This window comes from Struthio camelus, chromosome 5 (genome assembly GCF_040807025.1).
Source record: "Struthio camelus isolate bStrCam1 chromosome 5, bStrCam1.hap1, whole genome shotgun sequence".
In the NCBI taxonomy this organism is placed as follows: domain Eukaryota; kingdom Metazoa; phylum Chordata; class Aves; order Struthioniformes; family Struthionidae; genus Struthio; species Struthio camelus.
The window spans coordinates 42,407,120-42,464,015 of NC_090946.1; the positions used below are offsets into that span (position 1 = coordinate 42,407,120).

Genomic DNA, 56,896 nt, shown 5'->3' on the forward strand with positions numbered 1-56,896 from the left:
TTTACCTTTTTCTTTCTTTTACGTTTACCTTTTCAATCTTACATTTTTTGATAAGAAAGAATGGAAGGTTAAAAAGTGCTGTTCTAGCACTGAGTGACACAATCACACCCATAGGGCTCAGCATTCAGGCAGCTCTGACCAGCCTTTGAAGGTCACATGCAGATGGAAACGTCAGGCCTCAGTTTTGCATGCTAGCAAGCGTAGGCACTGCTGCCAGAGCACAAGCAGCAGATTTGCCCCAATCTGCTTTTTTCTTCCTACTACAAGCTATCACTTCCTCTTCACAGCACAGACTTCCTCTTATTATACTTCCTAACCTTTCTTTAGCCTTGAAGTAAAGATAGCTCTTTTGATGTTTCTCCTTATGCGGAGGGTTGACCCAAAACTAATGCACCTGCTTGGTGTTACAAATAACACCAAGAACCTCTAAGCAAGAAAGAAATTAACAACAAAACATTTTTCAGTTTGTTTATGCAGTGTTCTGACAGCATTTTCTGCCTAGTTTTCACCATTTCCTTGTACACTCTTCCTCAGAAAAACGTCTTAAAACAAAGAGGTGAAAAAAATCCTTTTATTTCCCATTAACATTTATTTTATTTTTTATAAAAGAAAGACATACTACTTAAAAAGCACTCCAATCAAAATGGGGTGGTTTTGGTCTTTTTCAAAGTCTCCTACTGGCCAGTGCCTTGCAAATTCAAGGCCATTGTAATTCTGTAAAGGGATATTGTAACTACAAGACAATGAGAACTCCAACAATAGCCAGGATGCGACTCCCATAGAAACAGAGATTCATGAAGCACTAACAAAGAGCACCCTCGTCAACTGACTGAAACAACATCTTAGGTTGGACAGAGATCCGCTTTTCAGAACGGTGAACATATGGTCTTCAGTTACCATACAATTTTTTAAGACGTGGCTACATAGAAAAACGGTGTGCAGTTTCAGCACATGTTAGCAGACCTGAATTAACTTCACCTAGTGAAAGGGTGTAACAAAAGCAACGAGGATCCCATCAAAAAACTAATTTTTTTCCAGCTAATATCCTATTAGGTATTTAACAGAGAAAAAAAACCTCTAAAATTAAACTATACAAAGCCATAAAACACAACCCTGTCTTGTCTGAGTATATATACCCCTTTACCATCTATCCTCACACATCTTGATGACACCCTGACACTACTTCATACAGAGAAAATTAACTTCTTCACGCAACTGGCATGCCAGAAATTTGTTTACATCTATGTGCAGTTGAATGACTAAAAACCATCACTACTTTAATTTCACTTGTTCATATATTGCACAGAAGTTCAGTAAATCATGCATCCACACAGACATGTTCATGTCATTATTTAAGTTTAGCTCATACACTTCATCAAGAACCGTCTAGTTCCTGTAATCTACCAATAGATCCTGCATTTGAGAAACTACAGAGCAGAACTGTCAGCTTTTAGCATCAAATATTTCTGCATGGTGCCATTTACTCAACACTCAACCACCTTTCACAGTAGAAGTATTAAGACTCTTATTCCCCTTTGCTCTTTTGTGCTCTCCTTCTCATTCCCAAGGCAAGAGCTTTAAAAATTGCATCCTTATTGTTCACAATGTTGTAGCGACACAGCTCCAGCAGCTGATCAAATTCAGCGGGTTGATAAGTGAAATTCATAGTATAATAAGGAGATGTTTTGCCACTGATAGCAAATTTTCCAGATGATTTCTCTTCTTCTGTCTCACGTACTATCCCTGCAAAGATAAAAAGCAGATGACAATACTCCTTGTTTCAACATACGCATAAGAAAATGTGGACGTTCTTCCCTCTGCATATCTCTATTTTACAATAAATCTGTACGTGCTACTGGTAAATATATATAGCTACTGAAGACATTAATTGGCACCAAATAGGTCTAAAAACTTGGCTTCTTTGATTTGTTAGCACAGGCAGACAAGTTTTTAATGAGATTAAATAGATGTATTTTTTTCATATGCTCCACTCACAGGGGATAAACTAGCCTTTAAAAAACGTTCCCTATTTCTACAGCCAACATGAACATCTTTCTTTAAAATGGCAACACATTTATTTTCAGCCCAGATAAGCCCAATTCCTTCAATCTTTCCTTACAGGTATTCTAATCTTTTTATTCCTATTCTTCTCCTGTTTGTATCTTTTCTAAAGAACAGAAAAAACAAAGCTCAAGCTCAGAGTTCAACAGTGCCAAGGAGATAGAAATAATTTGCTTTTTATTTGAAATATGGCTTTCCCAGTAACACCTTCCAATATGAGATCTGACATTTTGCAATAGCATCGTGTTGAACCACGTTCAGGTTTGACCTCTTGCAACCCACAGGTTATTCTTCTGTTTTATCACTCTTTCTATCTGTGCATTTATTTTCTCTTTCCTAGATGTAGTATCTTGCACTTGCCTTTATTGAATGTCATCTGGCTGATTTCAGACTGTCTCTTCAGCTTAATATAATCATTTTGATTAGTTGCCCTGCTCTTCAAGCTGCTCATAACTCCTCCCAGTTTGGTGTCATCCATAAAAGTTAATAAATTCTTTATTAAATCATTAAGATACTGGCTAGTACTGGGAATCATGCTTAATACACACCTCTCCCCAATCTGAGTGAGTACTATCAGTTCGTGACAGTGCATGTCCCTTTAATTGTCTAGTTTTACTTTTCTTCTTTAACAGATTCATTATGAAATCCATGAAACAACCAAAGAAAACAGATTGTCTGTTTTAAAAAATTGCACTCATACGACGCATCCTACAAAACCACAGATGCTTTTTTTATTCATTTGTAATGCATCTTAATGATTATTTGTTAAATCTCTTAATTCTTGCCATCACGTAAGAAACTCAGTCTGCTCTCTTATTGTTTAATTGTGTTTAAAACCCAAATCTTAACAACTGTGCCTTTCGCAATGTACAGAATAGCTTTAAGAAGCACATGAAACATTTTCTTAAGTCACTAAATAGAGATATTCTGGCACTCTAGATCCAGTCTTTTTTTTTTTTTTTTTTTTTTAAAACAAATCCAAGTTTTGTTTTGTAGTCCCTGAAGGGCCATTCCCTGTAGGGTGTTAGGCATCTGTAGGGGAGGTTGTGTGGGTGGTGAATATGTAGCATCATACACACACAGTCCCAGGCATGCTCCTTTACCTGGCGCCTTGCATTTCTGGAAGGTGTTGTTCACTAGTGGGAAATGAAGCACTATGGGAGCCTTTGGATTCTCAGCATCTATAAACATGTAGCACTCTTTTGGATTCTGCTCATCTTTTTCACTGACAACAATGTGTGGAAAGGGGATTTTCCGTTCTTCACAGTATTTCTCAGCTTTATGGAGCACCTGAACTCAGAGGAAAGAAAAGTTCTTTTCTGTATTGAATGAGACTACAATGAGGTAATAAAGATTTTTACTTTCTATTCTCTAGAGAGCAAAATAAAGCCCAGATTTCTGAAAGTGCTCAGCACCAGAAACCCTAAAGTCTTGTGATTGCTACAGCCAGATCTGCAAGACAGCTGAGAAGAGATTATCTTCACAGGACTGTTGAGCCTTGGCCTGATGCTTTAGGTACTACTGCAACAAGTGTCAATACATACAATAAACTAATTTTTCTTAGCTGTGCCAAAGCAACCGTTACCCCAGTTCTAACAAAAATCTAATAGGCATTTTACTAACAGTGTTTGATAATAATGGCTATCTGACACCACTGGCCACTGCCTTCAGAAATTTTTTCTTTAGCTCAAGAGGGAGAGATCTTTATGCTAGAATATTGGATCTTTGCCTCCTAACTGTGCCAATGATCTGCATGTTTACAGTTAAAAATTACATTTAGGATAGAAAGGAATTCAATTGTTTACATAGGTAATGCAATGGAAAACATTTTTTATGATATGTGCTACTTAAAATGTTATTTTTATGCCATGGTATAATATGCAACTCAGTTATTTGAACACATCCAACTGCAGCAATAGCACTTGCACATGAAATCCGCTTAGAAACGGTCCCTTCACGTATTTTTAAACCGCTAACAGCATCTAGAGTATTCAGTACACAGAACAGTGATTTAATGTTCCCTCAAGGGGCATTTTAAAGAAATGACACAGCAGTTTCATATGAAGAGACTATTAATTAATTGTATATATTGAGAAATGAGCTGAAACTGCCAAAAAAATCACCAAACAGCTAGAGGAAAACAAGTATTTCTCCTTCTCATATTGTGTATCCTAGACAGAGCATGCATCTTCGCGCAACTGCTCAGTTGTCTCTCACCTCAAACGGGGCTTCCCAAGAATAGTTGAAAGACAGGATGACATCTACATCTCTTTCTTGATGAAGCACCAAAGGAAAAGGAGAATTGATAGAAAAACTCCCATCTATCAGATATAGGTTATCCTCCATAGGCGTTAACTGGTTGGGAAGTGCATCCAGATCAGTACCTGAAAGAACCCAAAACACTTTCTATGCAGTTCAAACAAAAGTGAAACGATGCAAGATGTTCGTGACAAGCGTTAAAGACTATGACATTCCTATATTTGCAACACAAAACTGAAGACAGACAAATCCAGTGCAGACGTTCAACAAACAAGGGAGGGAAGCGCATTACAATGCTTGTTTCCTTACACGATTTTTATAGAATTTATAGCATAGTATCTGAGTAACTCATACATTTATTATTACATCCTCACGTCATTCTGGAAAACTAAACGGGAAATATTAAGCGACTTCTCTGCAGAGAAATCAAGCTCACTTAAACACCAACTAACGCTCCAAGAACAAAAACCAACTTTTAATGAAAGCAGATAACCTTCACATATGCTGATTTCCAATAACGAAGAGAATGAGGGTGCTTTCGCTCAAAATACGCTCAAATTCTGTTCTCACTTGAAGACAGTACTGTGAATATGGTTTCATAGATGTAAATAAAGCCAGAATTTTAACTGTGTGTTTCTCCTTCCTGCTTTCACCTTGTCATGGATACAGTGCTCCCACAAAACTAGTGATTACAGACTAATTTTTTTGAAATATGTTTAAGATGACAGTTACAGTTGGAAGAGTTTCCTTTACAGTCATTCTGTTCCATTTTATCAGGATTTCACATGAACACTCTCGGATAAGGCATACATGTGCTATTACCAACTGCTAACCTTCTCCTCCTCCTTACTGTCCTGAATCCCTTGTTTGCTGCTCATACTGTGCTTACCCTTCCAAGCCACAAACTCCTTGACTTTCAAGTAGTCCTTGTGAAGGTACAGTCCACGCATATAGTTCACATTTTGCCCAGAGGAAAAGCGATACTTGGAGAAATCCTGCAATAAACTTGAAATAGCTCCTTCTGGCATAACCATCCGAGTCTCAAAGTTGGAAGTATCCTGATATTGATGTCCAGGAGTCTCATCTGCAAAAACACCACACAGGGTTCAAGACAATTTCACAATCCACTGATCATTTTGCTCCCTGCACCCGACAACACCTGGGGTTTTAGACACAATGGGGACAGCCTTTATGAGAGTCATATTGAGTAATCACAGCATCACAGAATGCCTTGAAAGAGAAGGGTATTCAGTCCCCATATATCATTTGCCTGTGAAAATGCAATCTGGAACCAGTTGCTTAAAATTTAGCTACAGCATAGTTTGTGGAACGGATTAACACTAAGAATATTTCTACCTTGGACTCTACAGGATTTGAGCCTGATGGGACCATGGAGAGATAGTATCTAAGCTTAAAATGCTATAAACATGGATTGCTACACCATCCTCTGACTTCATTTCAGTTGAGTAAATACAACCTCTTTAAGCATTTATAGCAACAGCATTGGCCACTTTTAGCTTTCGTTCATACGCTAGCAGTATATCCTTGGAGTAGGAATTGTATTGCTCTATAATTCTCGTCAGTGCTACCTTATACCATTATCTCCTATAAACAGAACCAAATTAGCTATCAAGTGGGCAGTTCTTGTAAATCCCTCCTATGTCTTCTTTGGTGCATACTGCTATGCTATGACAACAGACTACTTGTTGGAATAAAGAGAATAGTTCATGGCTTTTTCATATGATTTTAAGAATCTTTACATAAGCGTTTTATGGCAGCTTTCAGAGATTCCAGAAAGCTAACTTTCGATGAAACCACCTCCTGCCAAATTTCATCTAGGTTTGCAGCAAATGCACTCGACCATATTCCTGAAAAGAGAAGAACAAGGAAATTCATGAAAGTAAGGACATTCCCAGTACTAATGAGCTTTTTGCTTATGAAACAAATTCACCTTCTTTTCATCAGAATTATCATGTACTAGGTAAAAATCTGGAGATGACCTAATATCCAAAATTCAAAGAGAAGCCTTGTTCAAGTAAGCAAGTTGGAAATAGTTTTTGTATATACTGTTTATAGTGGCAACAATGCATTAAGAATAACTATATATTGAATTTTTAAAGATCTATTTTAACATGTACCAAATCAAGCAGTTGCATATCAGGTGTTTCAGACCTTACCTTGCAAAAAGGAAACTCTGGGTTCTGGATGCCTTTCACGTAGCAGCCCCATAAAGAATTTACTGCCAAAGTCTTCTGTGTGGATAAAAGCTCCGTATTTGTAAATACCGAACTCATAAGGTGTGAACTCACACCATTCTGGGAAAGAGTTAACCAAGATCATTATCTCAAATTTAAATTCTTTCCCTATTACAACGGAAATCATTTAGTGAGGACAAGCTACTCATAACCCTTACACCAACGTTCCCTTTGTCATCAGATGTTAAATCCCTTAATTAAAGCACAAGGTAAGATTTCCTGGCCTGTATCTTTTATGGAAACGGATTCTACTTCTTGAAAAGAGATATATTTATCAGAATTGCACTGTAATTAGATACAAGACTCTCTCACTAGCACTGCATTTTGATATTATTAGGAAGGTTAGAACATGGTGAAGAGCAAGTACTCAATTATTTGGTACTGATGGTATATGGTATATGATGGTATAGGGTATTTTGGTATAATTTAGTAGTGACAGTTTCAGCCCACTGCTTTATTTTGAACGTCAATTTGCTTGATTGAAATTGGTTTTGGGGACTAAAAAAATAACAAATATTAAATGGAAAAAGCATCTCCTATTGCAATTTTAGTGGAACATGACTTATGATGTCAGAACTGAATAAGAATTTATAATTACTGTTGCTTATCAACCCTACGGGTTGACAAAGTAGCACATTAAAGTACTAAAGTACTGCAAGTTTAGCCTGTGGACAACAACAAATATGTCAATCTGTGGTAGAAAATGTTATCTACAGGTTTTAAGTAAATACCTGCAAACATGCTGCTATCAACATTGGGCCTCACATTGACAGCTGCGTAGATGGGGTAGGGGTTCTGTCCCCACCTCACAGCTGCCTGCTGGTCAGACAGCCTCCGTGGGTTCTCCTGGTCACAGCAAGAAAAACTATCATTTTGACGTACTCTATGATTTTTAAATTGGTGTTTCCTCTTGTCCTTAAAATATCACAGGACTGAGGTGACTAATTATTTATTACCCAAAGATCACAGCTCAAGGTGTACTTAAACATACTACCACAAGACAATCTTTTGTGAGGACTAAAGCACACCATCTATGTGACTTGACCTAGAATAGACTGAGAAACTTTCCCCTCTTTCATGGGGTGGTTCCATTTACCATGACAAAAACATCCACATGGACTGACACTGCAAAACACCCAATGCATTCTGAACCCTTATTTTAGCTTATTTCCCAAAAACTTAATTGCCTGGCCAGTACCGTAAAAGAGAGAAGCTTTCAAGGAACTGGCCAAAGGAAATGATGAATACTTAACTGGTAAAAAATAAAAATAAAAATAAAATCACAAAAAGTTACATTGTATTCCACAACCAATTTCTTAAGCAATAGCTTACAAATTTAAAAAGCATTATTCCTGATGCATCGTTGAATGGATTTTCATTAGAAGGCAACTTGTGCTAGAGCACAGAGAGCAACAGCTGTGCAACTGAATTAAATGATTTCAGAGTGAAGCGTCTCAATCTGTCTTTCCCACATTTTTTAATATCTGACACAGTTTTTGGCTATAAGCAGAGCTAACAGCTAGATCCCATGTGACACAGGCATCACTATTACTAAGAAAACTAACTATCATTATCTGATCTAAAGGAGTCCCTCTAGGTACTAAGACAGACAATAAATCTATGAAGACAGATACACAGTACTAGACATATACAAACACACCTACCCCATAGTATTTTGGGTCAGAAATTCCTGAATTCTAGTGTTATCTGTCCCTTAGCAGCATATGATCTCAGGCAAGTAACAATCTGTGTCCTAGCTCTCCCATCAGCAAAACAGGGTAATACTTCTCTCTCTCAAAAACATCATGAAGATTTGCTGCCTTAGTGTAAGCTTTAAGCATATAAAATGCTGAGTATTTTATGAATCTCCTGGGATTTTAATCACGGTGGTTGATATTTCGGGCCTTCACTTCTTTTGCAAAGCAAATGTTTCATCTCTGAAAAAGTTTCAGTCAGCTTTTCTGTAAGTCTTAAGAGAAAGTTGCCCAGGAATTCAAATGGCTACTTGTTACCTTTCGATGTAAAAAATATTCTATTATGAGACCCCACAAATCTGTCAGAGTGGCATGCCGTCCTTCCTTCTCTAATAACCGTAACTGCTGGAAATAATACACCAGTTGTTCAGCAGAAAATGCTCCTGCTTTGCTGCTGGTCACAAATCGCCGAGCGATGCTAATTGCCTCCTGCAGATCTTTGTGGGACCAGTGAGGATCTTCGTAGAGTCTACACAAGCACCTAGCATAATAGTCATCAGATTTTCAGTAAACTTGCATACAAGACAGTAATCTTCTTCCTAGAAATTGATAACCTCCCTACACTGTGATTGGAGCAAAAACGTGTGGAATTTTTTTTTTTTTTTTACTGCCATTATTAACTTGTAATGAAAGCAGTTGACAAAGTTTGAAAGGAATTTGCTGTCATATTCAGTTTTACTGTAGATCACTTATTTGGCTTCAAAGTTAACACCGACTTTCAGGGAATGTGCTGTTCTCTTAAAGATCACGGGTTTTCAGTAGCTCGCTAAATAAATCTTAGTATGTAGAAACATTTTTAAAATACCCATGACCATTAGGTTTTCCAATGCTTCAGTTTGTGCCTTCTCTAGACAGACAGACACAAGCACAGGTCATTTCCAGTTTCTTCTGATTCAAAAGGGAATCCTTAACTTCCATGTCTTCCTCCCTATCACTGGGATCAGCAGAAAGGCTTACCTTGCAGCTCCCTCACAACAAGACAAGGGATGGGCCAAGCTGCGATCTCTGGGGAGACTGATTTTAGATTCAATTCACATCTGCACATAACCTCACATATATTATTCTTATTCAATTTTCTCTTTCTCTGAGAGAGTTAAGAATTCAAGTACTACAGAAGATTCATTTACAGACAGTCCAGTTAGTAATACTTACGCTGGAAATCTTCATTTATCTGAGAGGTGCACACAGGATCAGATGGAAACTTGTCGCCATTTTTGAGAAACGTGAAGAAATTCATAAACAAAAAAAGCAACCACTGAACACAGTGATGATGGATGTTCACAGGCTTACCATTGATTCACACTCATCGGTTAGAGTAAATACATCAGAAAGCATCAACTCCCAAGGCTGTATTTACAGGCATCATCAAATCAGAGAGTTACCACAAATTAAGTTCTATAGTACGTACCAAGTGGATCCTGAAATTCCACACAAATATGTCAGGGTATCTAAAAGATAAAGCTGTTGGAGTCCTAACAAATTGCCATAGAAAGCAGTCATGGCTCTCACTCCACCTCCTGAACTCACAACTGCTACTGTAGGGACCTACAGGACGAGAGCAGTGAAAGGCCCAACACATGAATAATGTAGTGTATATAATGATGATCTTACATGCAACTCAGGGGTCGGTGTGGCTTGTGGTTCATTTTTACATTTCCTCTTATGAGACACAAAAATACAAATAGAAGTAGAAACACAAGAAATGCAAACATTCCTACAGTGGGCTATCTTAGCCCAAGCCCATTGAACTGAAATTCGCTAATACCATAATACTTTTCTGCTATAGTCCTTGACCTTTATTACAGGCTAATCACAAAGATACGTTTTCTGATATCTTTGGAAAAAGAAGACTCATACCTCATTTTTTGAAGGTGCTTTTGACAACCTGAGTACCTTCTTAAGTGCTTTAGAAGATTTTTCTTTTCTTCTGAGCAAAAATTGCTGTTCTCCTCTAGAGAGGTTAAATCCAAGGCGTACATCAAGATCCTCAGAACTACACTCAAGAAAAAGCATACATGGGAAGAACAGTAAAAAGGAAATAAATTTTCCGGAAAAAGGGGATCATACTTTTTATTTCACTTACAGCTTCAATGGCTTACAACCAGCTGTATAAAATAAAACTGTAGGAAAGAAGTTGCACTTACTTTGATAAGTTTTAGCCGTCAAACGTACTGTGTTCACATACACTTTATATTCATGTTTATGCTTGGATTATAGTTGGTTTGTTTTTTTTTTAAATAATGTTGTCAGAGTAAGAACAACCATGAAAATAAGTTCTCTTGATTTATTACTTCAGTCTTCCAATCTCAGACCTCAATTCTTTTTGAGGGCATTGCTACTGGCAAGCTTAATAAAAACACATTTTAAGTAGGTTCTTTCTTATCATAGAATTGAATTTTTTTTTTTTTTTTTTATAATGCGTGCTCTTTTTTTTTATCACTTATTCATAGAATTTTCTCAACATAGGGATAGAAAAATACATACAGAGTCCAAAAAACCCGCAATATTTTATATAAATGTGTTACAAAAGTGGAGTTGCAAGCAAAGCACTGGAAAAATGTTCGAACACTCTAATAACTACATTTACTAAAGTAATTGGAACCTTCTAATTACAAATGCAAACAATCACTTCATTATCAGGCTGTGGCCTTCTTCCCTCCTCATATTCCTGCCTCGGTTTTTGCCTGTAGAGGCAATTTACCTTATTTGACCGTAAATTCATCAAAGCAGGGACCTGGCTCTTATCATAGCAAAGTTCATGAAACTTTTTAAATGTGATAAGCTATCTCCAAGAGGAGAAAGCTGAAAAAAAAAAAAAAACCCCTATTAAGTTCGTGATGGAGTTGATGCTATTAGTGTACCATAGTCTTTAAAAAAAATAACAACAACAGAGGAAAAAAGCCCAGCAACTCAAGAACTAACTCCTTTTGAAAGGAGTATATTATATAATGAAATAAAGTGGGACTGAGCGCTGCTTAGAAAAGCTTAGCTCCCTTGCACACGTCTTGGGGGCTGGGGGGAGGGGGATTCACTGTCAATGACTTCTTTTAGGAGAAAATTCCTTAGCTCAGTCCTAAAAGGTCAGATCACTTCATTTTCCCTTGCGATGAGAAGAAATATGACAACTCAGCTAAGCTCTCACTCAAATAGTAATGTCAAAGTGGTACACAAGAGAAAAAAAAGTACTATATTAGAACATTTTTTCTGCCTGACCATGAACTGAAATGAAGCGTTTGTCAAATTTACAAAATTTATTGTGAGAACTGAATTTATTTTCCATATGCTTTTTCAGGAATTTCTGAATAACTGACTCACCATTCTTCAACCTTCAAAGTCATATCCACACTTTGTCCCTAGAAAAAGAGAAATAGCTTGCCACCAAAACAGTTTCACAAAAGTTCCTAATAGCTTCTTCTAAGAAAATATCAGAGTGGCATGAATAAACAACTGTGAGTGAGCCGTTTTACTGCTTCCCAGATGCCGACAGATATAATCAAAAGGCCATTATTCTTGAATGAAAAAGAAAAGAAAAATAGCAATTTAAGGCATATACCTCTACTGAAAGTTCATACAGAAATAAGCACTCCAGCACTCTGTGGAACAGATGCGGGATACGGATGCAATGGCATTGTTATCTTTTGACACCAATCTTAACTACTAAAGAAACAGAGCAATTTTAAATTGATATAACATAACAGCTGCTGTCTAAATGTTTGCCATTTGTTTAAGGAATTCTTCAAAATATGCATGCTGCATAACTCTGATATGTACAAACAAAATATAATCTGTCCAGCACACTAAAGGTTGATTAAGGGAGAGATTTTCTTTCCATCTGTTGAAATACGTTTAATTAGATAGTTAAGTGATGCATACAATGAAAAACAGGCGAGGTTTCTGGGCCGTACCCCCATATGTAATAGAATTTTGCACAAAAATTGGATGATGTTGGGCTCAATGCTTGTACTTTAAGACTTGTGGATATGCAGTCAAATGAAACAAGGACATCTCTCAAGAGCAAAAGATGAGGATATTGAGGATAGTGTTCTGGAAGCCCTACGGTATGCTAATACAACATTTTTCTTAGTAATTGGACTATCAAGGGCTCTTATTCTAAGAAAAATTCAGTAAAATTAAAAATTAAATTTTAAGTTAGTGTCTGAAAAGTTGGTGAAGCTACTATATGTGAAAAACCTTTTTTTAAAATGATATTCAGGAACTGATGCTTTTTAATTGATTTGTGAATAACTAATTTTTAAGGAGTTCAAGCAGTCTGTGTGGCAGAGAGTTTACTCTTTTCGTAAATTACTGTCAGTCAAAAAAGCTTGATTTCTGTAACATTGTTGATGAGGGGAAAAAAATGACAGTTTTTTGGGGGTTTTTTTGTTTTTTTTTTTGTTTTTTTTTAATTCTCACACCAGTTCAAAGAATACATAGCAAGGCCTGACAAGCAAACCACGGAGATAAGCCATAATGCTAATCAGCATACTGTTCTTACAGTTTGTTCAGGCCTTGAAATAAAGAAAGAGTAAAAAAAATGCAAAAATAACAGAGATGTTCAGTTGCCGAACAGGCAACTCTGTTCTGGCTTCAGCTCCAAGAGAGACATCTAACACTAACTTTTGTCTCCTGCAAGATGTGCCAAAGCCAGGCAAGAAAGCCCTCTCTTTTAGAGCCTACAGAGAGGCTCTAAAATACCTACTACTTCTTGGGACTATTGGTTATAAAAGCAATCAACAGATATCTCTCCCTTTCACAAAGAAAGGTCACCAGCCAGCAAATCACACAAAGAATTGTGCAAGTGAACAAAGAATAAAGAACTAGAAGACAATTTGCCTCACTTTTATTCAAATTTTTACATTAATTGATGAAAATAACATTTCACCCTCTCCTCCTTCATCTTAGAGAAGACACATACAGCATGACGTAGTGCAGGTATAGAAGGGGCTTGTTGCAAGGGACTTCAGCACTTGAACCCGGGACATTTATCAAGCACCTCTTCGCTTTCTGTTGGCGCCTCAGGAAAAGGGGATTTCTGAATCACTCCCAGCACTAATCCTGCAGAGCAGGTAAGTCGGAAAGGGCAGGATAATAAGAAATTAAAAGCATAAAGAGAAAATGGGCATCAATAGGTTTATTTCTACCTTCTCTAAAGATCCTCAGTTATTCCTCTCCTTGACTTTTATTCTTCTTGAAACGCCTCGCTGCTTTTAAACCAACATACTGTACCTACTTTGCTCTAATCATAATCAAAAATTTCTTCTCTTCGTTCTTCCTTCATCTCTCCCTCATCCAGCTTTCCTCTACTTCTCACTCCTCCTCAGTTCCCTCAATTGCCACTCTGTGAAAGAATCTACACACACACTTTTCATCTCCCAGCCCTATTCTAGCCAAATACCCAGGTAAAATGTCTAGGACATCTTCAAAGCCTTGCAGCAGAATCCATTGATTAGAGATCAGGGTCATAGCTTTGTCTCTTTTGTGACAGCAGTACTAAAAAAAGACAGTACATCTACTCAATTATGGCTTGTTATCTTTATCATTGAAATATGTTAAAACAAGACCTTACTGTGCTTTTCAACTTAAAATTCACAAACACAGTAAAAATAGCCTGTATCTCAAGAGTTTGAATTTTAATAATGGTCCAAAGGGGCAAATGCTTTCTGCAAGGTGCTTCTACCCTCCCTTCTTTTCCCTGAAGGAGGCCAGGAAATTTAAAATCACTTGCCATACTAAAAGCCCAGAGCCAAGCTGCTGCCTCATCACGGTGATAGTGGGCTAGAAAGAAAGGACAGAGTCATGCCTTGTCCCTTAGTGTGGCTAAGCCATGTTTCCGAGTGAGCTGGGAACTGAGCTGTTGGTATTATTTTGCCAAAACATCTTGAGGGAAGAGGAGAAAAGAGTGGGGGGGGGGGGGGAGGGAAATGAGTCTGGGATTCAATCCCTATATCGCCAATTTGTTAGCCTCAATTCACAAGGCAATAACAGCAACAATAGGAAACTGGAAAATAAAATATTAGCTATAGCCATTTTCTACTGCCAAAATCCCCATGCTTAGAAAGAAAATAAATGTTACCTTTCCTACTAGAACGCTAAATTCTAGTTCCTGCCCACGAGGAAGTGTTGAAACAGGTATGGATGCCATTCCTAAATGCTCAGTGTGCATTTGCAAGTCTTCACTCCATCCTTCCTTTAAGGTAAAAGGCTGAATTTAGACACAGACCTTTTGGTCAACGCTTACAGATGCATCTTCCCATTATTACAAACAGAATACAATCACCGCCAAATATATTCTTCAACAATGAACTTGTGACAGTCAAAATACTACATTCAGTGTTAAAATGAGTAAAAATGGTTATTCTTTCCATTGTTAAATCAGAAAAATGTTCATGTTGCCACGTGAATTTCAAGAACAAAACATTCTTTAAAGTATCCAGCACAGAAACTGTATACTAAAAAATAAGGCTACATAAACGTCAGCTTCTCTGATATAACTGGCTCAGACTGAAAGATCGCTTTATAGAAGCACTCAAACTTCCTTACACAAACAAGCTTCAACTCCTTACCTGCGTTTGTGGTAGAACACATATAATCTGAATATCTGTATGCATTTTGATAGTTCTACTACATTATCACCACCTCTTTTGCACAATGTAACATTCAGCGGGCTCGGACACAGAAGTTACAAGTCAGGCACACACAAAGTGAGATGCAATTAATTATCACCCATGCAAGGCTGGATTTAAAGATTTCACTAATCTTCTACAGGAAACACATAGCATAAGTGAAGACAACTTTAATTAGCCAAAGCAGCGCGCCTCAGCCATCTTTTTCTCTTGGCATCTGCCACTTCACTCATTCTAAATTCTCCTCTTTCCGCTGCAAGAAAGGCAGGGCGTCTGTAGACGATCCTCTCCCTCATGACCATCTGCAGCTGCGACGGAGGGAAGAAAGGATTTTTTCCACTCCTTTACCAGCCAACTTGCAAGCCTGATCCCCTCCCTCATCCACATTCAGATGAGGTAAGCTCACACATTGCTGAGCTATCCACAGCAGAGGCATCACTAGACCTGAGCTATGATGCTCAAGTGCAGGCCATGGCAGCCAAGAGCTGCAGTCGCAGCAAAGTCCCACTCAGTGTTAGTGGTATGAATGTTCCCCACGGCTGGCAGTCAGCTTCCATCAAGTCTCGATTAAGAACGTGCAGCCTTTGACAATCTGAGTTCAAGTTTGATAATACTTCCCACCTGTTACCATACTTTAGGCAAAACAATCTTTTTCCATAAATTTGTCCAGGAAATGTTTGAACTGTTTGACTTGCAATTGAAAAAATAATCTGAACCTGTGATGGATACACAGCACTTACATATCACAGCCCAAACTTGAAATTTCATCAGCAGGGTTATAAACAAACTTAACATCATTTTCCAATAGAAAGCTACCATTAACTAGCAGTGCGTGACATCGCACAGGAGCTGATATAAATAGTTCCAATTTAACAACATATTTTTGAGAAGCGATAGAGCTGCATCAACCCTGGTCATTTTTGTTTCTAACAGTATTTGTCAAGCTGCCATCTCTAACGCAGCTGCTCTGCTAAGACACAGGATTGCTTTCAGGAGCCGGGAACCTGCCTTCAACGGGAGCCTGAAACACAGAGGCAGTCTCTCACCTCTATAACAGGCGTAGTCTGCAGCAGATCCAAAAGCAGCTTTGGGTGGATTTCTCTGTCCACGTGGAAAACAAAAGGGATCTTCCTTTTCTCCTCGGACTCAGCACTGCAGGAGGTGGACGACCAGCTCTCAAAGGACCCAGGCAAGGAGAGGTGGACCTGACAGTTCTCTGAGAGGTTCAGACACAGCAAAGGGCACAAAACCAGACAGGGAAAGCTGTAACATACTATTTCAGGCGGCAGTCATCTCTCCTTAGATGCAAAATGTCCCACCACCACCGGCATCCCAGGCCCAGCTGGCAAAACGTACTGCGTCTGCCAGAGGAGCCTGGGAAACGAGCACCCCTAACTGCCCTACCCAGCTCTTCCCCGCTCTGGGTCAGCCCCAGCTACCAGCTATACTTGTGGGGGCAGGGGGTACATATAGGCATGGGTGTGCACCTATATACACACATACATACACATAGAGCATAGACGCTTCTATATTTACACACATGCTTTACACATACACACACTCTACGCACACCACACGCTTTACACGTACCCCCACACGGCACACCCAGTCTACGTACTATACGCACCACACACACAAAGCGCACGTGCTCCCACACCCCAACCCTACCACATCCAAATATACCCCACTTGCATACCCCACACATGGCACCACCACTACATACCACCCCACACACTACACCCCACACCTGCCGTACAAGCCACGCACACACAGCCCCCTATACACTCATCACACCACATGCCTGCCTCACCACACCCCCTGCACACACTCCCCCAAGTCCCCCACACTCCCCCTCACACGCACACCCACCCACTGCACTCTCTCACCAGGGAAGTAGGCTCCTAGCCTCTTCCTGCACACGCAGACCCTCAAGAGGAGGGGGGCCAGGACAAGGGACAGGTAGACTCACCCTGTATTAACCACGGGCTTCTCTCACTTTTATCCACAGTGCCTTGGACACACAGGCAAGGACGAGCCTACGTTAGAAATGAGAGCTTCAAGACCTTAACTCTTAATGACAGTGCTATGCGTATTTCCTCACTGCAAAGTAGACTGTTTTCTACGATAAGAAGCTGTCAAGTGACATATCCAAAGAAAGGAAAAATATTGTTCGCAATCAGTTTGTCCCTAGGTCCTGCAGAATATTCCTACTGTGTAACACGCTGCTCTGCTGTACTCGCAGCCACTCCTGAAATTCCTTTTTGCAACCTCTTATCTCCAGGTTTTACTTCTATTTTTAACCAATGCCACATTTTTGAGAGATTCAAAAAACTCTTCATCTCAAACACTTGCAGCTTTTGAAAGTGCCTTTAAGAGAGAGCACACATGTCCTGCTGCAGGAGTTGCACTGGAAATTTTCACTTTTGTGAGGTGCAGCTCATTCTAGAGATACTTGCTCAGATATTTGCAGCAAATAGCCTCACAGTACATACCATTTAAAGGCATGGCTGTTAAACATAGCAGTCAATTCTTGAAACAGGCTAATAAAGTTACTGCACCTGTACTTCAAGGTCTCATCTATGAACATTGTATTATAAACACAGCAGGTGACATCCTGTTGGAGAATGAGTAGAGAATCATGACAATGTCATGCAAAAGGCACAGTCTCTAACTTTCTATGCATTTGAAAGATGTTATGGATATGAAAGAAGATGCAAGTATTTGTATCGGTAATAAAGCACAGACTGAACTCACTCACTTTCACAACACAACAGACATTCATTTTCAGGACACAAACAACAATCCCTTACCACCAAAACACCATTGGTGATGACCTCAGTGGGGGGATCCGTGCTGTGAACATGAAAGGTAAGTAGACGTGAGGTTCAATGGTTCAATTTCATCGCTGTGATTACCTCTTCCTCCCAGTTTGCTGTATTTGGGAGACCCACAGCCAGAAGCTATAGTCTCATGGTGGTGGGGGGGAGAGGGGGGGAAATCAATATTCCTTCATGCAATAAAGGAGAAATCACGGCCTAGAGAAGCAGCCTCTCGCTTCTGTGGAACTTACTGAGCTCTACTACTGTTTCACCAGGAGTGTCAGAAGTGAAGAAGGGAGAATTTGGGCGGTATATTCTATTATGATATAATTACATAAGTGGAGTGGATAAGAGACATTAATCTGCTCCTTAGACAGCAAGGATCATGCCTTTCCAGAATGGTGCTTTAATTATACCTTCAGGCTAGGGAGGGAGCAGAATGGGCATATGTACAATCGCATTCCTTTGAGTAGTACCACCATGAATTGCAAAAGATTAGATCATAAACACATTTCTATTCAACAGCACTTTGCAGGCTCCTCACCTTTCTCCCAAGGAAAATTCCACATCCAACTCTTCATTCTTCTCCTTTCCCTTGAGACAGATAGAGATATACATACACACGGGTCATGTGAATACTGGAAGATACATTTTATAACTTGAGACTGTCTGCAGTTGGGTTTTCCAGACAGTAACTTCTCAAAGATGCCTTCACATTGGGGCTTCACCAACAGCTGGCCAGATGCAGTTCAGATTGATGTACATGCATGTCTTTGCTCCTACCATGCCTCAACCTGTTGCCAGAGTATCTTACCTCCAAGAAAGAGCGTGGGGAGGAAAGTGCAACTTCTCTAGAGAATTAACAGGTGAAAAGCTGGTAGCCTGCTTTCTCACCTACTCAAAATATACCAAAAAGCTACGCCTAGCTAATCTGAAAAAATAATACTCCTGAGGTTACCCTCATCTAACGCTTCATACGCGGCACGGATTTTCCCATGGCTTACTGTGCTAAGTAAGAGCACAGTAGAAGCATATACATCAACATCTCAAGGCTACAATTCTTAAGTAGGACTAAGTTGGAAGAGACTGAAAGGACGTTTCCTCAGGTTGCCAGAAAGCCTGCAGTGTCCTATTTGCCATATCAGCATGCAGCCAAACGAAGCAGGAGCAACAGAAATGGCAGGAAAACTTTGCGACTGAACCGCTGTGTTACAGCATGACTGAAGTGAAGCAAACATTTACTTAAATTCCTGAACAAATCTTGCAGTACGTAGAGACTTGCCCAAAGGTGAAACATCTTTATTTCCACCAGTATGATGGATTTATGCCTAACGGCCATTGCAGCCGCAGCTGCCCCGGCCCATATTCAGGCTTCCGTTGACTTCATTTTATAGCCCAGTGCCCACCTCTCCCAACAGTGGCTAAAAACCCAATGCATACAGTGCTGAGAGGGAAGACTGCTAAGCAGTGTGGTGGTGTGGTTCAACAGCTCCTTTCCGAAGTGCAATACTATCCCGGAGGGATTAAGACTGATCTGAGTAAAATTTCATCCTCCAGGTTTCTGAACACCTGTAGTCACTAAGCATTAAGTTTTTACAGCAGTCAACATACTTTTCTTAGTCCTGAAAATTCATGTTGGACAATCAGATTTTGTTTTAGCTTCTCCAAGCAGATCCTACTTTTCAAGTAAAGAAACCAATACAGGATGCCTTTTGCTTATAGTCTAGCACTACTCTTCCAATCAGTTGGGATCTGAACACAAATCCAGAAGAGGCACTGGGTTTGTGAAACTGTCTGAGCAAAACCGTTCTTCACACTTTTTTTCTCCACCATATTTTCATGTTATCCAATTTTTTTTTTTCCATCATTTCTCTAAAGAGACAAATATTTGTCCCTAAGTTTTGCTCCAGCAGAAAGGATGAGACTCCACAGCCAATGCAGCATAGCTCAATAAAATTTACATAACTTGTTATAAATGAGTTGTTACTTTAATTCATCAGCTTCTAGTTTAGATTTCCACCAATAAGTTAGCCTAACCATCGTCAAGTCTTTCACAGATACCTCAAAACTGTGAAACACTCTTCTCATTTTCAGCTTCCGTTTATTCTTAGTTAGTTAATACCTATTTGTTTTCATGCCTGGATGGGCCTTTTAGCTTTATCTCTTATCTAGATCGTTTTCATAAAGAGCAGACAGGTCCATTCTCAACTGTTGCTGTGTTGCAAATTAAGCTACAGTCATCTGGTGTCCTCCCAAATGGCAGGTTTTCCTTTCCTCTGCTTCCTCATCCATGCATCTGTTACAAGTTCACCTCCCTCAAACACAGGTGACCAGTCACAAACACTAGCTCACACGAGATCATGCCAGAGCTTTATTCAATGGCATTAATATTTCCCTTCTTCCACTGGAAATATATCTCAACCTCATACACCTCTGGATCCCATTTGCCTCTTTCAAAGCTGTGTCATATCAATATCGTGCTCTGATTATACATTGCTTCCTATGTTCCCTATTGAGAAACTGCGTAAAGTGTCTCACCTGGTGACTGAGCACAAATGTGTGATTAAAAGTCTGGCCTGGTGTAATATTTGCCACATCAAAAGCAATGGAGGCAGCATGACTTCTCAGCACAACGTTTGCATCATAGAACGTGAACTCCAAGATATTCTGTAACGGGAGGCAACTTGAGAGTTTATATCAAAATAGGTCTAAATTACAAAGTCTAACATAACATAGCCATATACAGAATGAACCATTCTTCCTAATTGATTGGTCTCTTTTTTTTTTTTTTTTTTTTTCAAGCGTCATTTACCCTACTAAAACTATGTTTTATTAGGTCCTTGTTAAACAGTGGCAAGACAACCCAATACATAAGCACTACTTGTCTTGGGGCATGCCCCAGACTGACAAATACTTAGTTATTCTTTGCTAAAGCACTGAAGATAGCCAGTGACTTGAATAATGGATGGAGAACTGCCTTAGTTTAAAATTTTTGGGTGCAGTTCCAGACAAGTCTTTCACCTGCTGGTGTTAATGATACTGTGAGGATGATTTTGTGCAGCACTGTAAAGAGGTGAAGTTCCACACAAATATTATCGTTTCACTTGTAACAAATTCCTCTGAGAAAAATGCAAAAATTTCTCTGCCCATCCTGCTCCAAAGTAGAGCACCCTTAAAAGAACAAGGCCTTCCCTTCCCTGCACCAGCGTTTTCCCAGGCGATGCTTTTCCTAGGACACAGAGCCCTTTACCAACGCTTGAGTTCCACGGAGCTGGCTTAACCCAGTAACAAGGGTCTGTCTCCCCTGCTCCCCCCTGCCACAAGGCTCTGCTCCCTCCTTCCCGCTGGCTCTGCTGCTCATCCAGTGCTCCACTGAGCCAGCTCAGCCTGCTAAACCAGCAGAAAGCTGGCCACACCCTCCTCCAAGGACTCAATGTTTTTTCAGCTTTGACTCAGCACAGGGTTCAGACAGGTATTACATATAGCATTCAGGGCAGTTTACAAAAAAAAAGCACAAGTTTTACCTTCACAGCATTGTGGATCCTGTATTTAAAAGTCTCATTCCACTCCGGATCGCTGCAGTTATAAATAACCCGTGTTCGAGAAGTGACTGGAGATGCGGTCGGAAGATCCACTGCCACATAGCAGTTTGCCTTGGACACTGGGAAGGGAAGACAAATAACGAGCAATTGTTTTCATGTTAGGTCACTGCTTTCTTCACATGTGTGTTGACATATCCCATTAGCCAGATTATATCATCTCTTCAGCAGTTCAGGCTTTGAACATCCACAACAGAATTTTGATCATAAAAATCTTCCAAAACGTATTTTATTCAAAAAGCATGAAAATTAATATTTTATTTATACAGTAGTACCAAAACCAAGTGTTATTAATTACAAAATCTTAGCCTCTCTTCAGGCACTGTGCCTAGCTGCTATGGTTTCCCCTATCTTAGCTCCTTTAAAGTCAGTCATGCATGGAAAAAACAAACTCATATTTTTGTGCATGCAAATATGTCCTCCGTGCCTGCAATCTAGCAACCCCACAAAAGGGTGGCCACCTTATCTGTAACACCTACTTACGTGAATAGATGGGCTTGCAGGTGCAGCCAGTATGCTTGCCGTATGGTGGGATTTTTTGTTTCGTTTTATTTTTTTAAGGGCAATCGTAATTGAGAGATAGGGTTGTTAAAGCCTGAAGTACCAACCTAATTCACTTAATTGAAACCAAAGCCAACAGTTTTTAAAGCTTTTCTAAAAGCGATTTTGCTGTAGGGACAGCAAAGTGAGAGAATTGTGATGCAAGTGTGAGTCAATTTAATTCACTAGTACAAGATCTCACGCTTACTAATAGAACAAAGTCACAGTTCTCACCTTGCCAATCCTGTAACTTTTAAACTCTTGATGGAAATGGGTTTTCTACACTTCCTGAAAAGCCTTAAAATTAACATCGAGGATTTTTCTGCTTATGAGTCTCAAGAGGCTTAAAAATCAAAATTTTTGTATGACTGCTTCAGTCAGAGCCTAGACACGGGCCACAGAAGCTGAGGGTGGCTGTCCGCAGAGCAAGAACACGAATGACCGGAGCGTGAATCAAAGACTTACAGAGATCCAGGCCATGGATATTTCTCGCTCTGAGAATCTTCACTGTGAGACTGTAATGAGGATGTATTTCCTTCTGAAACGACAAATAGCCCAAGAGGGAAATTCAGTACCAATCTGCCTTTTAGAGAGCGCTATAAATTTCAGATAACTCTTCAGAAAAACGATGATTTGAGATTCCTAGCACGAGTACTATGAACAAAATGAACATCCTCAGCCTTATCTCAGAAAAACTGACCTATTTCTTAAGAACTTTTTATCTACCTACACGCTGCAGGCTTACTTCTTTCTTCACAGACGCCTGTTTGCCTTTGTTTAACTGTGTTAAAATGCGGGGATACAGTGTGATACATTAATGTCGTATTGATTTAGTTCAGATTATGCACAAAATTGGTCACTGATGTGTGAACACTGATGTGCTTGATCCTCAACAGGAATATTAATACGTGTGGAAAATTATTTTGGCACAGCAAATATTTTGATTACTCAATATCACTTGTGAGATTACATGTGGAATGTATGAATTTTCAGACAAACGCATCCAGCACACACTCATTCACTCAGCTCGGGAGCCCAAAATTTTCTGCATAGTTACATGACTTTCAACAGTTGTTTAAACCTTTTCCTGAAGAGCAAAACTCTAAAAGGCTATAAAAAGAGACCACATATTTTCTCCAGACAAGTTAACTGTTCCTCTCAAAATTTCCTCCTAAAACAAGAATGTTGGGAAATAAGAAAAGGTAGGAAATCCTGATAGCTTTGGCAAGTAACAATGAAGTGAGCTTTTATTAGAGCATCATTACAAGCAAAAAGAATCTTCTTTTTTGCTTGTAATTTCTTATGAATAATTTTTCAGTACTGAAAAGTCAGACTTCAGACCCAACACTGCAAATACACAAGACGACACAGGACTGGTCACTGGAACATCTTTTACTGACATCAGCAGACTGGTTCAAATCTGTACTTAACATACCATTTGCAAGTTCAGTCCCGCAGTACTACGCCGTTTTGGGTCATACATGAAGTTGCCCAGCCAGCGACTGCTGTGGTTGTTTTACCTGATCATCACAGACCTGAGAGTTCTTCCCCTTAAACAGGGTGGCAGCCAGAACGGAGAGCATCCGGGCCGACCCCCGGCTAAGCAGCACAGCCCCAAACATGTGGGACCAGATCCAGCCCCCTTCCAGCCCTGAGGGAGAAACAAAGGAGAACTAAACAATGCTTTATTACTGCTGCATGCTGCAGTTTTACCAGGTGATGAAAAGGGTACAGGATCCTGATCCTGACTGCTCCATCTGTCTCTTTACGAACGTCTTTCTCTCCATTCTTTACCACGCTCCCAATGCATCTTTTAATGTCACATCCTTTCCTCAAAATCACAGTACAGCTCAGCTCCTTCCAGAAAAACTTCTTCTTAACCTCTTGTCCCAAGTCTGTCACCTAAACACTAAGGTAATAGTTGGTATTATGCAGCACAGAGACCTCATTTTGCTAGCACCAATTTAAAAAAAAAAAAAAAAAAAAAACAAGAATCTTAAAGCATTTCAATATATATACCTCCCTTTGTACGTCAGCTGCCTAACGTCTTAAGAATTCTTAACTTACAACTTGATATTCTCCCTGATGATGTTTCAGGTTTTATTTTTCCCTTTGCTTTCAGCTGTTTACATTCACAGCTAACTAGCCCCATATGGCATTACGCCAAGACAAACATGCCGCTTCCTGGATGCAAGCAACGCTTTGCCACATGGGCATGATGCCGCATGGTGTGTATTTTAGCTGTACTCTTTGGGACTTTTTCTTCATTTACAAAACATGGATCTCAGCATCTCACCAGCAGGCAGTAATGTTATGAAGAAAAATACATTTCTGATAAGGTGATTGGATACTGTCATGACAGAGCCCATAAAGAACATATTGATAAAGTTTACCAGTATGTTTAAGCAACGCGAGGAGACATTCCATGAACCACATACACTAACTCATCATCAGATGTTTCAGATTGGATCACTCCTTCGTTCCTCCCTCACCCTTTGGAAACTAGGAATGGGTGCCAAGCCCTACTTTTCTTGCCAATCACCACATGTGGTTTCCTACGGAATAAGCAATAGTTTAGTGCTCCACCCTTAAATACGAACTTCCTGCCATGCTTTGCTTGAGTTATCGTAGCAATGTATATTATTATATTACTTTATGCCCTTGTTCTTTCTCCATACTTTAGAAATGAATCATTTTATGGAAGGTTACAAAAACATATTGTACCTAAATAGAGGAAAAAGCAGTTCCAAAGAGCCATTATCAGTCTTGCACATAAATTAAGCTACTTTGGTCTGTAAATCTCAGTTCATTTAAATGCTTATCATTTACAGAGATTGTAAAGACAAATTCACTTTGAACTTTCATGAAGAATTGGAATTACCCCAGTAATCTGCCACAGGACAAATGCAAAGTCCCGTAATTTAAAAAAAAAAAAAAAAAAAAAAAAAAAAAAAAGGTCTCCGTTGTCATTTAGGACCTGTCAACTTCTCAGCTTCCTTTAGCATCTTCAGTTGATTCCCAATACACAGCTGGTACCCCCTCGACCACTGCACGATGACACAAATCTTTCCCAACCCTACGTGCCGCTCCCACGGCCACCCAGTCTCGCCCAGACCCACCCCGCACGTGAGCCTTACCCAGGCGGACTGCGACCCGGGAGCGTGAGCCCACAGTACAAACAAGGGTGGCTCTAGGCAGCCAGCCAGACTTGGGGGCAAAGCGCTGGATTTGGCGGTTTCCCAGCAGGAGGCTGCTGTCCCTCCAGGGAAGGCAGCAGGAGCTCCGGGCCAACGGCCGCAGACGTCCGTTGGAGCCAGCGCGGTGGCCAGCCACGGCTCCGAGGGAAGACCGTGGGGCCGCCCCGACCCAGCCCCTGCCGGGGACCTGGGCTCCAAGCGCAGCTGCCAGACATCCGGATTTTTCTTCCGGTATGGTTTAGATACAGATATTTGAAAAGATAGGAGAAAGGTAATATGTAAGATAACATGAATGGGTGTTCAGAGAGAAAGATGGAGCTGTCAGGATCGGGATCCGATACCCAGCTCTACCACAGTCTAATCACATGAATTCAAGTAAAACAGTTTTTAAATCATTAGTTGTATTCAGTATTAGCATTGCAGTTGCACCAACGTAGGCCACGCATGGCCCTACTAGGTTCTACACCCAAAATACAGTTTTTTGTCCAAAAGAACTCATGAAATTTGAGACAGTCTAAGATATAGAAAAGAGGAGGAATAAGATAAATTGAAAAGAAAGTCTAGTAAACACTCTTGGGATAACAGGTGGCAACAGCAATTCCAGCTGCATACTTTCTTCCTAAGGTAGAATGAAAAAACATGAATTATTTCACAGGGCTGCCTTGAAGATAAAGCTGTTCAAACGCTCTAGGTTCCTTTCATCAAGGCTACTGAATTAGATAAGATACTTGAGGTTTTTTCCTCCACTGCCCAGCAGTCTTACAGTATGCATATACATACACATGGACAGTATATAATTTTATATGCAAATATACATATTAAAAAATGTATAGTAATTTGTCCATAAGAAGCTCTTCAGGAAAGAATATATTCATTTTAAAAAAATTTCAATTTACTCCACATTATATCAAAAAAAAAAAAAAAAAGGGCCCAAAAGGGATGCATGGCTTATCAAATCCACCAGCTGCAGGCAATAATAGAATAATCAGAAGAGCTACAAGAACTTCCATTCCTCAAAGCCACCACAAACCAGAGCCACACACATTTCCCAGAGCCCCATGATAAACTTAGGCTGCAGTAAGATCAAAAGCCACAATTACAACATACCAGAGACTAGACTGAGGACATCACCCATGTTCTATGTCCCGGCAAGAGTAGGAAATCTGGCAAATAAAACTCCATGACACTTTTAAGAAATGGTTCATGTCCCGTGCTCATAGGAGGGTGACCAAAAAAAAAAGATGGACTTGCTGAGAAATTCCCTCTTGAATCATAATATGATGGGCTGTTTAACCATAAGTAACTGAACAGGACATGCCAGGCAGACACATTTGCCCTTTATGGGCTCCTCCCACACAGACACAACCTTGTGAAGAACCTCTAACTAGAGTCTTCAGTCACAATTTCTGTACTTTCACATAACTTAAAGGCTATAGGAGATAAATCTTTCAACTATCCAAGGGTAATCTCTAACACCTCAACACGTGAGCACACGACCCATAGAATAGAGACAGATCATTAAGTACCTTTCATGAGTTACTCAACACATGATAATTCCCTTTTTCTTCCTCTAGATTTCTCAAATAATAAATTACAGTTTTGGAAGATACCGCCAACGACACTGGAATAGCTTGCCAAATGTTTTGCAAATAAGCAAGTGTTTGATACCAGGGAAAAACACTGAATGGCTAGTTGGAATTACAAGAGGGTATGAAACACAAGGACTATGGCATTAGCTGTGCACACTGTCTCACCACAGTTGATTCTTACTGAGGCTGCTACTTATACACCAGTTTAGCAAACCAAAACAAATGATTAAGGCCCTTATCCTGTTCCAACAGAAAAGCACTGCTACTGTAGAAGAAGTTACAGAGAAGCTGAGCCCTAAAAGACTCCATTGTATGTATCTAGCAAATCGGAACAGACCCAGTTTCCCAGGGGAAAAACACATTCCATCTTCCGGACTATTTGGTGGTATCTAAATACCTATATCTGCACAGTATCCAAGCATTTCCTATCAGTAAAGGAACTTAAGCGAGAATCTGCAAGTAATCAAACCAAGCAGTTCAATTCAGATCCACTTTGGAAGGAAAAGCAACAGCTGAGGATGAACAAAGCAAAGCTGCCCATCACACTACACACATTCAAAGTCCTGGCACGATTGCAGGCTGACAGAAGGCTAAAGCAAGAATACTTGAAAAACCTAAGTTGAAAAGATTGGATTTTTTTAATGTGTCTTTCACACTTTAAAATATTGCTAAAAGCAAGTATGAAACATGTCCAAATCCAACAAAGGAAACACATATCCAGCACTAAATATAAAGAAAAGTGATAACATTGAGTTGCTCTTTCTCCTATTTCAGCTGCAGAAAAGGAGCACTAAGAATATAAACAGATATCAAGGAATTTAACCTGCTAGAAGTCATTGCTTGGAATACATCTACAAATTCAGATTTTTTTTTTCTTTTAAACAAATATATTTGAGCTACACTTCCTCAAAAGAGGGCACTCTCACAATGAAGAGATGACTGTTCTACTGCTGTGCTGCACCAGTCTGAGATGGATTTAGTAAGTCACTTTCCCACGTCACTTATACTGACTTCTGAGTTCTAATAAAATGAACTCTACAATATATTATTACAATGAATATTTTATGCTTACCTTTGATCAAAATAGGGAAAAAATATCGAGACAAGCGTTAAGCGAGAAAAGTTGTAAAAAGCATATCAAAATTATTTTTAATTAAAAGAGAAATATGGTAGATTTCCTTTCAAGAACTGTATCTGCTCATAAGCCTTCACATCTTTTTGAAAAGAGACAAACTTTGTCTTAGATTTTCAAATACAAAATCAGTACATTCAGCTCTATGTGGAAATTACATATGTAAACAGTGCTTGTTCATCACCTCCCCCTCCCCACCCCCCGCCCCCCCCCCCCCCCCCAAAAAAAACCACTTATACCTATATTAGGTATTTTCCAACTGCAGAACAGAGTCCTTTTCTCCAAGCTTTCTGCAAAGTGAGGTAAATTCCATCTCACAACATAGCAGCATCTGACATTATTTTATTCATTTACATTTATAAGGTGTACCTATCTTGAACATAGGTGTTTCTAAAACATATAGACACACAGAAAAAATAATTAATTAAGCAAGGATCTGGCTGAATTGCAAGCCCAAATGCAAGGAAAAGAATGTCTAATTCACGTTCTTCCAAGGACCCTCTCTTCCTCTTACGTAGGAAAGAAAAAAAAGCATGAGACTTGTAGCATTTTCAAAATTTCATCAGTTTGTGATGTCCAAGTTGTAGGAAGAAGCAATTATCCTTTGACGTGTCTTTAGCTGTTACATATGAAAAAAAGGAAACTACTATTTCATCAAAAACAAACAGTTACCAAAGCAAGTTACTCTGTATTGAACTTTCGGAGACTAAAAGCCATTATAATCCCTGGGGAGGGTGGGAAGAGATATCACAAAGGTCTTTGAAACTATGAATTTAAAAAAAAATGGCAAACAGGTAATGATTGTTCAGATTTGTAAGTACATGGGCATCAGCAAGTAGCAAGCTGAAAGCAAAGAGAGACATTTACTCTCTCAGAGCATAGTGGAACTCCACAGGCTGTGGAATTCCTTGCCAAATAACGTAAACGGTAAAAGCTCACGGAGATTCAAAAAGCCATGGAAGAAAGCAGTGTTTCTTAACACCACCACCATTTTTGACAAAAAAGGTCCTTTATCCACTGATCACTGGAGTCTGGGAGATTATCTTCCCAGAAGACAGTTTCCAGCAATTAGTTTTTAGCGTTCTGGCTTGAACCACACAGCTTTGGTACGCTGCAGCCTGTCTGGATCCTCAGCTAGGAAGCCACTCATGTGTTGAAAACTTTCTTCAGCTTTCTCCTTTGCAGAGCCAGATTTAGGGCTTTGAAGAGAGTGTCCTTGCTATTCAGTACATTGTAGCGATTCACTTCCACCAACCTGCTGAAATCATACGGCTCAAAGGTGAAATTTAGCGTACGGTAAGGAGAATCTTTTGTCTCAATGGCAAAGTCACCAAAGGATTTCTCATCTTCTGACTCACGTTTAACTCCTGTAGCATTAAAAACAAAACAAAATGAAACCACACACACAACTGTGACAGATTACCACTGCAAGAAGTTAGATTCTGCAAGTAGGACATAACAGCTAACTCTTGAACCTCAGCTGCTTCCCTGGAGCTCCTCTTCTGAGATTTCAGCTCCTTCAGGTTCCAAAGTGCTTGGAAACTGAAGCTAAAGCATTATTACCCTTTCTGCTTCCACTAGTCCTGTGAGTTGGAGCTTAAAGAACATTTCCAGTGCGATACATCATTCAGAGCATCCATGATAACTATGCCCAAAATAGGAAATACAAAGCTCAATTCTTCCTGGAAGTGCTGTCCTACACTAAAATAAAAGATACTTTGACACCCTGAGTTCAGCTAACTTGAAGAAGTTAGTATATAGTCTTTAAAAATACGATAATTCATGCTTTCAGCACCTTGCCACTTACCGCTGTTGAAAGCTCACAATTAAAGTCATTTGCTATGAACATTTTTGTTTGCTGCTATTATAGAACTCACTGTCTTGCGCCATATTAGACCCACCAGTTTGAAATTTATCATCATCAGTGAGAAAAGGGAGCCAGAGCCTGGCAATCACTGTACTATTAATACAGCTAGCATTAACAGAGTGCCTTACATCTCACCTGCCTAGAACAGTCCTGCATGTGCCTTTCTAAGTATTTCAGAGGTTTTCTTCAGGATGCTGGTTTCCCCCAGCCTAGGACAAATGGGACATTGGATTCTGCCTGCAGGTATGATATGCTCCAATCCAATATACCCTATATTAATCATGTTAACTAAAGCAAGGATTGTTTTCCTTATCACTTGACCTTACACCACAAGGGCACAGGCCCCTTAGTATTGAGTTATGTGATCTGACATACATATGGGTCCCCCAGGGCTTTGCTGCTTATTGGCTTATTCATATCCAGTAAACGGATCAACTTACGAATTAATCTCCGATTTATAATGCTCTCCTATACTTACAACAATTAGAAGTACAAAACCAACTACCACGGCATAAGTAGGTTCAGAAGCAAGTAAAATATCGCCTATTTTGACTCTTCCAGCTCTTGAATTTTTTAATTTCCCACCTCTTCTCCCACTCCTCCTTCCCCAAAAATGGTGGAGGGTGATCTATCTTCAATGAAAGCAATAGTTTAATAATTTATAGGGGAACACTAGGGAGGAAGATGTGAGGAACACTGCGCCTACTCAAAATTTCCCCCATCAACATACTCAAAAAGATTTTACTAATAACACTTGTACAAAACAGTTCCCTTACCTGGAGCTTTGTACTTCTGGAAGGTGTCATTCACCAATGGGAAATGAAGCACGATAGGAGCTTTTGGGTTCTTATCATCCACGAACATGTAACACTCTTTCGGCTTCTTTTCGTCTTCATCACTCAATTTGATTTTTGGAAAAGGAATTTCCCGCTCCTTGCAGTATTTCTGAGTCAGCTCTAAAACCTGTTGTTAAACAAAAAATCTTTTTAACAGACTATCAACAATATCTCTAAGTTTGCCTAGCTACAATCCTTAAAGGGAAATAAATTCTTTCACACACAAAAGTGACAGAAATCTGACTTCCAGACAAAAAACCTCAACTTTTCTGGTTAGTGACACAGAAGAAGATCCAAGAATAAAACTGAGGAACACTGTTACCAAATATCAGCAGTTTGCAGCTAAAACTTTTTATGTTTTGCTTCTCTAAATAGACTGAGCTTGACTTATCTGCACTTAAAAATAAACACCTGTATTTACCAGAACTAACTTGCTTACATAAAGAAAATCATCAAAACTCACTTTTTAATTAAAAGTGTACAGTTATGTTACAAAGATCTAATGAGCTAAACAAATATTCTTATTTTAGGTAAACATAACATATGTAGGCTTCTGAAGCAGAAGTTTTGAATCTTATTACACTTCTCACTTTCAACTTCCTCATATGACTTTCACAGTAGAAAGTGTGGTACAACAACAAATATTTTAAAAGAGAGAAGGATTTATTTTGATACGCTCTTTCACTAGGGTATTTGTGTACTCAACAACACAACTGATCTGCTGCCATCATGAGTATGCTTCTGTGCTTTTATCCTCATGTAATAACCCCCAGCTATGTGTCTCACCTCGAATGGAGCTTCCCAAGAAAAGTTAAATGACAAGATCACATCCACATCCCTTTCTGGCTGAAGAACCAAAGGAAACGGAGAGTTGATAGAAAAACCACCATCCACCAAATACAAGCTCTCTTCCATGGGGGTCAGCTGGTTGGGAAATGCATCCAGATGAGTGCCTGGAAGACACTCCAAGTAACACAAGTAAGTACAATGCTTCATTACATACTTCTACTTATAAGGAGCAAGTGAACCCTATGCTGGGGCTATAAGAAAAAGAATATTCCAACACATACATTGATCTTTGGTTATTCAGAGAGCAAAGTGGAAAAGTGGCCTACAAAATCTGATGAGGAGATTGCCTCCTCATATGACCAAAGATACATAGCAGATGAAATTCTGTGCTATAGTGTAGAAAGCGGTAAGTTTACTGACTTCAGTGGAACAAAGACAAGCTTATACATGTTCTGCAACATTGCCTGTTATGGAATATTAACTTTATTATATATCCCAGATACAGATTCATTTACCTCTCCAAGCTACAAACTTCTTGACATTGACATAATCTTTATGAAGATACAATCCCTGCATGAAGTTGAAGGTTTCTCCACATGTGACCCGGGACTTGAAGAAATCCTGGAAAATTTGCAACAGAGGGCCCCCAGGTATAACCAGGCGAGTTTTCAGCCGTGTTGGATCTCGAAAATGGAATCTTCGGCAGTCATCTATAGAAGCCAAGGAAGGAGGCAGAATACATTGCAAATGCTTATCCAACCCCAGCATTTTAAACACATTCCTCCCCCACCTCCAAGTTCAATCAGTTGACCTATGGCTGATTTTTTTCTCTAATAATTTGGACATAATAAAAAGATATTGAAATGTAAAACAGTTGCACATTCTGTAGTTGGATAATTTATGTGCCCTATTTAAAATGAATAGCATTACTCATAAATCATTGTCTGTATTAATTCCAAATCCACACAATGAAACTCCTGTTACCACATGACAGCATCACTTCTGTTTCATAAAAAGGACAATAGTCATAAACACTCCATGCAGCAGCATTTATAGCTACAACACGAAAGTGTTGGGGGGGGGGGGGGAGAGTAAGGCTGCAAAAGAACAAACAAAAAAAAAATGTCTCCCCCCACTACTTACTATGAGGTAAGAACCATGCATCTGAGCCTTTCATACATTTCCCTTTCACTGCTCGTGAGGTACCACACAAATGGAGAACAAGAACTGACATCCAAGAACACAAAACTCAGGCTGAACAAGCGAACTGAAACCCTATTTTCCACCTCCTGCTTAGCAGCCCAGCTTCTCTTCTTCTTTTTGTCATGAGGAAGACGCCTGAACTGCAGTTCGTGTGTTCAAAACCTAACTCCCAGAACTAGCCCAAGTTTATAGTCATCAGGGTCAGATATAAACTAAAGAGGAAGAGAAAATGCACTGGGAAAACCAACTATTTAAAGGATGTTCTTACCTATAACTTTGATGACATCTTTGAAAGAATCTAGAAAGCCCAGCCCTATACCAATCACTTTCAGACAGATATCATCCAAACTCGCCGCAAAGGCACTGCCCCACATTCCTGCAGGAGAAATATAGAAGAATTTAATTCTCAAAAGGTTTGTCACAGTCAGTGTGGCCAACAAAAGCCCTATAACTCAGCTGCCCTTTGTCACAGGAGAGGGCTGCCACTTGACCATCACTATTCTACCAGGTGATGTTTAAGTTTACACGTTGAGTGGGTCATGTGACAAATTCTAACACAATAATCTAATCCAAAAATTTCTACAAAAGGTAAGTTCTTCTATCAGCAAGGGAAAGAAAGAAAGGGAATGGGAATAACTAAAGCAGAAGTTTTTATGAGAAGCATCATCAGGAGTGGACTGGGCAGAAAGATATAGGGAGCTAGATGAAATTTAGTGCACAGTATCGTGTGAAAATATACTGAGATAAGAGATCAGTAAAGTATCCATGGGAGACTCCAAGCAAGAGTGAACTAGGAAAGCAGCCACATGGAAAGGCCCGACTGAAGCAGTAGAAAGTTTTAGGAGTCCTTGCAGGGCCCAAGGGGCTTCTGAAACTGCACGGCAGATGGCTGAAACATTCCAGCTTAGGGCACGATAGCAGTTTGCTCAAAGTCACCGAGAGAAAATGCTTCTAGTACATCAGTATTTGTTTGCTTTACTCTGATCTGCCAAGACCTCGTTTATATAATCTAACAAGAAAAACAAACAAAAAAAAACAATTTATAGTTTTCATATGCCTGACTGTGTTTCTAATAAAATAGCATCTTTGTATGTAGATCATCACTGCCTGTAGACACATGCAGGGAAGATGCTTCAAATAGGTTGCAACCCTTGAGTGCAGAGACTATAAGGACCCTCCATAGTCCTCCTGCATATGAGCAATTAAGGCAAGTTGAAAAGACAAGGTTAAAACTGAAACCTAGAGAACCACTTCCACTAACAACAGCATCTCTAGCATCTAACCAGATTTTTGCCTTATTTGCTTGTTGCACTAACATGGTAAAGGGCAGATTATGTAGGAATTGATTTGTTACTCAGGCACACTAAGGCACTAGTTTTAGGCTGCCATAGAGATTGATGCTTAACAGCACACACGGACAAATATTAGATAAGTGCCAAAAGACCACTGTGAGCATCATTCTGAGGTCAACCTTGGCCAAGAACAACACTATCTCAAGCAGAGAGGTTTTGAAGCACAGGAAAATTTCCTTGGACTCTGAGGAAAGCAATAGTCTTCTCTGACATGTTTTTTCCTCTCGATTTCGATGTACTGTAGTTTATTGCTCTATGAATTTCATTTTAATTGAGAGAAAGGATCTCAAACTGACACATACATCCTGTTCACCAACATCTGAGTGGTCTTAAACTGATACTCTTAAGACTTCCTTCTGTTCAGGACCTGTAAAGTATTCTTCCCCAGGAATCTTGAGCAGTCTTTTTGCCAACATACATGGATAAGGCTAATAAAAGGTAAGTTATTCTCCATCAAGCAGAGAGCACCATTGAAAAAACTTCAGACAGCGGAGAAGAGTAAAGATCTTAATGCAATAAAGCAGCATGGTAGAGTGGATAGCCTAAACCCTGTGAGCACCACTATATCTAAACGGAACAGAATGATGCACAAGCTGGGCTGACTGTTAAATCTCTGGCAAACATAATACAAATATTAGCACTAGTTTTCCGAGTTAATCCAGTCACATTCATTGGGCTTTTGTTCACCAGTAAGAGCTGGTCTTTATTAAGTCTGCTTGCAGACTTGAGATCAGTCTATAATGCTATAAAACTGTACCTAAACCTTTCCCTAAAGGTTTGGCATTTTTTCCCCTTCGAATTTTTTAGGAAGGGACAAAAATGCAGAGGTTGAAGTTCATGAATCCCAAAAGCAGTGTTGCTCCTTTCCATCTCTTCCTCTTACTCACCACTGTAAGATCATACCTTGTAGAAAACAAATCCTGGGCTCTGGACGTTTCTGGATGAGTCGTCCCATGAAGAACTCACTGTCAAAGTCTTCTGTTCGGACAAAGGCTCCGTATTTGCGAAACCCAACTTCATAGGGAGTAAACTCGCACCATTCTAAGAACGAGCCAACAGATCAGTGCAGCTTTATTCCTCTCAGAGTAAACATAGGTGAGAATACTCATGCGATTTCTCTTCACACAAGGCTGACAAAAAAGAGCCTCCACTTTTCATCATCACTATGGATTTTCCTGCCGCTCTTCTCAGAGTGCCCCTACCTTATTCATCATTAATAAAGACTTTTGTCCAGACTTTCCCTGACTAAACACAAACTCGCTTTTTTCTTGGCTCTTGAGGGAAAAAACCCTATCTTGCTCCATCTTGACTTTGTGATTGCAAAAATAACCTGCTTATTTCACCTCCACTTTAAACCGTTCTGATGGCTCCCTTTTCCATCACATCAAACAAAAGCTACTTCACTTCTTACAGCCTTTCATCACACTACTTATCTCTCAACAACTATTACAGTATTGACTCTACGTTTCAGTTAATCTATTGTGTCAGACTTCATTGTCTGCTTATTGAAATGTCCCCTCATGCTCCAAAGCTTTCCACAAACATTTACTAATCAAATTCATGGATTCATTCCAAGTTCTGCCTTAAAATTCTTCTTCCTTACACACACCCCCCCCCTTCAAAACAAAAGAACAAAAAAAAAAAAAAAAAGGATCCATAGTGGTACACAGATGGACACAAGAGTTTGTGCTCCCATCTCACTATATCTATCATCACTTCTGCCTCATACTTAAGATTTCAAGTGTCCTGGAATAGGGGCCTTCGTTTTCTACTGCAGTTGTACCACCAGCAAGAACCCAGACTGTTACATATCACAGTTTTGATGACACTTACAGCAAGGTTACTAATGCATCGTTTTACCTGAATCCTAAACAAATCAAATATCTGAGACTACAAAAGTAGGATCCTGTTTGAAGTAGGTCCAACTAATGACCAAGCACTTTAATCCTGATTCACACAAAGATTTATTATAGGGATCCTTCCTGTCAGCACTGGAAACTTTCAGACACTAGCTAGCAAAGCACGTGGAGTGGCTGAGTTAAAACTCATGCCTGTTTTATAGCCATGATGAAAGCGTTTGCAGATCAAGGTGCCGACACTCTACCAGTCAGCATCTGATTGCTTTTGTGCTAACCAGTTGCTACTTGAGCCAACTTTCCTGTTGTCAGCTACTTGTTAATTGAATAGTGAGTTTCAACAAAAGGGGAGTGGAACTGCAAAGATGAGAGGAATTTATATATTTTAAACAAACAAAAATAAGCCTGGCACGTTCATACCTGCAAAGTCACCGCTACTAATATTGGGTCTCACATTGACAGCTGCATAAATAGGATAGGGGTTCTGGGCCCATTTCACTGCTTCTTGCTGATCAGACAGCTTTGATGAGTCTTCCTAGTTACAGTGAGGAAGGAGAAGCACACTTTAATCAATCAGACAAATGCTGTCCCCATACCCTGATATTCTGAAGCTCTTCTTAGCATCTTTGACTGTAACAATGCTGCTAATTCAAAGTTCTTTCCTCCCTCTGTTCATGCAGATGGTTAGATTCTGCCAGAATATTTCTGCAGTTGTATATTTAGAATGTCAGATGTTATTAACTAGCTAGTTACTCCTCTAACAGTAATTACCCATTTTAACTAGCTTAAATACTGCAGAGCAATACAGTTTTACAAAGCCAACTTCTTCATTCTCTCAGGCTTAACCCGTCCAATACAAAAGCTACTCATATCTAACAAGAGTCATTCAAAATAAATGCTTAGATTTTTTATAGCACTTTTCCAGAAGACTTCAAAATATTTTCCTAAAGAAGGGTGTTGGGAAACCTGGGGCCAAAAGAGGCAAGAACTCCCTATTATTTATTCAATAGGGCCTCCTGTTCTAGAACAGTTCACATAAAGCCGCAGATTAATTAATTTCTTGACACACAACATGTGAGTATGCAGAGCTCCCACCTGGAAGACAAACAGCAGCACTCATCTAAACACGAACTCCTTTACCTTTTGTTGTAGGAAATACTCCACAATAAGGCCCCACAAATCCGTGAAGGAAACTTTCCGTCCACTACTCTCCATTGCATTCAGCTCCTGGAAATAGTATTTCAGTCGTTCAGGGGAAAATGCCCCTCCTTTGCTGCTGGACACAATATCTTGAGCTCTGCTGATTGCATCTTGAAGGTCCTTCTGTGACCAGTCAGGGTCTTGATACAATGTAGATAAACACCTGAAAATATAACATTAAGATCATCAGTAATAACACCTGTGTAAGCACTGAATTCTAGCTAGATACTAACAACTTTGGCAGCCCTGAACTAAAACCTTAAGAAGTCTGGCTCCAAGGCAAAACACTGAAGTGAAAACAGGGACTGCAGCAACAGATCTCCGAATTCTAAAACATGGGGGAAAGCCTGAGACCTACATGACAGCCTCACCCTGGTTGCAAGCCAAGGATGCTTCAAACATCATATGATACCTCATATGAACTGGTTCATAAATATTAGTTAACTCTAGGTCAAAGTAATCCTGAAAGGCAAGCAGATAACAAGGATATATGCTACTGCATATAGCAGTGGAGGCTACAGCCTCCATCAGAACAAAGGTCTACTTAAACAAGAAGCACTAGTTTGGAGGCTTGCTGTCTTCATAAACAGCTGACCAAATTTGTTTGAAAGTCTGGCTTTGAATCAAAAGAGACGGCCAGATCATGACGTCAGCGGAAGAATACTACATATATAGGAGTTAGATTAATAGGCAAAGCTCTGGAAGTGATGATTATACTGTCAGAGTGCACAGCTCCTCAGTGACATCACTTCACAAAAACAATGTATTCCTACATGAAGGACAATTTCAAACACACAGTCTGAGAACTGGGCTGCTGAAATGTTCTGATCATGTCTGACGTTGCAATACATTGCTCCAGCCAACCCGTGGGGCAAGCCAGTCCTATTCCTCCATTCAGCTGCATGCAACATTTTAGAAGGCAGTGACATAGCTGTCTGCACAGACTTGTTTCCAGTGACTTGCATCACCTTGTTATCTTCCTGGAAACAGCAAGGAAACGGGGAATGTCTTTGAAGTCAGTTCTGAGGGAGCACACAGCAGCTTTACTCATGCAATCAATTCCAGGAATTCAATTGCCAGGCTTGCAAAAGCAGCATTTCCATAAGCTTAGCCAACAGCTGCACTGGTAAGAAGCAGTAATGAATGCCTTTTAGACATTTTAGGATCCTCATCAGAACTCTCAGGTGAGGACTGGTAAAATACTTCACTTCATTGTCTGCCTATAGATGGCACAAACGCAGTTCTGGCCTTTTTTTTGCATCAACAGTAACACATTCACTTACAAGTTTCTGGAACCGACACTACACGCAACTTACCAAGTAGAGCCAGAAATGCCACACAGATATATTGCAGCATCCAAAAGGCCCAGCTGCTGAAGCCCTGCTAGGCTGCCGTAAAATGATGTCAGTGCTCTCATCCCACCTCCAGACCCTAATACTGCTATGACTGGAACCTGCAGATAGTAAATACAGGAATCACAATCAAAGTCTTCTAATTTGCCAGTAAGAGCTAACCCTGTTTAAGTCTCATTCTTATATAAATAAGAGATAAAATATCTATTTCTATTCACATTGCACATAACTTCAGGTTTGATTTCAATCAGCACTCATTTCACTATATTTTTATTGAAATATATTGCTTCTTATAATACACAGCAGTGTCATCACAGAAAAGGTCCTTACTGAAATTGTTACATATGTTATCAACTGTGAGCCATACCATACACTGATTTGAACCCTTCCACTCCCCCCCCCAAAAAAAGTAATCATTTTCAAAACTACAGCACCTAAAGACCACAGGGAAAGGTATCAGGCTACCTAGGTACAACACAATGTCATCAAATTAGGATGCTGCTCTTTTGGAATGAGCTTCAACTTAAACATTTGGAAAGTGAGTTCACCTTCACGATTCAGGAGTTCAAAGCCCCAGATACAGGAGCTCAACTAAGGAAAGCACAAACATACAAACAAATTTGAAATTGCAGAATGTTATAAAAAAAATTCCAAGATGCTCAAAATTTAAGGAATATGATAACATTTGACACTCTGGAACTGATATGCTGCAGGGATCTCTCTCAGGCCATGCTGAGCGTGTTTCACACCTAAGGAAAATTCTATTGGTTACATGCAAAGAATCCTAAAATGCTTAACTAATTATCAACCAAAGGATTTTGCAAGTTTCTCTGAAGTACTGTGCTCAATACCTCATCTTTTCCAGGGCATTCTTTTAAGTTAAGTGCCTTCTTCAGTGCCTCAGAAACTGTTTTCTTTCTTCTATCTAAAAATTCTCTCTCCTCTTTACAGAGATCAAAACCCAGGCGTATATCAAGATCCCAAGTACTGAAATAGAAATTAAAAGGGGAGAAAATTTACAAATTTCTGAAGGATTTGTAACTTCCAGAGAAAAGCAGTTGCTGTGAACACACTCTCTAAGCATTAAAGTGAATCACTGGATCAAACTGTTAGATTCAAAATACTTAAAGACAAACACTAGCAATGAGCAACAGCAGCATTTGGAATTAAAAATGAAACACCTCCCTATTGTATCTTCTTTAACATCTAAATACAAAGTTTGTGTTAAACAGCCATTAAAGTTAAGCTTCAGGAATTTCACAGAAAGGAGAAAAGATTCTCAGTAGGTGAAGAAAGAGGATTGTATGAGGAGCAATTGAGATTACTGTATTAAACTGGATAGGAGAAGTGGGGAGAAGCAAGAGGGCAGTGATTTTAAAACAGAAGTTTCCAGATTTAAGGGGGACAGGGGGACAACCAAAAAACAACAAACTTGCTATAGGCTTGCAGTAGTGGAGCAGATCTTCAGTCCCTATCAGCTCATTAGCCAACTGCTTGCTTTTACATGCTATTCTGTTTTTTGCATTCCCTTCTTTCATCCTCCCCCATTTCATAATTCAAGCTCTTCACACTTTGAGCTGCCCTTTCCTACTTGTTAGTACAGCACTAAACATATCCTGGGAACTACTTGCATCTACCAAGCTACTTAATATTTAGACCATCAGCTACCCATTTCTTAGGTTTAAGTATTTAGAAAATATAGAAAATTTGTTCAGATTCCAGTAGGATTGACACCAATCCAATAAATGTTATCTTCAAATCAAACATCACAACTATGAAAAGAAAAATATCCAAGGAGATTTTGTTTTTAGATCAATTCCAAAAGACGGGGATTGAGAAAATGGAGTTCCCCAGAACACTGGGGATAGTCACGCAGCTTCTTCACTATGAGAGTAAAGGTCTTTACTCATTTTTAGAGGTCTTAGAGCTTCTCACTCACGTTTCTTCAGCTTTCAAACTCATATCCAAATTTTGTCGCTGGGAAAAGAAAAACAAACATTTTTAGAGAACTGCACTGAGTAATTTCAGTGTTTCATTCTAGAAGCACTCCTGAAAGCGATATACAGCTTAACTTTCCAAATGCCTACAGGCACTGAGGGGAAAATAATTATCCCAAACATGTTAGAACATACGCAGAATGTTGACATTACCTCTCCCAGAGAAACAATTCTGTCAACTTTTTGTCCAATAGGAAGGGAATTAACCAGTACAGTCCCCAATCCCAGAACTGTTGTATGCTTTTCGATATCGGGGTTCACACCATCCTAATTAAAAAAATAAAAATATCATCTGAGTTTTCTGTCATATGATAAAAAAGTCACATCATGAAGATCATTATAACTGAACCTTTTCCAAAAACAATCTAAGGCTTTCTGAGATCTTGGACCCCTTTCCTACATTCTGCTTGCCAGACCTTTGCTGGGATTATTTCCATCATTTTATCAAAGCTCAAACAGCTGGTTTTGTGTGTGTGTGTGTGTGTGTGTGTGTGTGTGTGTGTGTGTGTACACATGTATATATTTATACTTATATTTTGTGTGTGTTTCTGCCACATACAAATATTTTTGTCTCCCAATATGAAATGTTCCTCCCAAAATAGTTGCAGTAATGTATGTCAACATGCCCACAAGAAAACTAGTATTCTGTCTTCGAGGCATGATTTAGAAGAGATACCAGTAAGGCACAATGTTAAATCTACAGGAAGAATACCACAAAACAAGAAATGAGATAATAGCGCTATGGACAAATGTGAGCATGTGGGAGAAAGAAAAAAAAAAAGACATATTTACAAGCAGAGCAAATGAAAGTTTATCCTCAGGAAATCTTGTAGTGTTTTCTCCCACATTGGGCTAGTAAACGCTCTTAAAATAGTGCTGCATGGAGATTTCTAGGTTAAAAGGGCATATTAAAAAACTCTCATCAGAGGGAAACACTCAAACCTACACAGCTTGCTAGCTGAGCCAGAGGCTTTACACCCACCACAGACCTCACCACTTGGGAGGAGGCAGCACCTTAAATAAACAACAGCTTGTCACCATTCTCAGAGCAAGCACTGAGGAGGGATAAGAAAAATGAACCACCCATATATATGCCAGCTGTCTGCTGGCAAAAACAGCAAGGTCAGACCAAACACCCCTCTAAGCCCATCATGCTCTCCCTAACAGGGGCCAATAACAAGCATTTAGGTACAGGGTAAGCAACATTACTACTTCACTGTCTCTGTCCTACCTCTGACAAGAGAGGAAAGGTCAGACTGAAGACCCTTGGGCTCTATGCCAGCTCTTGAAGCAATTTGCTTTACTTGCTACCAAGCATCTATTTGGCTGAGGTTTGCCATCTGGGCCTGTCTCTGTGGTTGACTTCTGCCCTCTTTTCACTTACCCATCTCTGAATTTTTGCTTACTTAAGACCAGGTTTCTGCTCTTCAGCTCATGCTCTTTGCCCAGTCAATCCCACTCCAAAGCTACTATTCCACATTCCTTTTTGTGCCCTCTTATCCATAGTCACCTCCACTGTAGTCAAGACCAGCATCTTCCTTCATGCTGCCTGACTGCCTGTGGGGATGAATGACAGCACAGAATAGATTCCTTGCTCTCCTTTTTGGTGTTTGGCTATACTGGTAGAAGCCATCACAACAAAAATTCAGTCATTCCCAGGGGATACCCACACAGCACAGGCACCAGCAGAAACGGTGAGGTGATGGACAGCGCTAAACCAACCTGTGGTAAAGGTATGTGTTCTACAAGTGCAGAAAACAAAGGGTTTGTTATAAACAATTCCAACAGCTAAAAGTGAAGATATCTCCATGTAGTGAGTATGTGCAAATTTCGATTTTTTTTTTTTTATCCCTAAGCCTGAAAAGGTTTTAAAGTGCTGGGAACAGAACAATCCTAACACAAGTTCACCTCCTTACACAAATGTAAAAGATGCAAAGAAAAGTATGCCATATTTTTCTTCAATTTTTAAAATAAGTAAAAAATATTTTTTAAAGCAATAACATAATGCATAGAAATTCCTAATGCACAACCAGAAAATAATAAATCAACTTGAAACAGGCTTATAGCCTAGAGAATTTTAACCTGAGCAGTTACAACATGGCAGCATTAAGTATCATTGAAAAGGAGTATCTGGAAAGTGATGAGTAACGTTAATAAGACAGTTGCTTCAGCACTGCATACCTACAGTAAGTATTCAACAAGAAACTTGTTTCCAATGCAAGCTTTCGCCATCCACACCTACCTGAACAATATACCAAAAACTGATGTCCCCCGACATCTGAAGAAGTCCCTGGAGTTCTTATGATGAACTTAAGTCTCTTCAATTTATGTTTAAGGACATTTTTATGGACCCAAGACACCAGTTTCAGGGTGGATTTATTCAGAAGTGGACTGGCCGTAAACTCTGTAGCTGCTGGCACAGCTGCTTACCTGTAGGACAGATATGGTTTGCTCCAGCTCCACTTGCAGTTCTGGATGCATTTCTTTGTCCACATGAAAGACAAATGAGGTTCCATAATCCTGCTCACTGTCAGGTCTCCAAGGAATACACAACTGTTTCTCATATGCCCCTGGAACAGACAGCTTGACCTCACAGCTCCCTGGGTGACAATGTGGACATTAGACTAAGTAGTTTAGACCACAGGAAACATTTTAATAAATGCTGAAAATCAGATACTATTATTAGAAATTATAGTCGAGACGAAGGAGACAAGAAGAGACTCCGAAGCTCCCATGTTTGCAAATATTTGATGGGAGGGTGTTAAAGAGGGCAGGGCCATACTCTTCTTCGTGGCACCCAGCAATAAGATGAGAGGCAATGGGCACAAACTGAAACATAGGAAATTCTACTTGAACATGAGAAAACACTTCACTGTGAGGGTGGCTGAACATTTGAACAAGTCACCTAGAGAGGTTGTGAAGACTCTGTCCTTGGAGATATTCAAAATCTGACTGGAGATAGTCCTCAGCAAGCTGCTCTAGCTAACTCTGCTCAAGCAGGAGGCTGGATCAGATCTCCAGAAGTCTCTTCCAACCCCATCTACCTTGGGATTCTATGAAGTCCCTCTAATGTGGTGCCCAGTAGAAGTGACCCGATATTATCTGGCTTTAATTTTTAATACCGTATTAAAGAGTCAGTTTTGTAGGTAGTAAATAAAAATGCACTGTATAACCAGAGGATCAAGCCTCCCCTCTCTCCCAAGGGACAGACATGCTGAAAAGCAGACCTGCCTTAAACTCTACAGGCAGCCCTACCTTGCTGTTTCTCTTTTGATTTTTCCTCTCTGTTGACAGTGCCCTGCAGAGACAAGCAAGGATGAACCTATGAAAAGAAACAACCAGCTCTGGTTACGAGGTTTGAGTTTGCTCAAAACTTCAGGATCAGGTTTACTAATGCAATCTGCCCCCTCACCCCACCCCTCCCAAGTCACCTACAAACGCGCTCCTTCAAACAAAGAGCAAGTTCTGTTTTAGCAGGAAGGGATTATTTGTTCTTGTTTCACACTCAAAAGTGCTCCCCTATTCAAGATACTCATGTTTTTGCAACCTATTCTCACAGGTTCAAGGTCCCAGCACTTGGGAGTTTTTTATGCTAAGGTTTTTGCTTTGTTTTGATGGCTGCATGAGCACCTATTCACAACCTGTTCCAAGCACGCACTTCATAAACTCTACCATGACTTCCTGTCCTGGATTGTCCATGCACTCATGCAGTTTAGTCTCTCACAGCATTCAGTTATCAGCTTCCTTCTGGGGCAGGACATGAGAGGTTTAATTGGCCATAATCGCTCTCAAAGATATGAAACTCCTCCACTGATTTGCTGAGGGAAATATGACCACAAGAGGCGCTCTCCTGTGAAACAGGCTGCAGAACTGTGCTGCAGCAAGCCACAGCACTTAAACTTGGAATATCATCACAGATTTTTTTCACTTATCAGGCCTCCAACAGTTACTAGTTCTTGTCACAAACTCTTTGCGGTTTTGCTAGCTTAATTTCAATCCAAACAAATTATTCCATACAGGAACAACATGGAAGGCAGAAGTGCAGTTCTGAAGAAGTTAGTTTGCAAGATCTGGTTTCATTTTAAATTTGAGTATTTTCAAATTCTCTAAAAGGTTACAAATGAAGCCATGATATTTAGATGTTGACATTTTTAAGATAGCAAATATCTAACTGAAACGAAAATACCAATTTTTCCTGAAAAATGTTTAAACTCTATATTTCAACAATGATAGAATTTTTCCCCTTCCCTTTTTCCTTATTAGAAAAAATTCAATCAAAAAAAAAATCTTAACTTACAAAACTAAAAAAAAAAAAAAACCCCAAAAATGCAGCATTCTGAAATAATGCAGTCCCTTTCCTTTGGGAAGGGAGAAGAGGTAACAGCACCTGTACTTTTAACATATAATGCACTAAATTTTTTAGTCTGATATTTCCCCAAAAGATAGACAAATCACTCAAGATGAAGCTTCCTGCTTTCAGACTCACCTCCTCCTAAGCAGACAATCTCATTACTATTGGCACTCAGAAAAGCCTGGAAATAATAGATTTCAAGATAACAACAGGAGACAATATCTGACCAGCATCTAGGCTAAAAACCTCAGGTTAGTCCGCAGGACTCAGTAGCCTTCTAAAGACAACTTGTTTGCATTCTTTTAAAGGGCCACTTTATGCTCCACTGGAAAAAAAAAAAAAATTTATCCTTCCTATGAATCAGCATCAAATTGCAAAAACTAAGGAAACTTTTAAACCATCAAATATGAGAACAGTTAGATGCCAGAGAGAAAACAAGATGTCTGGATTTAGGAGATTAATGCTAAATGATTCCTGTCCTCTCATTACTAAAAACCTGCCTTGAGGAATAAATCCCAATATATTATCCAACCGATTCCTGTGCACTCACCACAAGAACTCCATTGGTCAGTACCTCTGTAGGGGCATCTGAGCTGTTAAAGGAAGAGAATTAATATAAATCAGTTTTGATTTGCCTCATTGTACTTTACAAACTAACTGCCTGAATAACAAGTGGGAGAGGAAGGTCCTTAGTGTGAGAGCAAATCTCTGCAAACTGGACTCTGACACTAAGTATATTTCCCTTCAGAGAAAAATGGGAAAAATTCACTACTGAAGGAAAAATTCCTCTGCAACTATAAGCACGTGCTGTAAGACCTCCCCATCTGAGTTATTTCGATATTCTAGAGGAAAGCTGAGATTAGACAGACTATTATATAAATAAAGTATTCAGGTGGCTGCACTGCAAGGTTAACGATGGAAATTTTCCTTTACTAATTAACTCATCCCAAAATGTCAAAGTAACTCCTTTGCAGTGCTGCCATTCCCATAAAGACCAGCAAAATTGTATTTCTTCAGGAACGCCAAAATTTTGGTGAATTTGTAGCTTTAAGGACATTCATAATCACACTTCGGCGAATCAACTCAGAAACAGCATAGAAAAATGTAAAGCATTAGCCTTTTTTATGGACGTGACTATCACTGCACAGAAAATGCAGCTAAGACAACATATCCACAGAGCACAAGTTTATTGAACTCCTCATTACGACTCACCATTTTTCCAAGTAAAACTCTACATCCAGCTCTTCATTAGCCTTTAAAAATAAAAGTTGGACACAGGTCATCTTTGACCTTGAATATGGTTATGACAAGTTCTTCCAACAGATTAAGCTTTCTTCCCATTAAAAAAAATCTATTGTAAAAAAACTTTTGTTGCTTTTACAAAAACTCCAGTTAAATTTGAGAGTTGAAATTTTTACTTTTTGCTTCTTTTTTAAACATCCCACTCCTCCCAGTCATCTCTTATCTGACCAGATACATCTGTGTTCAAGGCAACAAACACATACAAGCGAGAGTTGCTTCTCAGATCCGTTACTACACTAACAGGGGGAAAAAAAAAAAAAAAACACACACACACACACCACAAACTCTTCTGGACCTAGCACTACTGCAGTGCCATCTCTGAGATCAGCTTCTACAGCAGGCTTTACACTCCCTCATGTTTATTATTTCCACAGATTACACTCTTAGCTCATTGCTGCTTATTTTATCATGTACAGACTTTAACCCATCTTTCTTCCCCAGCCGTAGTTCACAGTAAATGCTTGATACCAGACATAACACAGCTTTTAAAATAACTCAGTAAAGGCTAACTTGGGCAATTCTCCTTACTGAAGTTGCAGTTTCTAGTTCCACGGTCACGGATCAAGGGTCACATTTACCATTCTGGAAATGGGACATAGTTAGCAGGAAAGAGGAAATTACTAAGCCTCTTCCCACGTTCACAACCCATTTAGACTGCCTGTGGCACTGTGTGACTAACACCTCCCTTCTAACTGCATACCAGTTAGTCTGCTTCTGACCCCACCGACAGCATAGCTTTCTCAAGAAAGCACATCATTGGCTCACCTTTAATCCAGGCCTATGGGAGTAGGGCGTCTGAGGCAGACACAGAAGATCAGACCCGTGATATAGCTTTAGCTATGTAAAACAAGCTATCTTGGTGCAAGGCCATGAACAGGTGCATAGGGGGGTAGCTGATATGTGCCAATGTCACCCGCATGAAGCGGAGTTTAAATGTGACTAAACATAGCAGCTCAGGGCAGATAAGCTATTCTTAGGCTTTTGACTTAAACACAGAGGTAACCCTTACTGCAATAGACTTCTTTGTTGCAAACCGATACGATCAAATAAATAAGAAAACCCACAAGCCCCAGAGTGACTGCTAACTGCAAATGCCTTTCATTTTAAGCCTGGTTTACGCCCTTCTCACCTGCTGAAAAACCAATCCCCTCTAAAGGTATTTCAGCATCTTCTGAAAGACATCAGTCATCCCAAGTTTCCTTTAGCTAGGTATCCAAGAAAAGTGTGGAACACAAAATCACTAGGGATTTTAGAAAAATCTCAGATGACAGTAAGCACATATATGCTGTTATTTGTTGCAACATTTTCCTCTTCTGGCTTCCACAGCCTAGTCAGGACGATCAACACGTACTTATGTCCTTGCCTTAAAGGACATAAATACGCCCACATCCAAGTGAGAGTATCCTGTCCTAATTCAGAAGGATTTAGGATTCCAGATCAGGTTTTTCCAGTTTCCTGTTTACACTGCAGTTCAGGCAGACAAGAAGTCTGAATTCCTAATGATCTGGGATCCCCCACAGAAGCAAAGATAGATATGCTTTTCATAAGGCAACTGCTCCTCACAGGATCAAAGGCAAGAGATATTCAGTCATTCAGCAACTATATTGCCCCTGCAGAAGTGGAAATCTCTGGAGGCTATACGATCCTGAATACCATCAACGGTAGCCATACGAGACCCAAGCAAATGGACTAAAGAACAACATCTAATAATAGCTTCCCCATATAATGCCTGTTCTTAAAGTGGCTGCAAAGAGACTCCAAACCCCCGCAAATGCGAGAGATTCACTGTAAGTGCTGTCCGATTTCTCTAATGATGAGCTAGAGCTCTTCAGAGCTGACTTGGGAAAGGGACTTGGACTAACCTCAGGGTTCAATCTGAAAGTGCGCAGCAGAGGCTGACCTGGCTTCATACCCCCTACATCGAAGACCACGGAAGTGAGCTCATCGCTTACTAGGACATCCTTGTCATAAAGGGTCAATTCCAGAATGTTCTAAAACCAAACACAAAACAAACAGCAGCATGTAAGAGATCGGTGATGAAAGAAAATCTGTATCTGTAAGCAACAGGAGTCTTATACATTAATCACTACCCCTCCCTGTCCCATCCTTGAAGAGGGTTTACTACTTCCAGCAGGACTTATGGTATAATTAAACACAAAGCCTCTAAGCAACAATGTTTAGCTAAAAAATTTTCTGAGCTCCCCAACAAGAGCGCTGCCCTGGCTGATGTGCGTGAAACACCTACCAGCTCAGCCCCACACAGATTCGCCTGAGGAAGAAAGAGCAACTTCTGCTGGAGGGGCATGAATCAGGCTGGAATGTGCCATGACCTCTTGCTTCCTCAGCACCACCGCTGCGCACAGGTAAGCCCAGCGGAAACTAATGGAAATAGACAGGAGCTACACGGCGCAAACAGCCGTGCAGCAACCAGCTTGCAAGGAGACAAGACTCAACTTAAACTTGTGCTGATGTAGCCTCCCAGCTGGAGCCAAACAGAGGCCTTATGAGCCTGCAGGGAGAGAAAAAAAACCTCACATGCTCTGCAACTTTCTTGCAATTCTCTTACAATTTGTCCAAGTCAGTTACCACTCTGCCTTTGTCACCAAATCATCATGGAAAGGTACTCCAGTGGGGGGAAATAATTTCTTGCTAATAAACATGTCTTTGCAAAGCAAAGATCATTACTTAAAGCAGTGGTGCCAAGCTGAAAACAATCTTCTAAATTATAGTTTCCTCACCTCTGCCACTAATGTCCACTCTGAGAAAAAATGCTGACAATCTGAACATTTTTTCATTTCTCCATTAGATCCTGCTCAGACAGCATCAGACACATGTACTGTCTCTCAGCCTAAGGAGTTTGATTTTTTGCTTTTCTTTTCCATCATTGGAACTGATAGTTCATTCAGTCAAGTCTTGCTAAGTGGCACAGTGATGCGAGTTTACTTAGTTCCTACTTTTATCACTGAGCCACTCATGCCTACCTACTGTGTAGGACCTTAGGGCAAACACAACTACAAGACGACAACAGCCACAATGCAGAAGTAGAAGCAATCCTGAAATAGTAGCTTCCATTATCAAGGAAATTCCTTAAACTTTATTAGGTAACATAACTTCTTCTCTTTCCTGAGTTGCATCACAAGGATATTAACGGAACCTTCTTCTAGCTGCAATGTGCAAAAGAATGTGCAGTTACAAATTGTCATGGTTATCACTGGACATGTGTAGTAGAGCTTTTGGTACTGCTGCCACTGCCGTACGCAAGTCATCTTAGATACAAAAAAAAAACATTGTTGAGTGTAATAAAGATCCTTTGGTTTCAAAACCAAAGAGCAAGCCAACACACAAGCACACACAGCCCAACCAGCTCCACAAAGTGGACTCCTCACCTTCACAGCACTATGGATCCGATACCGGAAAGTTTCATTCCATTCTGGGTTATCGGAATTGTCAACAACCTGAGTTCGTGATACTACTGGAGATGCAGTGGGCAGCTTCAGTTCCACATAGCAGTCTGCTTTGGACACTGCAGCAAAGAGCGCAGAGACAGATCTCAGAACTCCTCTAATCAAATGTGCTCTTTCCCATCAGCTCCTCGCTTTCTGGATCTTGTTGCATCATAGAAATGTGCAAAATTAAAGCTGAACTTGGAGAACAAAAGCTTGGAGAATAATGAAACAAACTGTCACATATTGATATTTATTTTTTCTGTTTCATCCAAAGCATAAAGCCCTTCATAAAAGGGACTAGTGTACAAAATAAAGGGAGAACTACTCTTTTCAGGAAAGGTTACCGGTGGTATCAGGCCCAAAGCAAAATCCTTCCCTCACCATCACACAGTTCAGCTCATCTGACAGGGTCCCTTATGAACTTCTTTCTATTACTGCCATGAACTTATGCCAAGAAACACAGCTTTTATCTGAAACAGTTAATGCCTCTTTCATTTGTCAAGTTTTGCTTCCAGTGTCAAGAATTTAATACAATATTAGATCAAGAAACAATGTAGTTCTCATAGAAAAGGAGCCAACTTAAAACATCTTTACCTCCATTCCATTTCCTGATCTCTCCACAACTGCTACAGTCCAGTTTCTTTCATATAACTGCATTCTCTCACCTAGTTTGGCTAGGAGATGGGTCTTCTCCGTTTCCATCCCCCATAAACAGTTGATTCTCAAGAGATTCCTTCCTTCCTCCAGGAACACCCTCCACTTAGGACCCCTTTAACGAGGCAAGTATGGGAGCCATCCTCCATTCCAGTTGCACAGACAGCTCATAGAAAGGACTTCTCTTTACAGTTTGATTCTAGCTCTCAGCATTTCAACAGGGCATTTAAATAGTTTGATGTTGGATGCCACAGACAAATTTAATTTTAATGGTATTAAATCTAGAGAACTTAAACCTCAAATAAGTTTTAAAATTCCAAATGCCTCAGAGTGCTTTTTCATCATGGATGTGTAAAGAGAAAGGGAAAATATATCATGCTATCAGAAACAGATGAAGAATAAAGAACAGTTTTATTCTTGGAATCAGTCAACCACCTTCTCTCTTTAAAAAGCTTCAAGGATGTAAACAAAATAGCAGACAAGTAAAAGAAAGGAGGGCTATAATTAATTGAGAAAATAAATATTTGGAAGCTAAAATTGAAATGAAGGTTGCTATATCAGTGGCAGAAAGACTGTTTCAGCAGCAGCAGCAGCATTAAGGCTGAAAGCTCCCATGGCAAAAGAGCTGAATCCAAAAGAACACAGAAGGGGCCACAGCAGAAGAAGCAAAGGATCAGGGAAGTAAAAGGTTTCTAGGATTTACCCGATCTTGTTCTGAAAGGTAGTAGAGTGTATTTGTGGCTTGGCCTCACACCAGGCCTTTAAAATAGAAGTGAAGCTTTACAAGAGAAACCTTTGTGTAGATACACATAAAGGTAATACACTGAGTGTAGGATTATGAAGTTCCCATAACAATACTACTTGCGTTGCAGGTGTGCACTGAACAAAGTATCAGTTTACTTTACACCTTGATTAAATACTTACACAGATCTGTACCCTTGATGTTTCTGGCTCGGACGACTTTTACTGTTAGGTTGTAGTAAGGGTGCTTCTCCCACTGAAAAGACAGGAACAAATTCAGCACAACTCAGCTGCAATACCTCTTCTAAAACCTCATTAGTATCAGTCCAGAGAAATGAACCAGACCAGCCAACCCAAAATAAGCTATTAATAACTCAGTTTTGGAATATAAGCAGCATTTGCAGTGTCCTGGATGAAGACCACAGAAGGCGAGAATGAAACTTAATTCCCTTTTCAGAACAACAACGAATGACGACTTGGGCTAACTCCTCATAGACTTTAGAAAAAAAGTCTATTATTTAGAGTTTCCTCTAATTATAGATCAATTTTCAGTTGCTGCATTAACTCATTGCTGCTGAAGGATAAACAGAGACTGAAGCCACTCAAATAATTTTCATCATGACTTGGTTAGTTTAAGAGCACCTGCCAAGGACACTTATATTTGTGCAACAGCAGACGTGCCAAGAAGTTTAGTAGCATGATCTGAAGATGTAGAGAGCACATACTGTTTAAAAGCTGGGGGAGGGGAAGAAAATCAAAGGCCTACTCTGTTGTAGGAATACATACTTCATGGTTCTTTGAGCAAGAAAAGTTTTATCCTTAAATGTATATCCCTTCCGAACTGTTACTGGTATTAACACTATAACTGTGCATGCTGTTTTACCAGTATAGACCAAAATGTAATCCTTGTTCTCGGAAGCTTCTAGGATGGTATTTTTGGAAGGTAATATTGATATCTAAATGCTCTGATGCAAAAAAAAGGAAAAAAAAAAAACTTGACTGAATCCTAGAAGATCACGATAGCAGGGGAAGGGCAGGAGAAGACGCAAGAGAAACCAGCTTGAAGAAGATATTTAGTGCAGAGACTGGAGACTGAGTATTGTGTAAGATTAGAGCCAAATGGGATCCTGCCTCTGCTCCATTAGTTACGGCACTGTCCTGGCTAAATAAGAACCTGTTAAGATTCTTAAATCACATTTCAAAAGTGCTTTTCGTAAGTGGTCACTAGTTGTATGTTCCTCATTTTCTGCAAGGTTGACTTGAGACCACAGTTCAGTTTTCAGATATGCTAGATATTGAGCACTGAAATTAACAGGATCTGTACTTATGCAGAATGCTGCATAGCGCCAAATGTTATATGAATAAGCAGCCCCTACATACCACTAACTACAATTTAAAAACAAAAAACAAACAAAAAAAAAAAGTGAACTTTGCTCAAACAGTCCCTATCTGATAAATGACAGATCACAATATTGGTAAAGCTGTCACGTACTTGTGAAGTTCTCTTCATTTCTTAATGCTTTAAGAGATTCACTAGTATTTGCAAAATACAGTTTGAACAGCACAGTAAAACCAAGGCATACAAACTATACTGAACATCTTCACATTGAGTGCCATCCACCCTGAGCACTGAAAGAAGTTACAAATCCCTTTACGTAAAAATTATACACATAGTCTAATTAAGCAATCTCACACTCAACTGCCACATTAAGTCTGTGCAGACAAGCTGCAGTTACTCTTAAAGAGCTCACGTGCAACACTAACATGTTGAACACGCCCCTTCCTCCATTTGTTTCTGGGAGAAAAACATGCTTTCACACTTAATTTCAGCCTGAGCTCTGTTCCTCAGATGCTAACTTTTCTTCCTTTGCAAACCTTTCCTGATCACGTTTTCTTCAATCACTAAGACTAGTTTCTCAGGGAACATCTGCCCCCTACTCCACCCTTTACCTCCAAGTCCTGAAATGGGCTACAGAAGAAAATTCAAACTTCCAAAGATTATTTGCACCAATGGCCTAAGGGTGCTGCAACCCTCCAGGTTGTTGACAAGCGAAGCTAGATGGCGGTGGGGGTGTGCTCATATAAGCGGCCTTCCCTAACGAAGCCAGCCTTCCCTGACTGATCACCTGGAATTCAGACACTGTCAGCAGCGGAAGCACAGGACGTCAAGGCTCTGCCCAGGAGACAGCACATCCCTCTTGCTGCACACCATGGAGTCGTGTCTTGGCAGGAGGGAGACAACCCTTCCCAACAGTTTCCAACGAAAGGTGATCTGCAGCCAATCATTACACAGCTGAGTACAAATTATGATCTGGGTGTGGTAAACAGAAGGGCCATATAATGCAGCAGACATTTCACTTTGCTCTCAAGCCTGGGCTATCAATTACGCCAGAACCTCCTGCCTTTTCTAGTTATGTTTTAGCTGAGGCATACCAGTGTCGTAACATGTGACAAGGCGAGCTTGCAGAGGAATGAAGCATGAGAATATCTTATGTGCTCTACCTGAACCCAAGAGAAAGGTAGGCAAGAAACGTATATAGGAAATTCCTAGTAGAACAGCAGCTGTCTATACACTGGGGATCTATGGTGTACACCAGCAGACGACAGATGCAAGCAACTAATTTCTATTTTGCAGTTTACCGATTCTTACGCCCTTTCTCTTGAGCTTAGGAAGAGTCCATCTGAAACAAAAAGCCTTAAAATCTTGAAATGAGTGTATAAGACTGAGTTCTCACACACTCCGCCAAGCTAACAGCTGTCTGCACCTTGCATCTAAGCTGAAGGTGTTGATGCAGCAGCAAGGGACTGTGTAGCAGGTTATGGGATCCAGTAGTCTTTTCTCTACTATAACCCAGAATAGATATCTTCACACATTGGGATGTCAGTGCCGAGATCCACCGTCATCTCTCAAAGGATGCAGAGGACTCATCACAAATGCACTGATTTCCTTATAGAAAGGTTCTCAATGGGAGGGTGGGAGAAGCAAGGCAAAGCGGTTGCCTCAGTCGAAGAAATGTCAGGTTGAAGAGAGCTTTACTTCCCCCCCACCTTGTTCCTGCTCCCAAATGAACTCTACTGCCCATGATTCCCTTCCTCCCTATTTCAGCCACAGTGCCATGACAGCTTCTTTCTACACCTGAAAAGCTAATTCTGGCCGGTCCTGGGCCCCTGATGCGCTCTCCTTCCTCCCCCAGGAGCATGCACCCACGGTCGGGAAAGGAGACTTCAAACCCACCCAGCACCCTGGTGCTCTGGAGGGCCAGTCTTGCAACCAGCCGGGGATATAAAAGTACGGCTTGTGAACGGCTCAGGGTCACAACAGCAGTGACAACCGCTCAGCTCTCAGTTTCTGTTGCCTTTACACATGTGAAACTAAGGCTAAACTTTGGAAAATTAAATTGTACTGAATTCACCAAAGCCAAGAGGATCATCTGCATCCCCACACAGCTTGCTCTACTGCTATTAATTGGTCAATACAAAATTTCTTCCTACAAGCTAGCACCACTTTGCTTTCTAAAAAAAAAAAAAAAAGAGGGGGTTTTCCTGAGGAGAAAACATCACATTCCAGTTGCTTCCTGCTTAATGAAAACCACAACAGGCTAACAATATTCTCTTCTACCATGACTTCCCAAATGAAAGATAAAAAATAAAGTCAACAAGATATCCCAGCAAATAGAAGGTGCAGTGGCATACAGCAAGCCATCTTGTGGCATTCAATGGTCGCCTCAACTTCAAGGTCTAGCTGTAGGGCAGGGGAGGCAGGTGACCAGGGGTCTGGGAGATCAGGTCTCCTAGGCAAAGGCTCCTTCACAAACAGTTTAGCACAATCCAAAAGAGGTTATTGGCCAGACCACCTTACACAGTGCAACGAGCGCAAACCAGCTAAAGGACAAACATGCTATAACCACCTTATCTACCGTGGTTGCACTGCACTATAAACAAGGGTTTAAAACTTGGTTAATCTTTGCCATACTTTAAAGTCTTGTGGGATAAGGTAGACAGCAAAAAAGAAAGGAATGGAAATCACAGATATTCTGAAAGAAAACACATGAGCACCGTTTTGTCTCTGCTGACAAAAAAGCCATTACGGTGGTGTTTCCCAAGAAAGTGCTCAGTCACTCGTTTAATTCTGTTCCCCAAAAATCTAAGGAAACAGACCTGCTGCTCTGCACTCACACACAGGCTCCAACTCAAATAAAAACCTGGTATCTGCGTTAGTGTTTTTGTTATCCAAAATTTTTCTCCCACAAGAAACATTTTGATAAATTATCGCAAAGGTACAGGACCGGTTTTACACACGCGCAGTAACAGAAAGCCACCACCAAACAGAGCAGCTAAGGAATGCTGTCCCAAAGCAAGCGCTACAATTCACCTTACCCGCTGGTGATAAAACCCAGTCTCCTTCCTCTCCTTCCTTTGGAAAAGTACAGCGGCGAGAAAAGGCAGCACTCTGGGTGGCAGCGGGCCCCGCAGCACCTCATGCAACATGGGAAAAACGGCCAGCAGAAAACTTGACGCAGGAGTACAGAAGACAGAAAGAGTCCCCGGAGAGGCGGCCGCGACGGCTGCTTACTGCAGGCTGCGGCTGAAGCTCTGCGCAGGGCCAGGCTGCCTTCCAGCCGCGAGAAGCGGAGGTGTGGCCTGCACCTGCCAAGCAGCCCCGTTCGCAGCCTCGCTGGCCAGGTTTGCACACCCTGGAGAGCAGCGCCGAGCAGGGACGCCCTGGGCAGGAGAGCGCGCTGCTCTGTGATTAAACCGTAGCCTCAAAACCCCCGAGTCTAGATTTTCTCTTGGGGCTCCAGCCACCCCATTTAGGACTTTGAGCCTATCATACCCTTTCCGAGCTCTAGCATACCACTGAAGAACATTTCTAAATATACATAAATTCCCATCTAACAGGCCTGGGGCAAAGCTGAATTTGTCATTGACCGTAGCTGTTCAGGTAAGTTTGAGCGCCCTGAAAACAGAGACCAGATGCAGTTTGTATTAAGATGCATCAGGGAGTAATGACCCAGCGCCACTGCTAACCTCTCACTGCTAGTGCAGTCTGCCCAGATCTCTCTCTTACCCTCATTCCTGTGTAGCAGTCTCGATTTTTCCACTGAACGTTCTTGAAAAAGCGTACAGTGGATAGAGCAGATTTTTATGGGTCTACTGTGCTTTAGAAGAAACAGTTGAGACGGAAGTTGTTTACTGGAGGTGATTAACTCGTTAACAGCTGCTGACAACTGGGTTGTCGGGGGCTTTTTCTGAAGAACAAACTAAACTGGCAGATCAAAAAAAACCTAAGTGTTTCAATAACTACAAAATGGTAAAGAACGTATGAGAGCAGTCACATAGCATGTCACCAAGAGAGACAAAGCATGTGACACGTTCTCAACATGGTCCCATTCATTAATCATTTCCTGTCATTATTCTCAGTCACTAGATCAGAATTCAAGAAAATAATAAAAATGTAGGCACTGACATTTAGGAGAACATAAACAGATCAGTAATAGCTATTGGGTTTTCATACTTACTGTCCACGCACAGGGGAAAAGCAAATATAACACTGTTTTTAAAACATTATGGCAGAGATGGAAACTGAGTTGAAAAAGCAACTCCTCTGCATTTCTATATATCACTACACAAAGTGGAACACAGTCATATTAGGTTTTATTTATATTAACAAATTTGCAGAATCATACATGATTTATACTGATATGATTAAACTGGTATAGATCACCATTACAAGCTATAGGAAAATTGAGGCAGCCTCACACACTGAGCTAACATTCTCTTGGTGATGTTAGCTCACACTAACATCACACTCACTCTAAATAGATTATTATAAGCAGTATTTAAAAATCTGTATTTTATCTTTTGAGTGCCCAAGTATGTTTAAATTGGGCTTACCTGCCTCTTTCTGAAGTTCTCTGCACTGTTCCAATGAATCTCAGTAAAGGGATCTTATGTTAATAGAACTTCTTTTGCTCAAGAAACCTGAAAGCTCTTTAAAAAACACATACTCAAAAATTGTTTCACAGTCAACAGATCACATATTAAGTAAACTGTGCAGTTTGACAATACTTTCTGACATTAGGAGTCCCTTGGGAACAGGTTACGAGTAACAACAGTCTATC

The 56,896-nt window shown here is 40.1% G+C and overlaps 2 protein-coding genes across 7 annotated transcripts; both read right to left on the reverse strand.

Moving 5' to 3' along the window:
• Nucleotides 1-454: 454 nt before the first annotated feature.
• Nucleotides 455-28,144, reverse strand: LOC104150405 (cytosolic phospholipase A2 zeta-like). The gene is made up of 21 exons (XM_068946024.1): nucleotides 28,068-28,144; nucleotides 23,431-23,561; nucleotides 22,376-22,448; nucleotides 21,296-21,432; nucleotides 20,310-20,438; nucleotides 18,316-18,365; nucleotides 17,763-17,805; nucleotides 16,922-16,988; nucleotides 15,999-16,168; nucleotides 14,403-14,516; nucleotides 11,645-11,682; nucleotides 10,187-10,322; nucleotides 9,738-9,874; nucleotides 8,588-8,810; nucleotides 7,307-7,421; nucleotides 6,498-6,635; nucleotides 6,081-6,188; nucleotides 5,210-5,404; nucleotides 4,279-4,445; nucleotides 3,165-3,351; nucleotides 455-1,743 (listed from the first exon to the last, which is right to left on the reverse strand). Exons 2-21 carry the CDS (start codon nucleotides 23,530-23,532, stop codon nucleotides 1,526-1,528), a joined length of 2,547 nt encoding a protein of 848 aa, XP_068802125.1. The 5' UTR covers nucleotides 23,533-23,561; nucleotides 28,068-28,144; the 3' UTR covers nucleotides 455-1,525.
• A 6-nt stretch (nucleotides 28,145-28,150) lies between these two features.
• Nucleotides 28,151-56,650, reverse strand: LOC104150433 (cytosolic phospholipase A2 zeta). 6 transcript variants are annotated; one of them, XM_068946022.1, is made up of 21 exons: nucleotides 55,152-56,023; nucleotides 52,901-53,046; nucleotides 50,958-51,030; nucleotides 49,320-49,456; nucleotides 47,796-47,924; nucleotides 45,844-45,884; nucleotides 45,182-45,224; nucleotides 43,536-43,602; nucleotides 42,711-42,880; nucleotides 40,434-40,547; nucleotides 40,223-40,260; nucleotides 39,135-39,270; nucleotides 38,248-38,384; nucleotides 36,872-37,094; nucleotides 36,152-36,266; nucleotides 34,779-34,916; nucleotides 32,792-32,899; nucleotides 31,836-32,030; nucleotides 31,318-31,484; nucleotides 30,472-30,658; nucleotides 28,151-29,195 (listed from the first exon to the last, which is right to left on the reverse strand). In XM_068946022.1, exons 5-21 carry the CDS (start codon nucleotides 47,841-47,843, stop codon nucleotides 28,975-28,977), a joined length of 2,148 nt encoding a protein of 715 aa, XP_068802123.1. In that variant the 5' UTR covers nucleotides 47,844-47,924; nucleotides 49,320-49,456; nucleotides 50,958-51,030; nucleotides 52,901-53,046; nucleotides 55,152-56,023; the 3' UTR covers nucleotides 28,151-28,974. The 6 variants fall into 6 exon arrangements, with proteins under 6 accessions (XP_068802123.1, XP_068802120.1, XP_068802118.1 ...); XM_068946019.1 differs by having other exon boundaries at nucleotides 52,901-53,085; XM_068946017.1 differs by lacking the exon at nucleotides 52,901-53,046 and having other exon boundaries at nucleotides 55,152-56,650.
• Between the last annotated feature and the right edge of the window lie 246 nt (nucleotides 56,651-56,896).

What these genes read in the sequence shown, in the direction of transcription:
- LOC104150405 (XM_068946024.1), bottom strand. Translation starts at nt 23,532, where the DNA reads ATGTTTGGGGCTGTGCTGCTTAGCCGGGGGTCGGCCCGGATGCTCTCC. An exon ending in TATCCATGGCCTGGATCTCT is followed by an intron (nt 21,433 to 22,375) that starts GTAAGTCTTTGA and finishes TTCCCTTCCCAG; the next exon opens with TGTCCAAGGCAAACTGCTAT. An exon ending in TCACCAATGGTGTTTTGGTG is followed by an intron (nt 16,989 to 17,762) that starts GTAAGGGATTGT and finishes TTTCTAACGTAG; the next exon opens with GCTCGTCCTTGCCTGTGTGT.
- LOC104150433 (XM_068946017.1), bottom strand. Translation starts at nt 55,262, where the DNA reads ATGTTGCATGAGGTGCTGCGGGGCCCGCTGCCACCCAGAGTGCTGCCT. An exon ending in CTTTCAGATTGAACCCTGAG is followed by an intron (nt 45,885 to 47,795) that starts GTTAGTCCAAGT and finishes TTATTTTTAAAG; the next exon opens with GCTAATGAAGAGCTGGATGT. An exon ending in CTTGGGAAGCTCCATTCGAG is followed by an intron (nt 30,659 to 31,317) that starts GTGAGACACATA and finishes GTTTAACAACAG; the next exon opens with GTTTTAGAGCTGACTCAGAA.